At 36.7% G+C, this 70,905-nt stretch overlaps 8 protein-coding genes and 2 pseudogenes across 8 annotated transcripts; 4 read left to right on the top strand and 6 right to left on the bottom strand.

The window, feature by feature from the left end:
* The first annotated feature begins 15,132 nt into the window (after window positions 1-15,132).
* LOC120190899 lies at window positions 15,133-15,600 on the top strand. The gene has a single exon (XM_039193934.1). It carries the CDS (start codon window positions 15,133-15,135, stop codon window positions 15,598-15,600), a length of 468 nt encoding a protein of 155 aa, XP_039049865.1.
* A 729-nt stretch (window positions 15,601-16,329) lies between these two features.
* Window positions 16,330-17,829, bottom strand: LOC120190878 (protein JINGUBANG-like). The gene has a single exon (XM_039193920.1). The coding sequence runs from the start codon at window positions 17,827-17,829 to the stop codon at window positions 16,510-16,512; it is 1,320 nt and encodes a 439-aa protein (XP_039049851.1). The 3' UTR covers window positions 16,330-16,509.
* Window positions 17,830-22,724: 4,895 nt separating this feature from the next.
* On the top strand, window positions 22,725-25,337 carry LOC120190898 (wall-associated receptor kinase-like 14). The gene is made up of 3 exons (XM_039193933.1): window positions 22,725-23,587; window positions 24,464-24,544; window positions 24,762-25,337. Exons 1-3 carry the CDS (start codon window positions 22,769-22,771, stop codon window positions 25,269-25,271), a joined length of 1,410 nt encoding a protein of 469 aa, XP_039049864.1. The 5' UTR covers window positions 22,725-22,768; the 3' UTR covers window positions 25,272-25,337.
* Window positions 25,338-26,320: 983 nt separating this feature from the next.
* LOC120190897 lies at window positions 26,321-27,608 on the top strand (the record flags this gene model as incomplete). The annotated part of the gene is made up of 3 exons (XM_039193932.1): window positions 26,321-26,681; window positions 26,815-27,155; window positions 27,236-27,608. Coding segments are annotated over 3 exons (921 nt in total), but the record flags the coding sequence as incomplete, so codon positions are not given.
* Window positions 27,609-27,810: 202 nt separating this feature from the next.
* On the bottom strand, window positions 27,811-29,683 carry LOC120191067 (octanoyltransferase LIP2p, chloroplastic-like). The gene is made up of 5 exons (XM_039194072.1): window positions 29,512-29,683; window positions 29,147-29,414; window positions 28,888-29,038; window positions 27,984-28,354; window positions 27,811-27,941 (listed from the first exon to the last, which is right to left on the bottom strand). Exons 1-4 carry the CDS (start codon window positions 29,628-29,630, stop codon window positions 28,038-28,040), a joined length of 855 nt encoding a protein of 284 aa, XP_039050003.1. The 5' UTR covers window positions 29,631-29,683; the 3' UTR covers window positions 27,811-27,941; window positions 27,984-28,037.
* Window positions 29,684-36,550: 6,867 nt separating this feature from the next.
* Window positions 36,551-38,010, bottom strand: LOC120191076 (annotated as a pseudogene).
* A 2,167-nt stretch (window positions 38,011-40,177) lies between these two features.
* On the bottom strand, window positions 40,178-62,390 carry LOC120191031 (annotated as a pseudogene).
* Window positions 62,391-62,865: 475 nt separating this feature from the next.
* On the bottom strand, window positions 62,866-63,823 carry LOC120191033 (dirigent protein 6-like). Its single transcript, XM_039194033.1, has one exon. The coding sequence runs from the start codon at window positions 63,751-63,753 to the stop codon at window positions 63,202-63,204; it is 552 nt and encodes a 183-aa protein (XP_039049964.1). The 5' UTR covers window positions 63,754-63,823; the 3' UTR covers window positions 62,866-63,201.
* A 237-nt stretch (window positions 63,824-64,060) lies between these two features.
* Window positions 64,061-64,769, bottom strand: LOC120191034 (F-box/FBD/LRR-repeat protein At1g13570-like). The gene is made up of 2 exons (XM_039194035.1): window positions 64,628-64,769; window positions 64,061-64,443 (listed from the first exon to the last, which is right to left on the bottom strand). The coding sequence occupies exons 1-2, from the start codon at window positions 64,669-64,671 to the stop codon at window positions 64,134-64,136; spliced, it is 354 nt and encodes a 117-aa protein (XP_039049966.1). The 5' UTR covers window positions 64,672-64,769; the 3' UTR covers window positions 64,061-64,133.
* Window positions 64,770-68,093: 3,324 nt separating this feature from the next.
* On the top strand, window positions 68,094-70,539 carry LOC120191032 (type IV inositol polyphosphate 5-phosphatase 11-like). Its single transcript, XM_039194032.1, has 5 exons — window positions 68,094-68,154; window positions 68,273-68,398; window positions 69,468-69,655; window positions 69,738-69,875; window positions 69,958-70,539. The coding sequence occupies exons 1-5, from the start codon at window positions 68,097-68,099 to the stop codon at window positions 70,111-70,113; spliced, it is 666 nt and encodes a 221-aa protein (XP_039049963.1). The 5' UTR covers window positions 68,094-68,096; the 3' UTR covers window positions 70,114-70,539.
* Window positions 70,540-70,905: the final 366 nt, after the last annotated feature.

Raw genomic sequence — 70,905 nt, 5'->3', positions numbered from 1 at the left:
TTTTTTAGATTAATCTTAATGTTTGTTTTAAGCTTAATTTCTTAATGTTCTACAAATCAGTATCTTATGACTGAGCACCCACGTTTTTTGCTAACAGAGTCATATCGTTGCTTCTCAAATCTTTATTTTTAACGCCACTGAATAGAATTAAGTGTTTCACTTGAGCTTCTCAAACCTCCATTTTTAACGCCATTGAAACTGACTTTTTCAAATTCAAATTTCAACCGAATATATTGCAATATTGGTGTTTTATTATGGTGTTTTATGAGAATGATGATTGTAATACTGGAGTATCAGATGTCACAAGTATTGCTTGAAATTTTAGAATGTTGTGCCAAAGAACAAAAACATTATGTGTTTGTCATTTATGTTTCTAGACTTTAATTATGTATTTTATTATGATGTTTTATGTACTTTAAGATCTATATTAACACTTAACTCAGATAATCATTGGTTTATTTTATTATGTTTCTTAATAGATGTGTTTGTTTTATGTTTGTTGATTATGTATAACTTAAGTTTGTTGTCAGGCGGGTCTAGGCGGGTACGTCTCCAGTGGGTAGCGGGTGTGGGGATGAATTTGAGAATGTACCCGCGTGGGCAGGTGTGGATTTGAAAATTTTTACCCATCATGGGTGGTGGGTGGGTGGTAGATTGAAAAATATTAGGTGGGTATGGGGATGGGGGAGGGGGTATCCGCACCCGACCCGCCCGTTTGCCATCCCTAGTTGTGGTGTTGGGGAAACCGAGTTATTTCCCACACGAATTTAATTTCAAAATTGACCTAAAATGTCAAGATCAAAACCATCAAAGGTTGCACAGCGGATAAACCCGACACACTATTGAATATTGTAACACAATGAAAAAACCGAATAAAGATTAATAAATGAGAGAACACGCCAAATTTATGAGGTTCGACGAGAATATCGTCTACTCCTCAGACATCACACCGGATGATAACTTCACTATCAACAAATATACAACAAATGGAATTCTTTAGAATTCCCAAAGTAAGAGAATAAAGAAAACAAATGGAAGAGAAAACTTGTTTTGGGATGATTTCAAATGAAATACTTAGGCCTATTTATAGTTGAGTTTTAAGGACTAAACTTATAAATAACCTAATATTTTAGGGACCAAAGATGAAATTCCCATGTGCAAAGTTGACCACCTACCAAAGATGAATTTTCCAACTTGCCAACTTTGACAATTTACAAGCCAAACATAACAAATCTCCACCTTGGCTTGAAATTACCAAGCCTACTCAACTTCTTCAACTCCCCAAATTTTATGTTGTGCCTCTAATTGCGCTCACATGCGCCATATACCCGAAGGTGCTCAAACTTTCAGGATGTTAATAAAGTTCAAACAATGGTTGAACTTGATTACTGTTACTACCTTGGTCATCGTATCTGCAGGATTTTCTGCTGCCACAATTTTCTGAAGTATAATCTTTCATTCTTCAAAGATCTCCCGCACAAAGTGATACCTCACGTCGATATGCTTAGTCCTTGAATGGTAGACTTGATTTTTTGCTAAGTGAATAGCGCTCTGATTGTCACAATAGAGACTAATGTGACTTTGAACAACTCCCAAGTCTTCCATCAACCAGTTAAGCCAAATTGCTTCCTCTACAGTCTCTGAAACTGCTATGTATTCTGTCTCTATAGTAAACAAAGCCACTGTAGATTGCAAAGTAGACTTACAACTTACTGGGGCTTTAGCAAGAGTAAACAAATACCCAATAGTTGATCGACGCTTATTCAAATCACCAGCATAGTCAGAATCAACATATCCAACCACACATTGACCAATTGATTCATTCTATTAAAAAAACTAAACCAACATCCACAGTTTGTTGGAGATACCGTAGAATCCATTTCACAGCTTGCCAATATCCTTTTCCAGGATCATGCATATACCTGCTCACAACTCCAACTGCTTGTGAAATGTCAGGATGTGTACACACCATTGCATACATCAACCTCCCAACTGCATTAGTATATGGAACTTTTGCCATATACTCTCATTCTTCGTTATTTTTAGGAGATAACTGAGAACTAAGTTTCAAATGAGAAGCTAGTGGGATACTTACATGTTTGGTATTTTCATTCATGCCAAAACATTGTAATACCTTTCTCAGATACTACTTCTGAGCTAAACAAAGCTTCCCTCTCTGCCTATCTCTGCTTATCTCCATACCAAAAATATTCTTGGCCTCACCTAGATCTTTCATCTTAAACTCGTGATTCAACCGAGCCTCTATCTCCTGACTCTTCGAAGTGATCAACATATCGTCAACATACAAGAGAAGATAAATGAAAGATCCATCTTTGAGCTTTTTCAAATACACACAATGATCATATTTTCTTCTAGTGTACTTTTGCCTCCTTATAAATCTATCAAATCGCTTGTACCACTGCCTCGGAGATAGTTTCAATCCATATAGCGATTTCTTCAGCTTACAGACCCATTTCTCACAACCACCATCTTTGTATCCTTATAGCTGAGTTATATAGATCTCATCTTCTAAATCACCGTGCAAGAAAACCTTCTTTACATCAAGTTGAGCTAGCTCCAAATTCAACTATGCTACCAAGACCAACATTATTCTAATAGAGGAATGTTTCATAACAAGGGAAAATACTTCATTGTAGTCGATTTCCTCCTTTTGAGCGTAGCCTTTAGCTACCAACATTGCGTTGTAGCGAACATCTTTCTTGCTATGAGATCCATATTTCTTTGCAAATACCCACTTGCATCCAATTGCTCTTTTACCTTTCGATAATTGTGCCAGTTTCCAAGTATTGTTCTTTTGGAGAGATTACATTTCTTCATCCATGAAACTTTCCCACTTATCACTTTCCAAGCTTTGTATTGTTTCTTGGTAAGTGATAGGGATATCATCATCAACAACTGGAAGAGCATAGGCCACCATATCAACAAATCGAGCATGTCTATGAATTTCTCTCCTTGGCCTTATAATTGCAAGTGGTTTTGGTGTCTCCAAAGGTTCTTGGGTTTGAACCTCTTCATCTTCTAATTCTTCTATTAGATTTGAAGAATCAACTACATCAACTTTTGGGATCATCGTCTGCTGAAACTCCACATATTTTGGAGTATGCTCCACCTGCTGCGGAGTACTACTTGTCTGGACAGCTTCATTTGTTACCTTCTTTACTAGGGCAGATTCATCAAAGGTAACATCTCTGCTACAAATTATCTTCTTGGTGTCTAAACACCAAAGGCGGAATCCCTTCGCTCCATGGGTGATTCACATAAAGAGAGCCTTCTTTGGTCTCGGATCAAGCTTGGATTCCTTCATATGATAATAAGCAGTGGATCCAAATACATGTAAGGAATCATAATCAGTACCAAGTTTTTCAGACCATACCTCAAATGGTGTTTTTCCTTCTATCGCTGATGATGGCAGACGATTGATGAGATGACCAGCATATGTCACATCCTTAGCCCAAAATGCCTTACTTAACCTAGCATTAGACAACATACATCGAAATTTCTCCAATAGTGTTCGATTCATATGCTCTGTCACCCCATTCTGTTGTGGTGTATTTCTAACAGTGAAGTGTCGAACAATACCAAACTCATGGAAAATGTCAAAGAATGTGTCACTTTTATATTCCCTTCCATTGTCCGTCCTAATACGTTTGATCTTTCTACCTGTCTAGTTCTCGATCATATTTTTTCATTTAAGGAAAATTCGAAGCACTTCATCTTTAGACTTCATCAGATACACCCAAACTCTTTTAAAAAGTCATCTACAAAAGTTACAAAATAACGGTTTCCTCCCAAAGATGATGATGATGTCTTTGAAGGACCATATACATCTGAGTGAATATAATCCACAATACACTTTGTATTATGTATAGTGGTGCCAAACTTCATTATCTTTTGCTTTCCCAGAACACAATGCTCACAAAATTTCAATTTGCAAGCCTTTGCACATTTCAACCATCATTTCTTTGCCAGAATTTGCAAGGATTTCCTTCCAGCATGTCCCAACCGCATATGCCATAACTGGGTTGTGTCCAAATCATCACCTCCGAAAGTTGTTGCAACTGCTCCAATAATTGTACTACCTTGGTAGTAATGTGAATTATTTTTTTCTGATGCCCTTCATCATCACAAGTGCGCCAGATGTGACTTTTAAAACTCCATCTCTCATAGTGACTACTGAGCCTTTAGATTCCAAGGCTCCCAACGAGATGAGATTTTTCTTCAAACTGTGCACGTATCGGACATTAGTCAGAACTCTAGTTGATCCATCTTGATTCTTCAATCGAATTGAATTTATCCCAATAGTTTTACAGGCATTGTCATTACCCATATAAACAACTTATGCATTTAGTTATACTAAATCGGAGAACTACTCCCGATAAGGGATATATGATAAGTACAACCCGAATCTAATATCCACTCATCTGAATAGAATGTTGTTGATGAAGCAACCAATGGTATGTTAGATTCATTTGCATCATGCTCTGCAAAACATGCATCTGGAGCATCATTTCCTTTCTTTTTCAGCTTCGGACAATCTTTCTTCTAATGACCTTTCTCATGACAAAAGGCACATTCATCTTTTCCCAGTCCGAACTTCAACTTTGATCTCCCTCTCCTCTTTGGCTTTTGATTTTTCGAGTGACCTCTTGCCACCATGATCTCCACTACTTCGTACTTTCTCTCTTTCTTGGTTTTCTTTCTGAGCTCATAACTATACAAAGCAACAGTTACATCTTTAAGGGTAACATTATCCTTACCATGAAGTAACGTTGTCTAAAGGTGCTCAAATTCATCTGGAAGAGATGACAACAACATCAAACCCAAATCTTCATCTTTGAAGGTTTCATCCATGCCCAATAAGTCTGCCACTAGCTCATTGAATGCAGTGATATGTTCATTCATTCTGGTGCTTGGTTGATAATCAAATCTGAACAATCTTTTCTTCATGTGGAGACGATTCTGAGAGTTTTTCTTTAGGAATTTTTCCTCCAATACTTTCTACATCTTACTTGCAGAAGTCTCGTTCTTGTAGCCATACTTTTGCTCCCTGAAAAGACAAGATCGAATCATGTTGTACGCCAAACGATTGATTGTTCCCCAGTCTTTCTCCTCCATATATTCGGACTTTTCTTCCTCAATGACGATATCTAGACCTTGTTGGAATAAAGCGTCTAATACCTCGTATTGCCACATGCCAAAATGATCAGATCCATCGAACAACTCCACCGAAAAATTTGCATTTGACATCATCCTCCTCACTGGTCCAGATGAAGAGCTTTGATGTCTCAACTGATCTGTATTTTGACATTTTAATTTTAACAAACAATATTCAATAGCACGAACTGTATCTTTTCAGCACGAGGATAACCTCAACCGAAGCTTTGATGTTAATTGTTGGGGAAACTGGGTCATTTCCCACATAAACTTAGTTTCAAAATTGACCTAAAATATCAAGATCAAAATCATCAAAGGTTGCACAGCGGACAAACCCGTCAAACTATTGAATATTAAAACACAATGAAAAAATCGAATAAAGAACAATAAGGGAGAGAACACACTAAATTTACAAGGTTCGACGAGAATATCGTCTACTTCTCAAGCACCACACCAGATGATAACTTCACTATCAACAAATATACAACAAATAAAATTCTTTAGAATTCCCAAAGTGAGAGAATGAAGAAAATAAATGGAAGAGAGAACTTGTTTTGGGATGATTTCAAATGAAATACTTAGGCCTATTTATAGTTGAGTTTTAAGGACTAAACTTATAAATAACCAAATATTTTAGGGACCAAATATGAAATTCTCATGTGCAAAGTTGGCCACCTACCAAAGATGAATTTTTCAATAAGCTGGCCACCAACCAAGATAAAATTTCCAATAAGTTGGCCACCAACCAAGATGAATTTTCTAACTCGTCAAATTTGACAATTTACAAGCCAAACAAAACAGTGACTTCCTCGTCTTCTTCTGCTGTTATGTCTTCCGGTTTGTGTAACATCCGCAATACCGGGTTAGTGACTAAATTGTAAAATTCATAATTTGATGACTAAAACAAAATAATTGAATAATATTGTAATTTGGTATAAGGTTAAATTGCAAAGAAGAAAGAATAGAAGGATAGAATGGTCTTTTGCAAGGAAAAATAATTAAAGAAGTGATTTATATATTAGCTCCATGTGGAAGAGAAGAAAGAAAAACAAGGTTCTAGAGTTCTCTTCTTCTCTTCTTTTCTCCTAAACGTAAAGAGGTCAAAACAAAGGTGAGATTTTCCATGAGTTAATTGTTTGCTGAAATTTAAGTTTTGTTTTGATCCTTAGATGCTAATTAAGCTTAAGGAAAGCTTTATTTGCTTTAAAACAACAAGATGAAGGGTGCAGGAAGAATTAAAGATTAGGAGTTCTTGAATGAAATTTTGAAATAGAGTTAATATTGGAAATCAGAGGTTGAATTTGACTTGTCATCGACTTAATTAAGACATACGAAGTGTTAAAATTATATTTAGAACATGTTAGAAATTTAGGGAGATTCTTAAAATCTATGTAGAGGATTGGATTTTTAAGTTTAAGAGGTATTGAATGGGTATTAATTAGTTTAAGTAGGTATATGCGAGTTAAGGATATAAAAAGAGGGGAAATATAAAGTGTTGAGAAGATTATGAAGAGATTTTCGTGCTAAAATAACATTTCGGGGCTATGTGCATCGATGCACATTCAATGTGTATCGATGCATCAAGGGTAAAAACCCAGAAATTGTTTAGTGTGCATCGATGCACATGAAGTGTATCGATGCACTCCTTTAAAATAAAAAACATCGAATGTCATCAGTGTATCGATGCACAAGTGGTGCATCGATTCACCCCCTAAAATACAAATATCGAATGGGATTTATTTTCTGATGCATAGTTAGTGCATCGTTGCACCCGTTAAGGGATGCATCGATACATGGTGTAGTGCATCGATGCATACCTTCATTAAAAGATAAAAATAGCTTTCTTTTTAGCCTAAGGAGTGATAGTTTAGAATATATTAATTAGTATACTGTTTAGTACCAATGTATTACTATGTAGATATAGAACGTAATTTCGTTCCGGAACAAACAAAGGATTATGATCAAGTCAAAATAAGCAAGGCCAAGGTGAGTGCATATCCTAGATGAAATGGAATTGAGATAAGACTTGCGATAAGTCTATATCTTATCATTGAATTTATGATTCTATATTCATGCACATGCATAGATATATAAATGTTAACATTATAGTGATTCCATGCATTTTTCATTCATGATTAACATTATATTATATGAATGAATGTCGTTATCAGAGAATTTTTCCAGGTATGTGAAATAATGAAAATGATTATATGAAGTGACTTATGTGTTTACATGGACAGTGATGAAAGAGATATGAAATGAGAAATATATTTATAATGAAGCCCATGTTAGTTAATATGAGAGCTGTAGGTATAATTACCATGCCAAGAGTCGAGAGATTGTCAGTGGTCCTTCGGGACATAGTGGTTCTTCGGAACAATCTGTGGTCCTTCGGGACATAGTGGTCCTTCGGGACAAATATTCAATGCCCCTTAAGGGAATTATACGAGCTATGGTGACAACATAGTACACAAGTTCTATGTACTCACATACCTTTGTTCTCAATAATGTACATGGGCAATCCAAAGATAAATTAAAGTGAAATTAGAATAAAAATGTATGTTTTATATGTGCATGTTATCATCGTATATGTTATAGTGTAATAAATATATGCAAGTCAAAATGTCATGATCAATGGTAAGAATGCATGTTCATAAATTCATTATTATACATGTGTATACATATATTTATGTTATGCCTCACTAAGTCTGTGACTTAGCGTATAAGTAATTTACACGTAGGTACCAAGAATCGAGAAGAACATAAATAGGAGTGGCAAGAACAGCAGCACTGCTAGAAGATCAGATAAGAAGTAACTGATAAAGTAGGTATTTTGTTGTGTATAGTGTGTTGGCATGTAAGAAAAGTGTTAGTTACAAATGCTCTGATCAGTTTTGTCTTGCTTTAGTTAACTTGTGTAAAGTAACAATGTTATTTTAATGAAAGTTTTAAATTTCCTTGATTTTTCGTCAAGAATCAAAGTTTGAAAAGTCAATGTGACACATCATACTCGTATCCAGGTTGGGTACGAGTTGAGGGTGTTACATTTAATGGTATCAGAGCTACGGTTTAGTCGATCCTCGGCATAAACTAAAGTCTAGAGTGTCCTATAAAGTATACATGCCAACAAAATAGTGAAAACTTCTGATATGATATAATAGTAAGTATGATGTTTTGCTGATAGAATGATATAGGTATGTTTTTATAGATGTCCGGACATAGTAGCTCTAGAAGTGAAGCGGGAGATGATAGACCCGCTGAAAGTAGCAATTCACCTGTCCTGGCCAGACAGAGTGAAGATCAGGCACCCTATGGAGTGTCTATAAGTGATCAAGATGTGTTCTTCAGAACACTGGACGCGGTATTGGCGTGTTTTCAACCTTCTGTTACTTCAACTCCAAGAATGAATATTGTAAAGGAGTTGAAGGGTTTAGGAATACCAGAGTTTAGAGGTGAAGCCGAAGAAGGTCCTGTTACTGCGGATCTTTGGCTTAATGATGTAAAAATCATGCTTGAGGGACTTCATTGTTCCGATGCTGATAAGATAGATTGAGTTGCTGAAAGGGCAAGCAAGGATTTGGTGGACCAACATTACATTGAGAATGACTAGTGATAAGGTAATACGGTCCTTGTTCTTAAAGAAATTTAAACATAAATACATCGGAGATCAATTCATCCGACAAATGAAGCAAGAGTTCATGAACTTGAAGCAATTGAATCGTACAGTGTATGAGTACGAATGTGAATTCAACAAGTTGAGCCGCTTCGCTGCTGAGTTAATTCCTACAGAAAAGAATATTTGTGATTGGTTCGTGGAAGGTTTACGTCCAAGACTGAAGGAAATGTTAATTGTGTTAAATCTATCCTCATTTCAAAAAGTGGTGAATCATGCTAAAGCTCTAGAAAGAGCTCAGAATGAAAGGTTTGGAGATTCTCGGGTTCAGACATAAAAAAGAACAGGTGCATCATCGAGTTCGACACCATCAAAAGGGGCAGAGATGCTGGTCCTCGACCCCAAGCGAGATCAGAGTCAGTTACACCCTCTACAAGGGTATCAAATCAGATGAGGGGTCAATAGACACAATCAGTGGGATCTGGAGCTGGAAGATCTAACCTGAGCCAAGTCAGACAATGTCCACATTGTGGAAGGAACCATTCGGGGATATATAGAATGATTTTTGGAGCCTGTTTTAAATGTAGGGACACCAGACATTTTGTTCGGGATTGTCCCATGTTAGCGGGTGAATCTGCTCAGCCAGAGAGGTCTGCCTCGGCTACACAGAGAGGAAGAGGTAGAGGTAGAGGAAGAAGTCACTCAGAATCCTAGACTCCACAAGAGATACGCTCCACAGCTCGGGTGTATAATCTCAAGACTAGAGAGGATAGAGATGACCTAGAAATAATAGCAGATATCTTTCAGTTGTATGACAAGAATGTGTTTGTATTGATTGATTCGGGGTCTACATATTCTTACATTTGCAGTAAGTTAGTGAAAGAATTAAATATTCCGTTAGAATCTACTAGCAGTGAGGTAATAGTGACTAATCCGTTAGGACGCAGTGCTCGAGTCAATATGGTGTGTCGAGGGTGTCCCATACGGATTCAAGGAATTGAATTCCCTGCTAATCTGATGGAATTACCTTTTGACAAATTTGAGGTGATACTGGGAATGGACTAGTTATATCTGGGAATGGACTAGTTATATCATTACTATGCTAATATTGACTGTAGACTGAAAAGAGTAACGTTGAGAAGTACAAAAGGGGTAGAAGTTGTGGTATTTAGTGAAGGATAGAACCCGTTGGCTAATGCAATATCAGTTATGTCGGCAAGGAAGTTGTTGATACAGGGATGTCAAGGGTTTATTGCTAGTGTGCTGGATGTGAGAGTAAAAGATATAGGGATTGAAGAAATTCCTATAGTCAGAGAGTTTTCTGACGTTTTTCCTACAGAGTTATCGGGTTTGCCTCAAGATAGAGAGGTAGAATTTCATATTGAAGTAATGCCGGGAACTACACCTATTGCCATGTCACTATACAGAATGGCCCCAAAAGAGTTACAAGAATTAAAGATCTAATTATAAGAATTACTGGAAAGGGTTTATCAGACCGAGTGTCTCACCATGGGGAGCTCCAGTTTTGTTCGTCAAAAAAAAAGATGGATCCATGCGTATTTGCATTGATTATAGGCAACTCAATAAAGTGACCATCAAGAATAAGTATCCCCTTCCCAGAATTGATGATTTGTTTGATCAGTTAAAGGGAGCTTCAGTGTTTTCGAAGATTGATTTACGTTCTGGGTACCATCAATTGAAGATTCAAGATAAAGATATTCCAAAGACAACATTCAGAACGAGATATGATCACTATGAGTTTATCGTAATGTCGTTTGGAGTTACAAATGCTCCATCTGCTTTCATGGATCTTATGAATCGAATATTTCAACCCTATTTGGATCGATTCATTGCAGTATTCATTGACGATATTTTAGTGTATTCGAAGTCGGAAGAAGAGCATAGTTCGCATTTGAAGATCGTTCTACAGACTTTGAGAGAAAAGAAGCTTTATGTCAAACTCTCCAAATGTGAATTCTGGTTAAAGGAAATGACATTTCTTGGACATGTAATTTCTGTAGAAGGGATTCGAGTAGATCCTCAAAAGATTAAAGGTATTTTAGAGTGAGAAATTCCAAAGAATGTGTCAGAAGTTCAGAGTTTTCTAGGGTTAGTTGGCTATTATCGAAGGTTCGTTAAAAACTTTTCGATAATAACATTACCCCTAACCAAGTTATTGAGGAAAGAGGTAAAATTTGCTTGGACTCCGGAGTACCAAGAGAGTTTTGAAAAGTTAAAGAAGATTTTGACAGAAGCTCCAGCCTAAGTTCAACCCGAGTTTGACAAGAACTTTGTAGTGTACAGTGATGCGTCTCATAATGCAAGAAGGCAAAGTGGTCTATGCTTCGAGGCAATTAAAACCACATGAGAAGAATTATCCAACACATGATCTGGAGATGACGACAGTAGTGTTCTCTCTTAAGATCTGACGTCACTATTTGTATGGTGAGCGATGCTACTTGTATACGGATCATAAGAGTTTGAAATATTTGATGACTCAGAAGAAGTTAAATTTAAGACAACGAAGATGGGTGAAATTCTTAAAGGATTATGATGTAGTGATTGATTTTCATCCGGGGAAAGCGAATGTGGTAGCGGATGCCTTAAGTCGAAAGATGTTTGCAGCCTTAAGAGCTTTGGATGCCAGACTATCATTAAGAGGAGACGGTGCCATATGTGCAGAATTGACTCTCAAGCCATTATGGCTAGATCAAATTAAAGAATTGCAAGCTAGAGATGAAAAGTGTTTAAAGAAGTTATAATAGATAAGGAATGGAGAGGCTACGGATTATGAAATGAAAGCTGATTGGAACCTATATTATCAAGGGAGGCTGGTGATTCCAAATGATGATGAGTTGAAGAAAGATTTGTTAACGGAAGCTCATTGTAGTCCATTGACTATGCATCCGGGAGGAAATAAAATGTATATGGATCTCAAGAGTCGATATTGGTGGTCGGGAATGAAGAGAGACGTTACGGAATTCGTATCCAAATGTTTGGTGTGTCAGCAAGTCAAAGTTGAACATCAGGTTCCGTCCAGACTGTTACAACCTATGTCTATTCCTCAGTGAAAATGGGAGAATGTAACAATCGATTTTTTAACGGGGTTACCTTTGACCCCGAATAAAAGAGATTCCATTTGGGTGAATGTAGACAGATTGACTAAGTCATTTTATTCCTGTACGAGTTGACTTTTCCATGGATAAGTATGTTGAATTGTATATCAGGGAGGTTATACATCTACATGGTGTACCTGTTTCTATTGTTTCAGATCAAGATCCTACATTGATGTCACGGTTTTGGAAATCATTACATAAAGCGTTGGGAGCTCGGTTGAATTATAGTACATCGTTTTATCCATAAACCGATGGGTAATCCGAGAGAACAATCCAAATTTTGGAGGATATATTGAGAGCTTGTGTTATCGAGTTTAAAGGTTCATGGGAAAGGTACTTGCCTCTTGCAGAATTCGCGTACAACAATAGTTATCAATCAAGCATCAAAATGGCACCTTATTAAGCTCTTTATGGAAGAAGATGTCGTACACCTCTAAATTAGTTCGAGCTTAAAGACAAAGAAATTCTTGGTCCGGAGTTGATCCAGGAAGTGGAAGAAAAGGTTCAAGTAATTCAAAGTAATATCAAAGCAGCAGCTGATAGACAGAAATCATACGCGGATCTAAAGAGAAAGGAGATCAAATATCAAATAGGAGATAAAGTGTTTCTCAAAGTGTCTCCTTGGAAGAAGGTTTTGAGATTTGGTCGAAGAGGAAAGTTAAGTCCTCAATTCATTGGACCTTATGAGATTGTAAAGAGAGTTGAACCAGTAGCATATCAATTGACATTACCACCTGAAATGGAAAAGATTCATGATATCTTCCATGTCTCAATGCTTCGGAAGTATAGATCTGATCCCTCCCACATTGTGACTCCAGAAGATATCAAGATTCAACCGGATTTAACATATGAGGAAGAACTAGTTCAAATTTTAGCTCATGAGATTAAACAATTAAGGAACAAGACTATTCCATTAGTCAAAGTATTGTGGAGAAATCACAAAGTAGAGGAAGCAACATGGGAGCGTGAAGAGGATATGAGGAATCAGTACCCCCATCTTTTCGTGTAATGAAAATTTAAGGACGAATTTTCTTTAGGGGGAGATTTGTAACATCCCCAATACCAGGTTAGTGACTAAATTCAGAATTTGATGACTAAAACAGAATAATTGAATAGTATTGTAATTTGGTATAAGGTTCAATTGCAAAGAAGAAAGAATAGAATGATAGAATGGTCTTTTGCAAGGAAAAATAATTAAAGAAGGGATTTATATATTAGCTCTACGAAGAGAAGAAACAAAAACAAGGTTCCAGAGTTCTCTTCTTCTCTTATTTTCTCCTAAACGTGAAGAGGTCAAAACAAATGTGAGATTTTTCATGAGTTAATAGTTTGCTGAAATTTAAGTTTTTTTTTATCCTTAGATGCTAATTAAGCTTAAGGAAAGCTTAATTTGCTTTAAAACAATAAGATGAAAGGTGTAGGAAGAATTAAAGATTAGGAGTTCTTGAATGAAATTTTGAAATAAAGTTCATATTGGAAATCGGAGGTTGAATTTGACTTGTCATCGACTTAATTAAGACATACGAAGTGTTAAAATTAGATTTAGAACATGTTGGAAATTGATAGAGATTCTTAAAATCTATGTGGATGATTGGATTTTTAAGTTTAAGAGGTATTGAATGGGTATTAATTAGTTTAAGTAGGTATATGCGAGTTAAGGATATAAAAAGAGGGGAAATATAAAGTGTTGAGAAGATTATGAAGAGATTTTTGCGCTAAAATAACATTTTTAGACTATGTGCATCGATGCACATTCAATGTGTATCGATGCATCAAGGGTAAAAACCCAGAAATTGTTCAATGCATCAAGTGTATCGATGCACTCCTTTAAAATAAAAACATCGAATGTCATCAGTGTATCGATGCACCCCTTAAAATACAAACATTGAATGGGATTTATGTACCGATGCATAGTTAGTGCATCGATGCACCCGTTAAGGGATGCATCGATACATGGTGTAGTGCATCGATGCATACCTTTATTAAAAGATAAAAATAGCTTTCGTTTTTGCCTAAGGAGTGATAGTTTAGAATATATTAATTAGTATACTGATTAGTATCAATGTATTACTATGTAGATATAGAACGTAATTTTGTTCTGGAACAAACAAAGGATTAGGATCAAGTCAAAATAAGCAAGGCCAAGGTGAGTGCATATCCTAAATGAAATGGAATTGAGATAAAACTTGCGATAAGTCTATCTCTTATCATTGAATTTATGATTCTATATTCATGCACATGAATACATATATAAATGTTAATGTTATAGTGATTCCATGCATTTTTCATTCATGATTAACATGATATTATATGAATGAATGCCATTATCAGAGAATTCTTCCAGGTATGTGAAATAATGAAAATGATCATATGAAGTGACTTATGTGTTTACATGGACAGTGATGAAAGAGATATGAAATGAGAAATGTATTTATAATGAAGCCCATCTTAGTTAATACAAGAGTTGTAGGTATAATTGGCATGCCAAGAGTCGAGGGATTGTCAGTGGTCCTTCGGGACATAGTGGTTCTTTGGAACAATCAGTGGTCCTTCGGGACAAATATTCAGTGCCCCTTGAGGGAATTATACGAGTTGTGGTGACAGCATAGTGCACAACCTCTATGTACTCACATACCTTTGTTCTCAATAATGTACATGGGTAATCCAAAGATAAATTAAACTGAAATTAGCATAAAAAAAGTATGTTTTATATGTGCATGTTATCATCATATATGTTATATTGTAATAAATATATGCAAGTCGAAATGTCATGATCAATGGTAAGAATGCATGTTCATAAATTCATTGTTATACATGTGTATACATATATTTATGTTATGCCTCACTAAGTCTGTAACTTAGCGTGTAAGTGATTTACACGCACGTACCATGAATAGAGAAGAACATAAAATAGGAGTGACAAGAACATCATAACTGCTAGAAGATCAGATCAGAAGTAACTGATAAAGTAGGTATTTTGTTGTGTATAGTGTGTTGGCATGTAAGAAAAGTGTTAGTTACAAATGCTCTGATCAGTTTTGTCTTGTTTTGGTTAACTTGTGTAAAGTAACAATGTTATTTTAATGAAATTTTTAAATTTCCTTGATTTTTCGTCAAGAGTCAAAGTTTGAAAAGTCAATGTGACACCTCATACTCGTATACGGGTCGGGTACGAGTTGAGGGTGTTACAGTTTGCGCCCTCATCATTGGACCAAGCCTACAGCTAGTATGTTTAAGTTGAATGTGGATTATGCCTGCCCAATACCTCATGCTTCCCCGACTGTTGGTATTCTTTTGCGTGATAGTGATGGCTTGGTTGTTGTTATTCGTGCTCTCCCTGTTCCTGATTATCGGGTGGCTAGAGTCGTGGAAGCGATGACAATTTGTCATGGTGATCATATGGTTGTGGAACTAGATTTGTCGACTGTTGTTGTTGAGAGTGACTCGTTGAATATGGTTCGTCAACTGGAGAACTTTACTGATGATCATTTTGTTCTTTGCTTTTACCTTGAGGAAGTTAAACAACTCCTTGATTCTCATCCTCATGTTTCAGTCCGTTTTGTTCGTCGAGAGGCCAATGGTGCAACCCATGCACTTGTCAATTATATTTCTACGACAAATATGTCGTTATATTTTCAGTATAATGTTCCAGAATGTGTTTCTTCTGTAGTTATGTCTGACATTGCTTTTCGTTAAAGTAGATCGTTTATTTTCAAAATAAATAAATAAATAATTTTATGTGTTTTTCTATTAAAAAAAGAATTTGATGTCATATAAATTATAATAGGTGAAAGGGTCATTTTTACTCTTGTAGTAGACCCAAATTATCATTTTCGTTTTAATTTAGTTCTTGAAGTTACTCAATTGTATCATTCTATACTCACTCATCATTTAAAACCCTAAATTAATAGTTTAAAGTTAGAGATTAGAATTTAGGGTTTAGGATTCAAAGATTATATAGTTTGAAGTTAGGGGTAGGATATTAAATGATGCAATTAAACAACTTTGAGTGCTAAATTGATGTGAAAATATGATAGAGATGAAAATGATAAATTGAGTTTACTACAGGGGCAAAAGTGACCCTTAAACCATTATAATAATATATTATCGAGTTGAATAATATTATTTATTAAAATGTTTCAAAATAAATTCGTTTGTTATAAATTTTAATGGTTGCATTAGAGTAGAAAATTTGATTTGATATGAACTTTTTAATATATATAAAATATAATTAGAAGAGATATATATAGTATTTGGATCCTAAACCATATATATATATATATACTTATTTTTATTTGCTTTTAACAGCTTATTCATTAAAAAATTATATATAAAAAAATCAATTTAGTATGTTAATGATCCATGACCATAAACTATTACCAATACCTAAATCCCAAAATAATCGTTCCCATATCACTCCTATGCGAAGTGTACTTGTGGCATCATACACGGAACCATGTCCCCGTAAATTTCCACGTGTAAACTTCGATCATTTTCATTATAATATATACACGTGGGAGCCTATGCAATGTCGATCAGTGTTGTCTATGCTGGCTGGAAAAGGGGCTCACATCAGATGCGAATGATTTATAAACCGTATCGTAGTCAGAAATTCGCCTGCTGCTGTTGATGATGGTTCTTCTGGTGCCCCGCTGTTAACTGGGCATACTCCGCCACGTTCCATACCTTCACCGAATTATCAAGGCTCCCACTGTACACAATCCACCGTGGCTCACTCCCCGATTCATGATCCTTTTCCACGGCCAAGCACTTCACCGGCCCCATATGACCCGTCAGCACGCAGAGGGATGTGTGGATGTTGCCGCCCTTCCGCCAAACACAGATAGTCTTATCAGCTGATCCACTAAAGACCAGATTCTCAGTCGCAGCGAGGCAAAGAACCGCCTGCTTGTGCCCATTAAGGACTCCGCCGTGGGCTAGTTGCTTTTCAACTTCCCAGAAATTGACTACACCGTCACTTGAGCCACAGTACAATACTGAACCCTTGGTGTTGATTACCAACGCCGTAACAGCACAGTCTTGTTTTATAAGAGTTTGGGACAACATATGCTTTGCTCCTTTCCTGTGTTGTTCCCTTTTCCACACTTTCACGGTTCCATCTGCGGAGCCCGTGAAAACCATTTCACTCAAGGTCGAAACCACGGAATTAACAGCGTCGTCGTGTGCCCGAATAGATTCAAGGCATTTGGAATCAGAAATCCTCCAAACTTTGAATGTCCCATCCCATGAAGCAGAGTAAAGTAGACCTTGTTCCCCATTCAAGCTCAAACATGACACCGCATCCGCATGTTTGATCCATAAAGACCTCTTATGCTTCACTTCCACGTAATTGCTTGGTTTAATGGAACTTTTAAGGACATCTTTGAGAGTTGGCAAAGTTCCAGTTCGTTTGTAAATGCTGGGGTCCTTGGGGGAGATTTTCCAAATACGAATCTTCCCATCTTGATGACCAGTAAAAATCTTTTGCTCGTATATCACAATGGCCTTAACCAACCCACTGTTTGATTTAAACCCCGTAAATTCTTTCAAGTTCTTCCACACACGAATGTTCTTACTATCGGAGCCGGTGTAAAGAAGATCCTTTGTGGCTGCCAAGGAATAAATGTGACCCTCTTCACGTGTAAGCGAGCCGATGAGACTGTTAGCCGGAACGTTGCCATTGTCGGAAGGGAGAGCGGAAGGTTTCATGAAAGAAGTGGTTTGGTTCCAGGGTGACATGGCCAAGGGTGAGCCTTCCAGGCTGGTCCTGTGGGATTCAAAAAGAGAAGGGCCGGAAGTTGAAGCGCTGCTATAACGTATGTACAAATCATCTTCACTCCCAGAAGCAGTGATGGACATGTTGGGATCGGAATGCGTAATGTTTCCATACTTGGATCTCGGAAAGCTATCAGGCTCTGCATACATTGTGCCCAATAAGTATAGATACAACAAAGAAGAAAATGTCTGGAAGAGATCTGAAAGGATATTAGTGTTATTAAACAAGTCCAAAGCGACGAGAGGAAATGGAAATGGTTGCATTTGCATCGAGGGCATACATATATTTGCAAGAACGGTACAGCGGATTTGGGGGTATCAGATTTTGGACAAGTGTTTGACCTAGTACATAGACAGAGGGGCATGGTCCACGGAATCCGGGTTCAGTTGCCTCATAGCGACGTTCTTGGTAGTTTTAAGGATTTAACTTGCTAATTCTTATTTCAAATGACGTTTGTTTATTTATTCGTTTAATTGGATAACTTATTTTTTTAATAAAAATTCGGAAATTATTGATAAGGATTTGAGTATAAAATTAGGATTTAACTTATTTCCTGTAAAACAACTTTTTACCTAAAATGACAAAAAAAAAGTTACAAGGAAAAACCAATAAAAAATAAAAGGAAAAAAAACTCACTTGATTTTTTACGGATCCTAACCACCTATGTCATCAACTGACGCCAGACAGAATAGTGATTATCCTAACCGCCTTTGCGCTGATCTGCCAACTCATGGTATCTCAGCGCCATCAACGTGCAATCTGACAGCTCAGCATCATCTGTCTCGGATCCCCCTGCATCATCAAGTGAATTGAACATTTAAGTTGTGATGTCAATTATTTTTTAAGAATGTAAAAAAAAAAAATTGCAACGTAATGGTATTAATATAATGTACATTATTTTGAATATTTTTTATATTAACTTTTATTAAAAAAAGTTAAAAATTCTAAGATATAAAACTGTGAGAAGATTAAGCTTCATGGGGTAACGAATTACAACCCACCAAATACATAATAGATCAACTGATTACAACCCATCAAATATGAAATTGCCCAAAAAGAGATCCATAAGCGTCAAACTCTAAACCCATTAAGGGATCCTTTTAATATAGTTGTATATATTCTTGGGAAAACTAATCGAATGTTATTGAACTTCATGATCTTTAGCAATTATATTATTAAATTTTAAAAATATTTAATATTGACATTGAACTTTAGTTTTGGTTTTAATGTAAGCACTGAATCATTAAATCATTTACGACATGACGGTGCTATCATCTTCTGAACTTTATTTTGTGTATTTATATTGTCACTAAACTTTAAAGTACTTCATTTTTTTACACTACACTTTAGTTATATATAGTTTTAATTAGTAAAACGTCAACTCCTTCAACTGACGTTGTTGGTCTCTTGTCACTTATCATCTGCCCCCTTCGTAGCAAGATCAGTATCGAAATATTCATATTTCACTCCCATTTCTTCTAATTGGATTGATTTTCTATAAAAACCCACTCAAAATTAATAAAACAATTCACCTAAAAGTTCAATGTCTTAATACTCTGATATAATCTAATGTCCTTCTAATGAGGGGTAGTTCTAAGATATATTGTTTGTCTTTTCGAAAATAAGAATTGAGGTTATATAGGTATTCTATAGAGGAATTGAAAAAATCATGTAAAGTTAAAAGGCTAAATTGAAAAAAAAAATGTTTTCAAAAAAATAGAAATTGAAGCTATGTTGGTATTCTACAATGATCTAGGAGCATGTGGTTCAAATTTAATGAAAAATAGACTAAAAATGAAAGGGGAATTGTAGGAATAAGGAAACCATGGACCAAATTATAAAATTACAAAATCACTCGGCTAAACATTCAATTTTCATGTTATCTAAACTTTGCAAATTCAAACTCGACTCGAACTCAAATTTTGAGTTAACTCTAATAACTTAAATAATTAAAAATAAAAAATCAATTTTCTTGTACGAACTAAACGACCTTGGTGATAAAATAATTGTTGTTATTCTTTGAGGTCTCCGGTTTGAGCACTATAAATATCAAGAGTGTGAGCATTCAATATTTTTAAAACCTATTGATAAATATCAATATCTATTTTTATTTATGAAATTTTAATTTGATTAACTTGAAATTGATTAGTTTTAAAATAAGGTAAGAATAAATCATATAATTTTTTTGGTTTCATATAATGTTATAAATAATTAAAATAAAGATAAATTAAAACATTTTACATAAAAACCCATCAAATTATTTAAAAAATTATCAAATTATATTATTATATAATTTCCTTTACAAAAATATTAATATTTTATATTATTACGTAATTTGAAAATTATATAAATAATTAATGATCTTTTATGCAATTGTTCTTTTAACTTATAATTAATTTTAATTTCTAAATGATCGAAATGTTTTAGCTCTTTTGGTTTTCGGGAAACATTATTTCATTCGACCTCTTTGTAGTGAGTACTTCGAGATTGAATTAAAATTCTAATTTCCTTTGATTATTATTTTTATATCATCATTAATGTGTTCAGTTAATTTAGACAGAAATAGAAAGTCTTCAATAATAAATGCTGAATTTTTATATAAAAATAATACAAGGATTAAAAATGAATTTTACTTTTAAATTTTCATGGACTTTTATATTTTAATTTTATGTTTTCGAGATTGTTTGGGAGTTTAGGTCTGTTATATTTGAAATTTTTGTTATTTCAATAAAATCCAATGTTTTCTTAAAAAAAAACCCCAATAATCATGAGCCCGAAATTTCAGGTCTCAGATTTAGAGTTTTCAAACATGTTAAAAAATAATGAAAGAAAATCAAGCAGGATCTGTTTAATTAATAATGACAAGTTGGAGGGGGGGGGGAAGTCAAGCAGGCTGCAGGAGACCCTGAAGAACACTTCAACCGCAATAATCATCCTCTTTATGTACTTATATATTATAAAATGGAATCAAAGCAAAACACAGCGGCTTAATTCAATTGAAAATCCTAAAATAGACCGCACGCATCTTCTGGACCCAATTCCGCTGCTTTCATGCTTGTGACCTACGGTCTCGTTTTCTAGATCGGCTTGCAAACATAGCTTAGGCCTTAGATTATACACACACACACACACACAAATTTAATATACTATCACTATGAGATCAATAAACATATGCAAAGATTATTCAATTATTAACTTCATTAATTCCTGCTGTAATTCCTGACTAATTGAGATAAACTAATGACTTATTACCTGGCTAACATAGGCATAATTGGTGAATCTTGCTCTAGACTCTAGATTTCTCAGTTTATTAGTTTATTGTAGTAGTTTATTAGTTTTTGTCGTATGATAAATATTTTATTTTGTTAGTTTTTTTAAAATATATGAAAATTTAGAAAATTATTAATTTTTTGAAAATTATATTTTAACATTTTAATTTTTTATGGATATTTTATTGGTTTTTTAAATTCCCACGTGATAATATCTTATCATGCCATGTGAAACCTTTTAGTCACGTTCTGTTATGTTAATAAAGATAGATAATAATTGTAACAAAAAAATACTAATTGTAACTTTTTACAATTTTTTTAATAAAAAACTTTTTTATAATTTTAGGAGATAATTTAATAAAAGTGCTTCAAAGAATAAAAATAAAATAATAAATAAACTTTAAATATGATACGTACATTTAACCCATAAATAAACTATAAAACTTGGGTTTGAGGTCTTCTTTCTCAATAAAAAACCTAAGGAGCAGCCATGGTCCAAAATGGATGGATATTAGGAAATTTTTGCAAAAGATTATTAAAGAGCCGAAAAAAGATGCATTGATTTGCCGTGTGTGGCACTGCACCCTAAGGTATGATCAATAAGGATATTGTTATGTTGTTCAAAGGGAATGGTCCCACAAGACCAATCCAACCCAACGACTATACTTAATCCTTAACATCGTTGACAATGGGGAGCATGATCCTGTATTTGGACTTTTGTACACAAAGTCATTTATGACTATCCAGCTCAATTAGTAGAGTATAAGGTTTTTAATCTTGAGGTCATAGAATCGAGTCTTACGGAGGGCATTTCATAATTCGGAGGTATTCTACGGAACTTGCTCTCAACCAGATGTAAGGGGCAGCCTACTATCTTATCTGCCCCTTACCCCATTACATATTACATATGGGAATAAGAGACAACCATTTTTTTATTCCCATGTAAAACTATACTCTAAAACTGCATGACAACCCATTTTCTCATTTGTTTGTGTTTTTCTTTTTTTATAATAACAGGATAAACTACATTAATAATCGTTGAACTTCTAGGGCACTAATATTTAGTCACCAAACTTTTAAAATTTATATTAGAGTCACTAAAACTTATATTATGCTTTCATTTTGATGACTGCCGTTAACGATACTACGTCGGTCGAATTAGCTAGTGACATGTCATTTTATCTAATAAATTAATATTCTGATTAGATGCCGATATTAATAAAATAACATGTGATATGTTAATTTAATAGTCGTTAATGCCGCGTCAACTAACATTAACAACAATGATTAAATGAAAGCATAATAAAAATTTGATGTAACACCCTAATTCGATTTAGTCAAAAGTTGGACTGAAGATATAATATTTGTTTGTCAGAGCTTGGTGACTAAAGTATAAACATCCTAAAAATACAGTGACTATTAGTATAGTTTATCAAAAAAAGATATCAATGAAATATTTAATTGATTATAATATTATACCATATATATCACCAGCTATAATTTATCTACAACGTCAAAGGGGCCCAAAAAGAAAAAAGAACGTCTCTAGGTCTCATTCTCCAGCCTCCAGCCAATTCAAGGGATTAGAACTAGGATAATAAATACAATATTCGTTAATCACTGTTGCAATTGTTTCTTTTGCAGTCAAAACTGTTGATCACTGCTGAAAAATTATCACACCGACTTTCAATCTCACAAGAAACTACATTAAATTCCTTGTATTATTCAATCAAGCAATTCTTTCGAGGGTGAGTTCGTGACACCAGACAGAAGAAAAAAAAGAGGGAAATTCGTTTGTTTTTCAATTAAAATCTGTTTGATGGAAACAGTCTTAAACATAAATTCTTTCTTTTCGGATTACAAGTTTGTTATCTGCAAAAACATGATTGTCAAAGAGCCCATCCTTTTGTTCATAGCAATCTGTCTGCTTTCATCAATCATCACAGCTCGATCATCCAAGTACTGTGATCGATCATGTGGTAACAAGTTTGTCCCTTTCCCATTTGGATTCTCTGCCGACTGTCAAATCCCTCTAAATTGCAGCTCAAGTAACCAGCAGTTGATTGGCGGTTTTCCGATCTTTACAATAAACGCTGATCGTATGAAGATAAGTATTGAAGCCACTTGCGACCGTCCACTTGAAGCACTCCATCGTCTCTATGGCCCCGGCTATGCCCCATCATCCCGGAACGCAATTCTGTTGCAAAACTGCAGCTTGCCGAAGCCATGCATGATTCCGACAACGACCGTTTACACTCATTTTGAGGCCATCGGTTGCTCTTCTAATGACAGCAGTATAAGTTGCTATTCAGAGAACAAAACTACTGGTTTCCTTGATTACGATAAGGTGACTCGAACAAATTGCAAGTCCTTTCTTTCGTCCATATCAGCTGAATCTTTCGATGAATCTGGTGTCCTGGAGGTCCAGATGGTTGAGCTAGGGTGGTGGCTTCAAGGACGGTGCCCGGACTATTGTTCTGAAAATGCCTTCTGTGATGAAATTGTTCCTCCATTCAATGGACAGCCGGGATTCCGTTGCAGGTGCAAAAACGGGTTCATCGGCGATGGATATCGTGCAGGCCATGGTTGCCGGAAAGGTCAGTTCTTTCTTTCATCCCGAATTACTTTGAAACTTTTACTTTAAAATTATTATCCAGCTTGATTTTATTTATTTATTTATTTATTTTGGTGCTGCATTCAAACTTTGCATTAAAAAACCACACCTTTGTTAATGCCAAAATAGAAGTCTTTCGGCAAACAATAAGAATAAATAATCAGATGATATACTTCAGCAGTTTTTTCAACTTTTACAAATATTTTAAAGTGCTTAACGTTGTTGCAAAGCGAAGCTCAAAAGCAGAAGAGCTGGCTAGAAGTAATAGGTACGATTTTATGTTAGAAGTCGAACTTATAAAATTTTAGAAGTAAAAATGAATTATCAATAAAAAAATATAAATGATATATTTAAAATATATATTAATTTAAAAATTTTATATGCAATCGTCTCCGACTACCTCCTGGGGCCATCACCGGTGGATTCACGTCAACACTTATGATGGCAAAGCATTGTCAACTTAGGAAACAATAGTTCAATGCAAAGGCTTAGCAGGAATCAAAATTTCCAGCCAGAAGGTGGTTTTGCTTAATGTTATGGGCCAGTCATCATTTTGTTGAAGGAGGAAGGGCTAGTCCCAAAACCTTACCATTTAGTATTTCGAAAGGAACCAGTTTTCTTTCCTCATATATACGCGTGCAGCGAGATAAATCGATCTTTCCTGATCTTCTTATATCCGATGAAAACCACAGGTTGTGGTAGTAAGAGGTTAACGATTTACCTGAAACGGGTAGTTACACCTAACGCCATTGAGGGACCCCGTGGTAAACTTTTTAGTTATTGCATCAAACCCCACTGTGTCAGACCCTTTGACATATCGGGGAAGCTATAAAAGATACAACAATCAAATCATATTAGTAAAAAGCTAATTATCGTATATATAATTCTTGTACAAGCCAGGAAAAAGATAGTCAGATGGAGAAAGCAACAGCCCTGGAATCCAATGGTATTAGGTGGCTCCAGGCTTTTGATTGTGCCAAGGTTAGAGCTTATCTCTTTCCGGTGAAAAGGAAGACATTAAGCATTATACCCCAACAATGGTCGATTTCATACATTGAGAATAGGTAAAATTGGTAAGCAGGTATGATTAATTAGATGCATTAGTGGAGAAAGAAAAAATATTGATGGATTAATAGTAACTAACGTAGATGATTTTATTAAACCAAGCTGCTTCGGTTGATTTTGCAAAATACTATGGCCGGTGTTGGAGTTAACTACTAATCAAGATGCTTCTGTTGCTACTGACAGAATCGGCAAGGGTCGTTTAGATGAGCTCATAGACCCATTCCTAGAGCCAAATAGTGATTCTTGGACGTTATCTTCAATCCACAAGGTTGCAGAGCTGGCTTTTAGATGCTTATCATTCCAGAGGGACATGAGACCAACAATGATGGAAGTAGCACTGGAATTGGAACAAATCAGACTAAGTAGATGTGCTCCTGCAGAAGAAATCACTTGTGCAACTTCATCAGAAGTGTCTCCTTGCTCCTCCTCATCCAATATAAGTGAGCAACCACTTAGCATGGCGGTAAATAACAAGGATAGACCGGAAAATAAAGAGCTATTCATGCTTGAGATGACCAACGTTGGTTGTATGAACTTGATCGAAAAATTGAAGGATAATTCTCCAGTATCAACCAAGGACTCATGGTTGAGTGAACAAAGCTCACCTTCATCGAGCAGTTTGCTGAACAGTGTAAACCATTAACCATAAGTCACTCTTTCTTTGGATTTCAACTTCAGCTTAAGCCAGTTAATACTTATTTCCATCAATGCAGTAGTACCAAAGTTTTGTCGCTCTGCATTGTTTGTAGGAGCCCCTAGTGTATGTATATGCCTGTAGACACTGCTAAAACTGCTCTCTTGGTTGTCTTTCTCTCGCTTGAATGAATCATAAAAATGTTGTTCGAGCTTGTGGACACGAGAATCGAGTGACGGATAAAAAGAGCATAGCTACACGAAACATGCAGATATTGATATACGTTATATAATCGAGTTATCATCAACTACTTCGTCAACACAATAGTTATATAATACACAATCCGTTATTCTCTCGCCAAGAAGTTTATTTTTCTATAATTAGCTTGACATGTATGGATTCCTCAAAGCCTTTACGTTGTTTAATTTAATATTGGAGGAAGGCCTGTTAGGCCTAGATTGTTACAAATAAATCCATAAAAACTAATTAATGGAGGGCTCAGATTGGTACGTTTTCCCGTGGAAAGTGTCCAAAGGCTGGCCAACTTTGCGGCGGGAAGCTTTCTAATTGCCTAGAAACTGAAAACCACCTCGCAGTCGTACTCGTACCTATGGGAGAGCTTGGGATTTAAGCGGTGACTGAGACCAGCAACTTCAATCGACGCTGCTAAAACCATAAAAAAGATGGAACTTCAATCTGTTTGCCTTGGATTTGGTGTCCCAAAGTTCAGCATTTATTATCATCATCGATTCTCTTATCAACCCGTAAGTAAATCTATCCTGATTTTCGCTCAAGTTTGTTAACTTTTTTAACGTTAAACCTCGCCACCCCATTTATGTTCTTTCATTAATTTTATCAAAGTCGGAAACTCACTCTCATCTCCAATGATCAAAATTTGAAGGCTCCTGTAAGCAACATCCTAAGAAGAAATGGAAATGTCGGGCTTGGAGATGCGTCTGAGTGTACATCTTCTGCCTCTTTTTTCTCGGAGTTTTTAGTGTTTAACGTTTGTCCCTTCTTTGTTAGAACTAAAAGAACCTTCTTTTAATAAAAATAATTCACGGTATTTAAGGTTGTGGAGAGTGAGCAGATGGGGAATAATAGTGTGTGCTTCTGGGTCTGATCAAAACTCATGTTCGAACCATATTGGTACCGAGAGGGAGAAATCTGGTGTGTCTTTTAATACATTTGATGGGGTGGAATCGTTTCATGGTAAATCGGGTTCTATTTCCTTCCATGGGCTATCACATTCTCACCAGCTAGTGGAAAAAAGCACATTGAAGTCGGCTCCTTTACAAGAAGGAAAAGGATCCTTCCTCTGGGTTTTGGGACCTATTGCATTGATTTCTTCATTGATCCTTCCACAGTTTTTCTTTAGCTATGCAATTGAGGCATTTTTCAAGGACGAGACACTCGTTGGTACTCTGACTCATCTTTATCTTTTCCTTACTCCGTTTTTTCATAGCCATGGAGACTAATTTCGTTAGTGGTACTCGGTGTGTGTGTGACATAAAGAACGTATGTAATTGTTTTGCATGGCTATATTGTGCAGAAATTGTGTCCTCATTTTCCTTTGAAGTGCTATTCTATATTGGTCTCGGGGTGTTCTTTCTGGTGACTGATTATGTTCAAAGGCCCTATTTGCAATTCAGTCCCAAGAGGTGGGGTCTCATTACAGGACTCAAGGGTTACCTATCATCCTATCTCGTCGCAACAGGTTTAAAGGTAGTTACTCCTCTTGTTGCAGCCTTTGTAACTTGGCCAGTGCTCGGTTTCCAAGCCCTGGTTGCAGTGGCTCCTTTCCTGGTAGGCTGTGCTGCTCAACATGTATTTGAGACTGTTCTTGATAAGTGTCAGTCATCTTGTTGGCCCCTGGTTCCTATCATTTTTGAGGTATTTGGTCTTTGTAGCATATTAATTTTCGTTCTAAAGACCATATAAGATGACTTACAACTTTGTAACTGATTTTGCAGGTGTATAGATTGTATCAGTTGACCAGAGCTATTCAATTCATTCAGAACTTCATGTCCTCGATGAAAGACTCCCTGAGAACTCCGGAGATGTTCAAGCGAGGCGGTGCAACTGTTGGGATGGTGGTAACTTTCCAAGTCCTAGCTGTGGTTTGCCTTTGGTCGTTGATGACATTTCTCCAACGGCTTTTTCCTTCTAGACCGGTTGCAGAGAACTATTGATGATTGCAGGGTGATATACAATCCATGGTTCTTTCTTGGTTTTTAAATTTGAATCTTCAAATTACACCCATTGGATATCTATGAAGCTCCAGGACCCAAGGCATGTTCATATGTAGTACATAATAGGAGAAATTGAGGGGTATTATTTACTTGTTTCTCGATCTTGTTTGATTTGTTTATCCTTTTATCAGAGTTCAATAAAGTCGCAGCCATTATTCATAACTACTAAATTACATTAGTATGTGTATCTGAACTTATATTGAATCATTCATAAACAAAACTAAAAACCTGCAGAAATTTTACTGAATTTGGAAGTGAGGGTAAAACCAAATGATTTTCATGGTTCTCTTTTTTTGTTTCTTTATAGAATTGAAATCATACAAGAGAAAACTAGAAATTTTCTAGCATTACTCAATTCTATAATCTGCATATTTGGACTTGTAATTATATTGGATAAATGAATCTTACACACAATGTTCTCAGAAGAGATAACTAGTTCATTACTTGCAGAGTATAGAAGCATAAAAAAAATATCTTATTGTATCGAGGCAATTTACTATTCTTTCAGGCTCCTCCAATCTGGTTAATGGTCCTCTACAAAATCAAAAGTCTTTTGATGGATTTCAAGATTGAAAACTTCAGAAAACTCTTTAATCAGGGACTTGTAGGAGATATCAATCAACTCATCATCATCAGAAATCGGTTTAACAGCTTCACTGCATCGTGTAGATGACTGAAATTCTTGAAGCAACCCCCTTATGCTTCCAACTTGGCGATCCTGTAGCCCACATGGAACTATCCAACTGAATGGAGTTAGGTCTGTGGTGACATTAAGTGCCAATCCATGGTATGTTATCCACTTGGATACTCTCACACCAATTGCAGCCAATTTCTGATTTCCTGTAGCAAAATTTTCAAAAGATCAAAGACAATCAAGGAGGCCAAGGTTCTTTTCTAACTAATGAAATTAAATTTGAAAAAAATATTATTTTAATATGGATACAAGTGCTATTGCCAATTTATCATAGACAATGACGAAACCTTCGTATTACCAACTGCTGGTCCAAAGCAGCCAGACAACAAAAAAACTGCATGATCCGAAAATATATATAATTCAAGAACAAATAATCATAATTCAAGAACAAATAATCAAAACGAAAGAAAAAAAAAAGTCATGGGGCCATGCAGTCTGGCAGGGGATGCAAGTTTTGATCCCTTGCCACTTTGAAACATCATCCCACTTTAACAACAAAATATCAATTATCCTATGCTTATTTCCTCAGCCTGCAATGTCGTATAGTATGTTTTCAATTTCAAAGGGAAAGAGCTGTGGAAACATGGCTGACAAACTTAGAATAACAGGCTTGCTTAAACATGCACTAAGTGGAAACAAACCAAGCATCAGTAGAAAAAAAAAATACAAGAAATCTTACCAAACCAAACACCCGTTAAACCCTCAATCCTAGAAGCCTTGATGGAAAATGAGGATTGAAGAACACGAATCACCAATTCCTCAAGTTTCCTAAGATACCAATGAAGATCCATCTTGTGATTCCGGAGATTAATAATAGGATACATAACTAGCTACATTCCAGTATAGGTATTATAAGAAAAAGAGGTTAGTCAAAAGATAAAGCACCCAGAAATCAAATTAATTTCACATTCTTAGTCATGTAGGTTTTGAAACTATACCTGTCCAGGTCCATGGAATGTAACTTCCCCGCCGCGTTCAGTTCGGTAAACATCAAAAGGAGCTTCCTTCATGTCAAAATTCAAAAACTTTTCCGAGCTGCCAGTGCCCATTGTATAAACAGGGTTATGCTGAAGAATGATTAATGAATCTGGGCAATCCTCATGTTCTTGAATCAATGCTTGTTTTTGTTTAACAATTTGTTTCTGCCAAGACCATGCCTTTCCATATGGAATAAGCTCCTTGTGCAAATCAAAACACTCGCACCTACCGAATTTAAGTTAAAAAAAACTTGAGTTTTCGGGGGAGGTGGGAATGAATGGAGTTTTTTGTGAAATTGCCTGAGAAAAAAAACAGAGGAACTTACGGTTTTGGTTTTGTTGGAATTACTGAGTTGAGTTGGTGAGGAGGATCCTTTTGTTGCTTTACGGTTATGCATTTTGTTGGGATTGTTCTGAAACACAGATTTGGTGCAAGAGTCATCATTTATGAATCTCTGTAATCAAGCATGATTGAACAACATTGGTTCCTCTGGGATTTAATGTCAATTTAGCTGGGGATTTCACATGCGGATTTGTGGGCTATTTTGTCTTTTCACTTGATAATAGAGAAGCCCTAACTCCAAAACCCCCCAGCCACTATATATATATAATAATAATACTAAAGAGTCAAAATCACACAATGCAAAGCAATCTTGGGCTTCTTCAATATGTTGCTTCGGCTGCAAATATTTTACTTGTTTTAGGGTTGAGATCGTTAGGCTTGAACTGCGAAAGCAGATTAAAGATTTCATGAATCAGCGGCGATGATGATCTCAAAAACGACCTTTTATTTTCTGAGGCATCTCTCATGATGGAGTTTCAAAGCATTTTTGAACCGCTTTTATCAAGTATTTCAGCAATTGTCTGTTTTTTTTTCTCGGGTCAAGTCGTTTTCGTTTTAATCCCTGATTTTGGTTCTTCATGAACATGAATTGTTCTGGCGATTACAAATTATCTGGGGAGCCTTGATTACATTCATTCTCTGTTATTCATCAACTTCAACTGTTTTTTATGCAACTTTTGCGTTAACAATTTTAAAACAGCTTTGGAGTTTTAGCCTAATGTTCAACATGCATTCATTATTTAAACAGTTGCGACTGACATATTCAGCCCTTCTAATTCGCCTCCTTCATGTTCCGCGATGAAACGATAAACGTCCTGAGGTTTTTGTCTATTCTGGGATTTTGAAAGATTAAAAAAAGATTTTAAAAATTTTCATTCTATTATTCGACGACAAAATAATTTAATTTTTATTTAGGGTAAAGTACACAAATGGTCCTTACGCTAAGAGATATTATTTTATGAAGTCTCACGATTATTAAAAGTTATAAAATAGTTTCTATCTATAGAAAGTTACTTTGTTGAGTCTCTCGATTATTAAAAATTATAAAATAGTCATTTGACAATTCATTATGTTTCAAACTTGTTTTTTTTTATTAAAAATTTGATAATAGTCTGAATATTAATTTGTTGTTTGAGATATGATAAAATTTTATTTCATAATCTCAAACAATTATCATATCTTAGTCTACATTAACATTTAGTTTAGACTGCTATTAATTTTTTAAAAAAAAAAGATAGTTTGAGACATAATGTATAGTCATGTGATCATTTTGTAACTTTTAATAGTCGATGGACTCAACAAATCAACTCTCTATAGTTGGGAGACTGTTTTATAACTTTTAATAGTTATGAGACTCAATAAAACATTATCCTATAGTCGGGATCATTTATGTACTTTATCCTTTTATTTAATAATAAAATAATGGTTTTAAATTTAATGACTAGTTTGAATGGTAGAGATAGGGATGGGCATGGAATCCGAACCCGACTCGATCCGAACGGGTTAATTTTTTATTAAAAAAATCGGGTTCGGGTCGGGTTTGTGTTTAGGGTGAAAAATACCCGACCCAAAAAAAATATAATTTTACTTATATACCCGACCTTATATATTATTTTTTCAATTAAGTCACTTTTTTAATAATAATAATATTGTTTTATTATTTCGGGTCGGGTCGGGTTTTTAAGTTATATATTGGGTCGGGTGAAATCTTATTTCATAAGGGTCAGGTCAGATCTCAGGTGGAGGATTCATTGTTCTTGGGTCGAGTCGGGTGGATAAAAAATCCGACCCATGTCGATCCATAGGTACTACAACAAAACCATATTCCCATATACAATAGGGGGAGGGGGAGGAAGGGTAGTAGGCTGCCCCCAACGTCAAGTCGAGAGCAGCTTTCGTGGAAGACCTCTGGTAGTCAGAAAATTAAAAATAAAGATAAAATGCAATGCATGTATATATAAATAAATAATTACATAGTTGAACAGTCTTCATATGCGCGTCTGTAATGGGAAGTAATCCCTGCAAGTAACTCCTTGCGTAAAAAGTTCTGCATATAAATAGAACGTAAGACTCGACTAAAATTAAAAAGAGGAACCATGAAGAGAATGATACACAGAAGTCAACGAGAGCAAGCAACGTGAAGGAATATAGTCAAATGGGTTAAACCCTAAACTAAGGCAACACTGCTCTGCTACCCTAGTTCTAGCCTTCATAAATTCTAATAACAGAAATGTATAGAAAGTTGAAGCCATGGAAATTACTACAAAGGCATTAAAAGAAGACAGAGATGATACACCCTATGGATGTGACTCGCACTACTCGACTACCCTGGTCTTAAGTCTCTATACTTTCCTATTAGAGGTCATGTCCTCGGTAAGGGCTAAATCCTTCAAATCATATCTCAAGCAGTCTTCCCACTTCCGCCTTGGTCGTCCTCTCCTTCTGGCACCGTCGACTGTAATCGATTCTACCCTCCTGACCGCATCAGACGGTTGTCGCCTAAGGACATGCCCAAACCATCGTAGTTTTCCCTCCCTCAATTTTTCGGATATAGGCACCACCCCAAAGACATCCTAATAACAGAGTTTGGTGTCATGTCCCACAGAGTCCTACTACATGCCCATCGAAGCATTCTCATTTCTGCAGCCTCCATCCTCCTTACGTGATCCTTCTTGATTGCCCAACATTCTAATCCATACAGCAGCGACGGTCTTATTGTCATTCTATAAAATTTTCCCTTAAGTTTTAGAGGCACCTTCTTGTCACACAAAACTCTGGTAGCAGCCCTCCACTTTAGCCAACCCGCCTTTATACGGTGTGTAACGTCATCACCCACACCACCATCTTTATGTATCATAGACCCTAGGTACTTGAAACAATCCTTTGAGGGGAGAACGTGTCCTTCTATGCATACCTCTTCATCTTCAACGTTTTGGTTCTCACTGAATTTTGAACATAAATACTATGTCTTTTCAATATTGATCCTTAGACCTTTTTTCTTCCAAAACAGTCTTCCAGGTAGTCAGTCTACTATTTAGCTCAGTTCTTGTTTCAGCAACTAGGACAATGTCGTCAGCGAAAAGCATACACCATGGAACACCGTCTGGTGTCGCACAATAGACGTCGTCCATAATCAAGGTAAAGATGTAAGGGCTAAGAGCCGACCCTAGTGGAGTCCGATTTCCACCGGGAATGCCTCGGTGTCGCCAATTGTAGTCCTGACGTACGTAGTAGATCTACAAATATCACGAATCGCCCGGATATAAGCAGCTATCATACGCCTTCTCAAGGTCAATGAACGCCATGTGAAGATCTCTATTTTTCCCTATATTTCTCCATAAGTCGTCGAAATAGATGAATCGCCTCCGTAGTAGACCTGCCTAGCATAAAAAAATTGGTTTTCCGAAACCCTAGTAAACTGTCTCAACCTAGCCTCTATACCCTTTCCCATAACTTCATGGTATGGTTGAGTAGTTTAATACCTTTGTAGTTGCCACACGTTGGGGATCTTCTTTATTATAGATTGGTATCACCGTAGACTCTCTCCACTCCTCTGTCATCTTGGCAGTCTCTAAAATAATATTAAAGATATTGGTCAACCACTTAACTCCCTCTTCTCCTAGGGCTAACCACACAGTGATTGGAATTGATCTGGACTGGCAGCTTGTCCCTCCCTATATTCTAAGAGCCATTTTGACTTCCTCAAACCCAATCCTACTTGTAGGGTAGTAATTGGTCGTAGTATGATGGTCGGTTAACCCATCAACGATACTATCTCTACAAGGAGAGGCATCGACATTAAATAAGTCAAAGAAGTAACTACCTCAAACCCTCTTAATATCATGATTTTTCACTAGAATAACACCATTGTTGTCCTTAATAAACATAATGCTACCTAGATCATTTTTCCTATTCTCCCTGGATTTTGCTAACGGAAGATGTCGTTTTGTCCTTCCTTGGTGTCTAATCTCTTGTACATTTCTCGTATGCCATATCATTTGCTTTAGCCACCATTTTCTTGGCTTCCGGCTTCGCCTCCTTGTATCTTTGTTTAGCTCTCGATCTTCTTCGTTGTCATTGCATTGTATATACTCCTTGAAGAAAGTTTGCTTTGTCTTCACCTTAGTTTGGACTTTGTCTTTGTCCTTCCTGGTGTCTAATCTCTTGTACATTTCCTCGTATGCCATATCATTTGCTTTAGCCACCATTTTCTTGGTTCCGGCTTCGCCTCCTTGTATCTTTGTTTAGCTCTCGATCTTTCTTCGTTGTCTTGCATTGATATACTCCTTGAAGAAAGTTTGCTTTTGTCTTCACCTTAGTTTGGACTTTGTCGTTTCACTACCACGATTCTTTATGCTCCTTGACCTTCTTGTCGACAACCCAAGGGTGTTTTTGCCCCATCTCTCTGATGGAATGTTCCATATTTTTCCATAACTATCTGCATTATTCGAGTTTGTAGTTCCAAAACCTGTATTATACATAACCTTACTCCTGAAGTCATCAGTTGTCGCTCCATGTAAGTTCTTCCAAAGAATCCTAGGTTTACCAAGTTTAGCCCTCCTATGAATACTCCACCCGTAGCGTATGCGGAACACCAAAACCAACAATCTTTGTTGTGATGCACATGCCTCTCAGGGAACACCTTACAGTCAATGCAAGCCCATCGATCCCGATTTTGAACCAGGATGTAGTCGATTTGGGTACAATGTCCCCCGCTATGGAACGCAAACAAGTTCACATCTCTCTTGTTAAAGCAGGAGTTAGTGACCACCATATCGTATGCAGTAGTAAATTCAAGCAACGTACCCCTCCTCATTCCTACTACCAAAACCGAAACCCCATGAACACCGTCATACTCGTCGATTGCACTACCTATATGGCCATTGAGTCTCCCCTATGAAAACTCTTTGGTCCTCCAGAATGCTCCTAAGTACATCATCTAACTGATCCCAGAAGCAACGTTTCTCCCCTCCCCTAGGCCAACATGTGGGGCCTATACTGAAAGGACAATCACCACTTTCTCTTCTATAATAACCCTAATCATCATGATCTTATCCCGATATCTACAAACTTCAACTACATTTTCATTGAGCCTAGAGGATACCAAGATACCCACCCCATTTCTAGCGTTATCTACGCCTGAATACCACAAACTTGTACCCATTACACTCTCTGGAGCGAGTCCCTTTCCACCTAGTCTCCTGAATACAATCAAAATCTATTTTCCTATTACTAAGTATGTCTGTCAGCTCCAACAGCCTAGCATTTAATGTGCCTAATTCAACGAACAAACTCTAAGTCTAGTCTCCTTGACACCACTCTGTCGAGCCCTCCCCCTATACGCCTTTTGGGATTAAAAGAAGGACATGACCTCAAGTAATCATCTATATCCGAAGCTATGAGGAACTATGAAAATGAATCCAAAGAAGACAGAAGATGCACCAATAAAATGCTAGAGAATTGAGGGGTACTAAGAAGCCTAGTTGGTTACTTAATAGGATTTTAAGACAAATTAACACTATCTTACTTAACTTAAGGCCAACAGCTAGAAACCAATGATTGGATTTATATCTTACTTAAATATCGATAATGATATAGATACTAGGAGGGCAATGAAAAAAATACAAATCTAGTAAATCATACAAAGAAAGTGTAAAAATAAAGATCCAGTAGATCCAAGTTCCCACTAAACAAACAAAAAGCACAAAGAACGAAAGGAAAAAACATTCAGGTAATCGAACAATCCAGCTAAAGAAACAAAACCCAGAATCTATTGTTTCAAAAAAAATATCAGTAAAAGACCAAACCTTCGTGGCTTATATGAACAGTAGAACAGAATAATGAAACACTTAACTACTTGAAAAATAAACTTCAGAGCCTAGAAAAATTACCCATAACAAAGAACTAAAAAACAAAAAAAAAACACCAAGAGAGCAAGATGATACCTTGGGAGAAACTGGAAAGGCACAAAAAATAAAAATATAAAAGTTGTTATTTTTATGTTTCCAATTTTCAGTGATATGGCTTTCAGGTCTTTGCTCAAAATGTGAGTTTGAAGAAGCTAACCATATGAAAATTACAACGAATGGTCCTTGTTTGTATGCAGGAGAAAATTCTCCACCTGTTTTCTTCCAAAATAACAAGGATCTAAAAATTGGGTAATTGATACTTACCAAAATAAAGAACCCATAAACAATTGTCGGAGAAATAATCTGGATCGGAGGTGCTACAAAATTTCGATTAACCAAACAAAACTATAACCAAAAATTAAACAACAAACTCATGTCGATCCCTAGGTAGAGAGATATATTCTTTTCTTGTAAGACATGTTTAAATTTTATTCAGGATTACATTAGAATACTAAAAATATATTAAATAATTATAAAAAAGAATTATGAAATAGAATATTGATGATTTACATGATCATATGTATTTTTAGGTTTAAATGTATTTGATATTTGAATCAAGTAAAATTTCTTAAATTGATATCTTAAAAAAATATATTTAAGTTGATATTCAAATTAAATATTTTCTTATAAGTTGAGTAATTAAAAAATATATCTAAATTATATGAACTTCAATTAATCCATTAATTTTTAAAATTTTAAAGTTTTTTACGAACACATGATAATATTATCTTTGATATATTATAATTATATATTGTCGATCGTAAAAAGATAGAAATTAATAAAAGTACTGAAACAATGAATGAAATGAAAATTTAGATATCAACTTAAAAATAAAAAAATTATTGAGGTATAAACTTAAAAGAAAGTGTCTAATTCGAGAATTAAAGTACAAATAAAATTATTTTAGATATCAACTTGAAGGAAAATATCTAATTCAGTGCCAAATGTATACTTAAACAAATATAAAACATAAAATAGAATAAAAGAAAATTATTTCAAAACTTTTCCTAGATAACATAAAATTAAGCTATTTCCTCATCTTGAAATCCAAAAAAATGCTTGAAACTAGCAAATGGCGAAAAGACGAATTAAACTCGCACCATTTGGTCTAATCTACGGTTGAATTGCTTCTGAACACATAGCGCATGTAGTCGAGGTCCTTAAATTGGCGAAAGTGCAGACATCACAAGTCCAAGGACAGGTCATTCTGCAAGCGGTAACCAAGTTGTCAAAGTAATTTCTAGTCACACCAGTAAGCAAGGTAAGCTTTTCGCGGAACTCTATAATTCCATTACGGACGCTTTTGTTCGAGGAAGGGCCTCAGCTCCTTTTCTGCACAATCATGAAGCCTCTCCAAGCCAGACTCAGCCTGACCTTGCAAGTACTCAACAAGTCCTTTGGCCTGGCATTCATCCGGTAAGTAGAATCCGTTGCATAGGTCCAACCAAGTACCCTCCTACATTCGATTATCTGCTGCCAGGTCTCTGTTATAAAACTGATTTCAGCCGCAGTTTTCACTTGAATACTACGGACAATCTCAATCTGTTCTGATTGCACATTTTGCAAGTCATCAGCGGCCTTTAAATGGACTTCTTATTGGTCGCCCAGCGTTCAAAGTAATGGGCATATTTCATCATGTATTTCTTGGCCTTCTCTCTTTTTTCCTCCTTGGGACTACCAGTGAAACTATTACAGACGCCATGGTTTTTCCAATCTCAAGGCAGAGCCAGCAAAATTCGAAGCAGCAAGGCCCTACACGTCATATGCGAACAACCCATGTTTTTCTCAATCGGCCTTTTGCATTTGGGACAAGGCTTGGTAAAAGCTAGTATGTAATTCACATTCTCAGACTCCGAGCTGTTCTTCAACATCCATTTGACACAGTTCACAGTCCACAGGACGATGAGCTTCTCAGTACAATCCAGCAAAAGGATGAGAGCAAAGGCAAGAAACATCAAAATTTTCACATTCACCGACAAACTCAACAGCGTTTTCACATCCTGGACCAGGACACCACTTGATCTCCTCGTTTGATTCAATATATGACATAACAAAATAACCAGAATACTTCTTCTTCTCTTGCTCGGACGCAAATAGACCCACCATGTCTTCATCCACACAGCGTGACAAGATGGGTGGGGACACTTTAACAATATACTTCCAGGGCCATCAGCAATGGCTATTTTAATGTAGGAACTCCAGCAATCACTGGAATAAAGATGTCCACAAGATGTGGACTTCAACCCATCACAAGGGTAGTATTCAAAGCAGATTCACATAGAATACTGCCGCCTGATCAGATAAGTCGATCAATGGTTTAACAAACAAGCCTGCTTTTCAAGGGCTAGTTTTTCATCAACAAACCATGCGTCACAACATTACTAAACTCCAATATAGTGAAGGAGAGATACCTGCCTTGATTTTCGATAGAGAGGATAGAGGAGACTTCAGCGATTTATCATTATCTGCTGACGTATATCTATCTCACTTAGAACACTGTAATTTGGAAGATCATCAGTTTCATCAACCTCGGGTACAATGTCAGAATCACCATCGCCGTGATCAATCATCATCGCGGCTGTCGTTGCCTTGGAGTGGATGCAAGTCATCATCTGTGTCGTCGTGGTAGAAATAATCGTCATACGAATCGTCAACATCATAATCAGCCATCGACAAAATAAATCTAACCCCTAGAAGAAACTGGGAAACCTGGGATATTACGACTGGAGGGGGGGGATCCTTTAGCTGAAAACCCCTCTGTTTTCCGTGTTTGGAAATCGAATCGTATAAAAATCAAAATCCTATGGTAAACAGAATGATCAAAGAGGTTTATTTGTTTATCGGTAATAAATCTCAGGGGAAGCGATTTTAATTTTTAATTTTATATATAGACGATAAACCTTAGAAATCTTCTCCTTCTCACTTAAGTGATTGACATTGACGCAACTCTAGTGAACTAAGGAAAGAATAATACGGAATCCTGTGAGCCATCTACTTATGCTCAAGCCTCAGACCCATTAATAAGAAACCAAAACGAAAAATAAAAATAAAACTAAAAAACGGTTTAGATATGTTGTTTAGTTGAATTAAACTTGAGTAGATATCCACCTACAAATCAGATAAACATAAATTTAATTTTAAAATTATGTATCAATATCTAATTTATTGATGACATATAGAATTATACTTGACGAGCACATCAAATATTAACATTAGAGAATTGTACTTATTTTACCAAATCTTTAAATGTATATAAAATTTAACTAATTTAAATGTACAGGTGCAGAGAGATTGGAATTTAATGGTTTCAACTCAAACAATGAAAGGCGGTCCCTAACTTGCAATGCTTCTTCCCTCTTTACGATCCAAAGATGTCTTTAAGAAAGAAAACAATGGTGGACTTTTGTACGATAAATTAAATATCATGTAAGCAGGGCCGGCTCTGAGCATAGGAGGGGGCGACCCTCTAGGAGCCTATTTTTTAAAATATTTTAAGTTTAATAATTAAAAAATATTTTTAAATATTTTTTTTTTAAATACTCGAAAATATGTAATTCAGTAGACCTCAATAATTAATATAATTTTTATTTAAAAAACTCGAAAATTTGATAATCTAATGGGTCCTATTTTGATGATTGGGAGGGAATCAAGTGTGGACTTCTACTTGTCTTTTTGTCATATCGTCCTGACCTATGGCCCTTAAAATGTCAGGACTGGGCCTGCATGTAAGACTAGGTGCAGGGATTTTGGTTTATCCGTTAAACAACAGTGTTTGGATGTATTGTTTCCAAAATCTTAAGTTGTGTTTGGTTCACGGAATGTAAGATTACCACTGGGAATAAAAGATTATCAGGGAATAAGATTACTGGAAATGTTGTATTTTGTGTTTGGTTGGTTTAGCAGGAATGTAAAATTACCGTTTTTGGTGAATAAAAAATAATTGGAATGTATATTTAACCAAATTGTTCTTATTATATATTTGTTTTTTAACAAATTAAATTCTACTATAATATTACTATAAGATATTTATATATTTTATTTAAAAAATTTAAATTCATAAAATTTATATAATTTTTTATAAAATTAAAAATATAAAAAAGTTTAATGAAAGGATAAAATTTTATTTTAACCTCTGAACTTCATATAAAATTTTAATTAAACTTTTTTTATAAATCTAAAATAGTTTAAAGATAAATTTATAATTTAACCTTCGTAAAAGTTTTATTATTCAATGATAGAAAATGATATTTTTGAGAAAAAAAATTAAGCACATTTTAGTCCAAAACGCGGTAATCCAACAACACCTAAGGGAAGGGATAATGACATTCCCAATAATATACCAAAAAAATCCACTGTTGGTAATAAAATATTACTGGAAATGAGATTATCGGCCAACCAAACGGAAAAATATAGATTTCATTCCCCCGGTAATCCCATATTCCCCGAACCAAACACGCCCTTACATCAGTTTTTGACTCCAATGGATATCTTCGTCTCAGTCCCTTTCCCTTGACAAACAAAACACAAATCATTCTGAAGCGTACAAACTTTTTTAAGAAAGAAACTAGATAGGTAAATGCAATCCACGACCATTCAGGTGATGGCATGTACCAACCATGTTAACATGTTTTGCTTGCATGTAATCCCACGAAAGATGAAACAGAACAGGACTCTTCAATCCAACCATTGGGAGATTTGAATTTAGTAAAGAATAAAATTGCATAAACGGGTGCAAAACTGAAGCAGACAAACAAACCATTTACACTGAACATGATACAACATCAGCTTTTATCCGATAATGAATGAATATAATGGGTAATTTGAAATAAATTGAAATATCAGTTTTTGGGGGGCGGGGAGGGTTGTCTATTATAATACAACAGTAATAAATAATAATAAGAGCAAGCTAATACGGCTCCCTACTCCAAATTGAAAATACAAGACGATTATACAGAGGCCAAAATCTCTCCCTTTACATGGAAGCAAGAAGGTCTCTCATTTCACTAACCGATGGGATAGTTTCAGTGGGGTAAATTTTGGCAACAAGTTGGGCAAAGCTATCATACTTGTCCAGAAACTCTTTCTGTCAAATTTCCAAGAAATAAAACTAGTAAGAAACCAGCAATATATCACTAAACCACTCAATTTCCCATCTTCCTTCACCCTCACAACCCACCCGGGATTGGTTCACAATGCAATTTCATTAGCCACTTTGTAAAATACTTTGGTAAAGAAACTGAAGCCTCAATCAGTTTCAGAAATAGAAGTTAGCTTACCTTGCACTTGTCCACAAAGATGGTAACAGTTCCTCGGACGTTAAGTTCTTTTGCAGCTTCTTATACATAGCTGCAATGGATTTGTCAACCTGTAATAGACAAGAATCAAGATATAAATTCCACATTTGAAACCAAAGGACAACGCGTTCCAAAAGTTTATTAACTCACCCCAGATAAACTGGATTTTAACATCTTCCGTAGATCCATTTTAGACAACCCAAGCTGAAAAGGTATCTGAGATTCGTGAAGGACAAAATTAGCCAAACCATTCATTGTTAACAATCGGCAAACGTCTGGAGATGACTATTGCCACTAATTTCATTATAGGGAAAAAAGTTTATTCCAATTTCTCACGGGATTCTGGATATGTATAAAAAACGGTGTTGGATTGCACATTATGATTTGTTCAGTAAATTTAGTTAAAAGTGGGACAGATGCGCTCTAGAGAATCTATCTGATGAAACTCTGCATAAATTAAGAATCCGGCAAAGTAAAACCATTAGCTCTGCTAACCTCTTCTGCTGAAATTGTAAACATTAAATCCTCGATCTTTCGAGCAAACTGGAAAAGTCGTTCAAATTGCTGCAAAGAGAAAACAATTGAAAAGACAGAGTCATTGCCCAACAATAACGAGTGAAGCAACTAAAAACGCCACCAAGGTAGATTACTTACATAGAATATTATCATGCCGATATGACGTGTACATGCTTGTTCATATGCTTCACTTGCTTGATGATAAAATTTGGCTAATGTAGGCACAACATTGGCCAGGTCATACAGGCTGTAAAGAGTGCATGGAAAGTACAAAAAGAATTGGCCTCAAGATACAAGAGAAATATTATATCCACAGCCATAGGAAAAAGAACATGCAAACCTATTCTGAAATGCTGCATAATTTTCTAAAAGAAATATATCAGCGTATCTTGGATCCGTTTGTGCAAGTTTTTCAAGAGTAGCGAACATAACGCTAACCTGCCAAACAAAATTTGCAATGTCAATATTCTCAGTAATGTAGACATAGATACTCATAGGCCTGTAAACGAACCGAACGTTCAGCTAACCGTTCGTGAACGTTTGGCGGGAAGTTTGTTTATTTATTAAACAAACGGACAAACAATATTTTGTGTTCGTTTAATTAAATGAACGAACATTAACAAAGGACTCGTTCGTTCATTTACGTTCATGAACATTCGGTAATATGTTCGTTCATTTATATTCGTTTATGTTTGTCCGTTTATGTGCGTTCATTTATGTTCGTTTATGTGCGTTCATTTATGTTTAGCCTAATCTCTCTAGACTCATTTAAAATATTAAAGCCCAATAAATTTTAATCTGATACCCATAAATATTTTAAAATTCAATTAATTTTAAATACAAATAAAAAAAGCTCAAAAATCTAGTAGAAAACCAGCATAATCAGAGTATTTTCAGATGGTATGGTATACGCTCTATGCAGCCAAAAGCTGAAATTTCTTCGATCTTTTGTTCTTGTTTTTATAGTTCTAACTTAACTGGATCTCGTCTTTCAAAAGAGAGGGTCAAGGTTTGATTTTGGACAAGTGTAAAAACATGAGTGAGAAAGTTAGAGAGAGAGTGAGCGTTTTTTCGAAAGGAAGTGCTTCTTCAGGCAAATCAGTGCCTGGAGGAGTTTCGTGGGTTGCTTTCGTTGATAACCTTAGTAGGAGAGTGCCTAGAAGTGTTTTATGGGAACGCTTTAGTTATCATGGTAAAGTGATTAAGGTGTTTATTCCGTTCGTTAATAGAAGACCCAATTATAAGGATTGAACGTTTGCTTTTGTGCACTTTGCAAGCAAAGAGGATTTGCTCAAGGCAAAGGAAAGGATGAATATTGTCTTGGTTGATGGGAGGAGAATAACGGTGTCAGTTGCGAAATACCAGAAGAATAGTGTTTCGAGGAGCTCAAAGCGGAATACCGTGGTGGAATCTAGAGGTTCAGGTGCAGAGGTGGCGTTAGGGAAAAGACCAATATCCACAGTTGATAATGGTGGGAAGAAGGGGCTGCTGAACAAGTTATGATGGTAGGTCTTATAAGGATTCGGTAGTGGGAGCGAAAAAAGCTGAAAGCCAGAAAATGGGCAGCTATGGTATTTCGAGGGAGGTGAAGAAGTATTTGGATGTTTTCATTCCAATGGAAGAAAGGACTTGGCTGAGATCGTCCTTAACAGGTATCTGCAAGGCGATCTTTGAAGTTGATTTTGTGCAGAAAGCTCTAAGAACCGAGGGAATTAATGTCAAGGTGGTAAGATGGGGCTATGCTAAAAACGCTTGCTTAATAGTCTTCAGGACAGTGGAGGAGAAAGTTGCTTTGATGGAAGAGAAGTGGGAGGCATTGTCCTTCTGGTTCGAAAGGTTGGAGCCCATTATGGATGAGAAGTGTGTCCCGTTACCTTTCTGTGCAGTGTCCATGATTGGTGTTCCTTTAAATTGCTGGTCAGTCTCTTTCTTCACAAGCTTAGCTTCGAAATGGGGCAAGTTAGTTAAGATTCAGGAGCAAACAGTTCAAAGAGCGGATTGTAGAGTGGCTCATTTGTTAATGAGAGTTGAAAGTCCATTTGATATACCTCCACAGGTTACCATTACTACTTATGGCAGATCGTTTACTATTAAAATTAAGGTGGAGGGAGTTGAAGATTTTTTTCCTGTGTTGGATGATGTGGTGGAAGAGGTCGGAACAGTGGTTCCTTCGGAGAACTCATCGGATTGGGCCAAGGGTTGATGTCGAAGGTCAGGATGGGCTGCTGGGCAAGCATATGATTTCAGATTCTCTGATCAGAGTTGCAGCATGGGTCAGGGATTCTCCACATGGGGGGGCTCGCTTGTCAATTGAGTAGTGGCAGGAAATGTTGACTTTAATAATTTAGGGACCGATAATCAATGTTCTGAGGAGACAGTATTAGGTGCTGTTCCAGGTCAGCAGGAAATGTTGGGGGATTTTATTGATGGGAGAGAAAGGGAGTTGAGCATGGGGGTTGATACCTTGGAACCTGAAAATGCTGACAGGTTAGAGTTTATTGGGCCTGATCAGGAAAGTCCAATGTCAAATACAAATGGTAATAAGCCTGCTAAGTCAGTTAAAGGGGGGTGTGCTGATCAGGATGATTTACGGGTGAAGGAGTGGGGAGATTTACAGCAGGCAGTTCTGGAGGAGGCAGAAATAGAAAATGTTTCAATGCAGAAAGAATCCAGTGGTCCTCACTCAGGGGCTCTGCTTAGCAGGAGGTGTTCTTCTTCCCCTCCAAAAATTCGTAGACGCCCAAATTATGCTGCTACCACTTTCTGCGATAGAGTATACAGCAGGTCAAGAAAGAAGAGTCATAGAAGTGCATCGAAGAAGGGAATTTCTGTTGTTGATTTTTTGATTGATAATGAGGATTTGGACTTAACTTGGCAGGTTAGCAATATGTTAGGCGTTAATTTTAAGGGGGGGAAGTCGGCATTTGCTGAGAAGTTTTCGGAGTTATATCCGAGTGGGTGTGAGGAGGGTAGGATTTAATCCTACCTTTCTGCTTGAGGTGATTTCTTTTTAGTAATGGTAGGTGTATCTTGTGTCACTTGGAATGTTAGGGGTTTAGGAAGGAAGGAAAGGTTAGGGCAGTAAAGAAGGTGGTATTTAGTAAGAAACATTCGCTTCTTTTTCTGCAAGAAACGAAATTGGAGTCGGTTATTCTTTCTTTGAGAAGGAAGTTGGGGGGGAAGTACCTTGGTGGCTTTGCTGAGTCCCCGGCAGAGGGAACTTCAGGAGGAATTCTGTCGTTATGGGATGAGAATTGGTTTGTTCCTCAGTTGTTGAAGATTTCTCCCAGGTTTGTAGCTTCGAAAGGTGTAATCAAGGAGAGTCAAGATGAATGTTGTTTTGTCAATGTGTATGGGCCTTCGGTAGATGCGGATAAAGAGGCGTTTTTTGAGGAATTACTCTGTTTTATTTCAACAGTGGACTGTCCACTTTGTGTAGCTGGAGATTTCAATGCTCATTTGTCTCAAGATGAGAAAATAGGAAAGTCTATGACTGTTTTTTCAAACAGGTTGTTCAGGGACTTTCTGTTTCAAGCAAAATTATTGGATTTACCTTTGGTTGGAGGGAGATTCACTGGGGTAACAACAGGGAAGATCCTACGTTAGTGAGACTGGATAGGTTTCTAGTTTCGAACGATTTCTTCGTCTTTTCCCGGACATTGTACAGTTTCTTTTACCAAAATCTATTTCAGATCATAATGCGGTGGCGTTGGAATCCAGGAAGTTAAATTGGGGTCCGAAACCTTTTAAATTGTTCAATTACATCATGGAGGAGGGTTTTGTTGAAGCTGTTGAAAGGAAAATTTCAGATTTGAAGAGCAGGAAGAAGCCGAGCATTGAAGTGCTTCTTAGAGATAGAAAAGAAGAGATCAAAAGATGGTCTGATGAAAGCAGATTGCAATTACCAAAATTGATTGACAGCAAGGAGAGGTTAATTTCAAACCTAGAAGCACAAATTCAACTAAGGAATCCAATGGTTTCGATGGTAGATATTTCAAAACAAAAAAGCGATTTATGGATATTGTACAGAAAAGAACTAATTTGGTTCCAAAAATCAAGGGCGAGTTGGATCCAGGATGGAGATCGGAATTCGAGGTATTTTCACCAATGTGCTTCAAATAGAGGGACGATCAATGCTCTAAATACTCTGGATGTGAGAGGAAATGTGATTGAGGATCCTAAAATGATAAAATCGAGCATTTTCGATTTCTTCAAGGAGGCTTACAACTCCAAGCCGACGGTTGAGGTGGAGAAGCTTGAGCTGAATTTTAACAAGCTATCGGAGGATCAAGTTACACTTTTAGAAAGGAATTTCTCTGAGGAGGAAATTTGGGAGGCTATTCAATCTTCGGATAGCAACAAAGCTCCGGGTCAGGATGGGTTGAATATGGGCTTTTTCAAGAAATTTTGGCAGATTTTGAAAGGAGATATTCAAAAGTTTTTCAGAGATTTCTATGAGGGGAAAAAGTTCGGGAAAGGTGTGAACCATTCATTCATTACTCTAATTCCTAAGAAGACAAATCCGGTTGATATTGAAGACTATAGACCAATTAGTTTGGTAGGGGGACTTTACAAAATTTTGCCTAAAGTTTTGTCAAGAAGGTTAAGAATGTGCATAGGAGAGTTGATTGGTCATTCCCAATTTGCTTTTATCCCGGGTAGACAGATTTGTGATTGCTCCTTAATTGCTAATGAAGCCATTGATTTTTGGAGGAGGAAAGGAAGGGAAGGTATCGTGTTTAAAGTGGACTTTAAGAGAGCGTATGATACCGTGGACTGGGATATTTTAATCCAAATTATGGAGTGTATGGGGTTCGGTCAAAGATGGAAGTCTTGGATTCTAAAATGTTTAAATACAACTTCAATTTCAGTTCTTGTTAATGGCTCTCCCACAGAAAGTTTTAAAGTTTCGAGGGGGCTAAGGCAAGGATGTTCTCTATCCCCTTTGCTGTTTAATTTTGTGGGGGAATTTCTGAATCTTCTGCTTTCTAAAGCAGTAGAGTTGGGGTTGTTCGAAGGTTTTCAGATAGGTCACGATAATTCTTCAGTAATGCTATCTCACCTACAATTTGCCGATGACTTGATAATTTTCTGCAAAGCCTCTAAAAGTCAATTGGAAAATCTGAAGAGGGTCTTGATTGTTTCGAGTTATGTACAGGGCTAAAGCTGAATCTGTTGAAGAGCAGGATTTTCAGTATTAATTTACAAGAATCAGTTGTTGGGGATTGGGCTACCTCTATAGGATGTTTTCGAGGCTCCTTTCCAACGGAGTATTTGGGGTTACCCTTGGGAGCTAGGAGGAATTCAATTCACCTTTGGGAGCCGATTGTGAATAAGTTCTACAAGAAACTTGCAGGCTGGAAATCAGGTTATTTATCCATTGCAGGAAGGGCTGTTTTGATAAAATCAGTCCTGAATGCTCTTCCAAATTACTATATGTCGCTTTTCAAAATGCCAGTGGTTGTTCGGAAAAAATTGGAATCTTTAATGTCTAATTTCTTGTGGGGTTCATCGGCAGAGAAGAAAAGGATCCACTGGGTTAATTGGTCTACTGTTTGCAAAAATAAAGAATTTGGAGGATTGGGTATTGCAGATCTTGACCTTCGGAATAGGGCTCTCATGGGCAAATGGGTTTGGAAGTTTGGTAATGAGAAGGATTCTTGGTGGAAGGCTACGATCTGTTCTAAGTATAATGTTGATAGGAGGTCAATTGTTCTAGATGCTAATTTGCCTTCCAATACGTCGTGGATGTGGGAAGGCATATTAAAAAACTATCGGTTGAATGACTCTTTTGGGATATGTTTTCAAAATAACCTAGTGCTTCAAGTGGGAAAAGGAGATTCAATAAGGTTTTGGCATGACTCTTGGGCTAGTAACCATCCCTTGAAGACACAATTTTCAAGAATATTTGCTCTGTCGGTTAATAAGGATGGGGTTGTGGCTGATTTTGGGTGTGTTTGTAATGGGGAGTGGGATGTTCAACTGAGGAAAGATTTATTGGACAGGGAATTTGATCAATGGTTGCAAATGATGGTACTGTTGGATAATTTTCGTCCTTGTTTGACAGGAGAAGATTACTTTGCTTGGAAAGGAAATAGGGATGGCGTGTTTTCGGTAAAGTCTTCTAACAAAATTTTTTCAAGATTATCTGAGCCAGATGTCGCCTGGTCGGAGATTGTGTGGAAGGGGTTAGTTCCACCTAAAGTGGAGGTTTTTCTGTGGCAAATTATTCATCAGAAGTTGGCTGTTAAATCTGTTTTACTGAGCAGAGGTGTCAAAGGTATCGAGAATCCATATTGTGTGTTTTGTGGAGTGGAACCTGAGTTTGTGAGCCACTTATTCTTTTCTTGTGACATGGTCTGGGATATTTGGGTAAAATTCTTACGGTTGTGGAATGTCTGTTCAATACTACCCAATAATCCTAAAGGGTTCTTGCTTTCTTGGGTGGAATTGAGACCTAACTCGGATATTTGGAATTTTCTACCGGGAGCAGTTTTGTGGACTGTCTGGATTTGCAGGAATCAGATTGTGTTTCAGAATGGCAAGATGGATAAAGCTAATCTATTCTTTTTGTGAGGTATAGGGTGGCATCTTGGTTCTTGGCTAAATACAAGAATATATCTATCCAAGTTGACAGCCTTATGGGTGATTTAACCTTAGCGGATGTGCATCGTTCCCCTACTAAGTTGCGGTTGCCGAAAATGAAGTGGCGTCCTCCTTCGGGTCATTTTAAGATGAATGTTGATGGGGTTGTTACGTTTGATTGGAGAAGAAGCGGTATTGGAGGTGTTCTTAAGGATGCTCATAATAAGCAGTTAGTTTCATTCTCGAGAGCTACAGGTCCGTGCACTCCGATTATGGCTGAGATTTCTGCGATTAAAGTACCTGAGAGAATGGGAGAGAGAAAAGTAGAGAGAGAAAAGTTAAAAGGGAAAATAGTTTCCGACGAGGTCTGGAAGGCTTTTGTCGATAATCTTAGTAGGAGAGTTTCTCGGAGGGAGCTTAGGGATATCTTTTCGTCCCATGGGATGGTGGAGAGAGTTTTCATCCCGAAAGAAACCAAAATTCCAAAATACAGATTTTCCACTTTCGCTTTTGTTCAGTTTGAGAGGGAATCTAGTTTGAAGAGGGCAATCGAGATGTTAAATGGTTCACTGATAGATGGGAGAAGGATTTCTGTTGGAGTTGCTAAATACAATGATGCTCGTCCAAGGATTGTGGCAAAAGAGAGTCCAGGTAAGTTGGTTCCAGATTTGTTCACAGCAGGACCTCCCAAGCTGAAAGAGGTAGATTTATCCGGTAGGAATGTTAGAGATGATAGAACGTACAGAGATGCTTTACTTACTGAGGTTACGAGGGTGAATGCATTGGAGTATAGGGAGAAATGTTCTGAAGGGAGCCATAGGGAGAAAACCAAGAAGAATGTATTGGAAATGTATATCCCAACTGAGGGTCGGAGTTGGGTCAGAAGATCTTTAACGGGGATTATTAAGCTCTCTCTTGATTTTAAGTCAGTTTATGAGTTTTTCCTCAGTAACGGTTATGAAGTTCAGATTGCTGGTTGGGGTTATGCCCGTAACTCCTGTGCTATCATATTCAAATCTCAAGAGGAGATGTCGGAGGCATGGACAAAGAAGAGAGGTGTTATAGGCTTCTGGTTTGACAGGTTGGCCCCTTTACTGAATGAAGAAGGAGTGCCAATGGCTTTCTGCCAGCTCGAGTTATCTGGGGTGCCTCTGTTATGCTGGGATGAAACTTTTTTGGTACAAGTTGCTGGGAGATGGGGGAATAACGTAGAAATTCATGAGTCCACAAAGAACAGGGACGATCTCACGTCTGCTAGAATTCTTATGAGAGTTGCTAGTCCTTTTGATGTTCCCGATTTTATTACTCTCGGCTCCTATGGTAGATCGTATAGAGTCTCCATTAAAGTTGCATCAGCTAGTGAAGATTCAGATCATTTTTTCAAATGTTCTCCGACGACCGGAACATTTGGGAAACAGTTTAGAGAGACAGGGTCTGAGGAAGGCGATTATAGAGGGAAGTCAGATTATGAGGAAAGCTCAGTCAAATCAGCTGAGACGTTCAGACAAAAGGTTGACTTGTGGATTGAAAAGGGCATGGCTTTTGGTTCAGAAGGTACTGATGGTGAAAAACAACATCTTCCAAGACTTACTAAACATGGGAAAAATATTAATGAAGGAGTGTCAGATGGTCAGAACCTTGGGAATATCAGAGGTGACTTTGCAGGTCTGGGTATTAGACTTTCAAAAAGTTCGGCTGATGGGCCAGAAGCCCAATCTGAGGACTTTGAACTGGGTGGTATGGAGGCTTCTAAAATAATTCCTTTTGGGCCAGTGTATACAATTAATAAATTTGGTAAATTGGTCCAGAATAGGGGAACTGCAGAAGCAAGCTGTGTAAGAAAACATATAAGGGGTTCAGCTCTATTCCAGGTTCGCCCGGCAGTGCGGATCGGGAGGGTAATAACACTAACTCTAAGCTGACAGCTCCTAGTTCAGAATTATCAAAGAGCGTATCAAGGGGCAGAACGAGGGGGGTGCGCAGGAGTTCCCTTTCTACAAAAAGTGAGCCTCTTCAGAGAAGGGAAATGGCTAGCTTTAGAAGAGTCTACAGAAGATGTAAGGAGAGGAATTACTGGTACGGGAAGGATCAAAAAGAAAATAATGCTACAGAGGATGTGATAGGCCTAAAGAAGGCTAATGAACAGGACCATATGACGGTTCTCCAGATTACTACAACATCAGAGTCTAATTTACGGGGCAGTGAGGTTCCAAATTCAGTGGATAAAGCTGGGGCCAGGAGTTTGGTTGGAGAGTCCGAAGGTGGTGTTGAAGGAAAACATTTGTCTATCTACAATTCTGACCCTTATAAGAGAAGGGCAAAAAGAGTTCTGGTTAGAGAAGCTTTGGAACATGTCAATATTTATACAGCATCTTCTTCAGGTTTCTCGGAAATCTTGGATGAAGCAGTAGCTACATGGCAAGTTAGTCAGATTCTGGGGGTTTCCTTTACACAGGGGAAGGAAGCTTTCTTGGATAAAATCATTGAGCTAGAGAAAGGTTTGAAGGAGGCAAACTAAGTTGCCATTTTGGGGAAACTAGATTATTCATCAGTTTTTATGAAGGATAAACTAGCTATAATGTCATGGAATGTCAGGGGGTTGGGAAAAAGAGAGAAACAAAGAGCAGTTCAAAGATTAGTCTCCAACTATCATCCTTCTTTTCTTTGGTTACAAGAAACTAAAACAGAGAACATCCATAGGTTTTTTGAGAAGAAGGGGATTGAATATTTTTCAGGGGGTTATTGAATCTCCAGCTACTGGCTCTACAGGGGGGTTATTATTTTGTTGGGATGATAATGTGTTTGAAATGGAAAATCACAGTATTAACAGAAGATTCATTGCGGTTATAGGGAAGTTCAGGTTTAATCAGTTCAGAAGTATTCTCATTAATGTTTATGGACCCTCAGTGGATGTAGAAAAGAAAGTTTTTTTGAAGAACTGAGCGTGTTCATTACTGGACAGGAGCTACCGGTTTGTGTTGGAGGAGACTTTAATGTCTACTTGTGTGAGGATGAGAAGGTGGGCAGAGCTCAGAACATACTTTCAATGAGGATTTTCACTCAGTTTATTCAGTCAACAGGTCTAATTAATCTGCCTATGAATGGGGGAAGGTTCACTTGGTGCAATAACCAAGATGATCCGACTTTTGTTAGGTTGGACAGGTTTTTGGTGGACGGACAATTCTTGGATGGTTTTCCCGAGGTAATTCAGTCACTTATTCCTAAGTCTATTTCCGACCATAATGCTATTCTTTTACAAGATGGCGGAGTTGATTGGGGGAAAAAACCTTTCAGACTATATAATTATTTGATGGAGGAAGAAGGTTTTGAGGAAATGGTCTGTCACACTATAGCAGATTGCAAGAAGGATGGGAGGAAAGCTGGAATCCTAAGTGTTTTGAAGAAGTCTAAGGTAGCCATTAAGAATTGGACAGGGCAGAAAAATCAATTTCTGGGAGCCTCTATCTCAGATTTGGAAAGGAGAATTCACAAGTTAGAGGAGGACGTTCAGATGTTGCAGGACAGTTCGGTTCAAAGGAAAATCGAGGAGTTACGTAATTGTAGATCAGAGTTGTGGAAATTTCTGAGAATTGAGGAACAAATTTGGTTTCAAAATTCCAGAAAGAAGTGGATTAACGATGGGGACCGAAACACTAGATTCTTCCATACTTGCGCTTCAGTGAGAAGAAAACGGAATGCGTTGAATGCTTTGTTAATTGACGGGAATATTACTCATGATCCAGCAGTAATTAAGGCCACTGTTAAAGAGCACTTTTTTAATATTTTCAATAATCGGTCTACTTTGGATGTGGAAGACATTGGGTTGACGTTTCCTAGAATTTCCATGGATCAAAACATTTTTTTGGAGAAGGCATTTTCGGAGGAGGAGGTTTGGGAGACTTTAAAGTCTTGTGATAGTAATAAGGCTCCGGGGCCAGACGGATTGAACTTGGGATTTTTTAAGAAGTTTTGGTCTGAACTTAAAGGTAACATCATGCAATTTTTTCACAGATTCCACAGGGGGAAAAATTGGGAACATGGTATTAACCACACCTTTATTACCCTTATTCCTAAGGGTTCTAATATTGGAAGTTTAGATGATTATAGACCGATCAGTCTAGTAGGAGGTGTATACAAGATTCTTTCCAAGTGTCTGTCAAGGAGGATTAGAAGCTGTATGGGAGAGATCATCAGCCAATCACAATTTGCTTTTATACCCGGTCGGCAAATTTTGGATTGCTCTCTCATTGCTAACGAGGGCATTGATTATTGGAGGAAGAAAGGGCTGAAGGGTTGTGTTTTTAAAGTAGATTTCAAAAAGGCTTATGACACGGTTGATTGGCCTATCTTATTCAAGGTGATGGAAAAGATGGGATTTGGTTCGACTTGGATTAGTTGGATCAGGAAATGTGTCTCTACTGCCTCCATTTCAGTGTTAGTCAATGGGTCTCCAACCGAGGAATTTTCGATGGCCAAGGGACTAAGACAGGGGTGTTCACTTTCACCTTTGTTATTCAATCTAGTAGGGGAGTTGTTGAATTTATTAATACTGAGGGCTGTTTCTGAAGGACTATTTTCTGGTTTGACAGTTGGTAAGGAGGAAGGGTCTTTCAAGCTCACACATTTACAGTTTGCTGATGATTTAATTATCTTCTGTGGAGCTTCGAAAACACAGATAATGAATGTGAAGAGGGTACTCAGAGTTTTTGAGGTTATGTCAGGGCTCCAACTAAATTTAAAGAAAAGCAGTTTGTTTGGGATTAACATATCCCAAGAGGAGGTTCAGACCTGGGCAGCCTCTATTGGTTGTTCGGTGGGGAGTTTCCCCTCTAATTACCTAGGTCTCCCATTAGGGGCAACTAAGAATGCATCGGCTATTTGGGAACCAGTGGTGCAGAATTTTCATACTAAATTAGCGGGTTGGAAGGCTGCTACACTTTCATTAGCAGGGAGACTGGTTTTGATCAAATCGGTTCTGTCCTCACTGCCTACATATTTCTTGTCTATGTTCAAGATTCCAGTTTCGATCCTTAAGACTCTAAATTCGATCATGTCTAATTTTTTATGGGGAGGGGGAGGGGGAAATGGTTCAAAGAAGATTCACTGGGTTAAATGGGATGATGTATGTAAACCTAAGAACGAGGGTGGTCTGGGAGTCCGGAATCTGACTAGTATGAATAGAGCATTGCTAGGGAAATGGTGTTGGAGATTTGCAAATGAGAGACACTCTGTTTGGAGGAATTTTATCTGTAGCAAATACAACATTGATTCTTCAAGGTTACTGTTTGACAGCAAGGTTCCTACTCAATCTTCGTGGCTTTGGAGATCGGTGGTTAACAATTATTATAAACAAGACTCCTTTGGCTCTAAGTTTCGAAGTTTGTGTAGTTTTTATGTTGGAAATGGTAAGCTTATTCGTTTTGGCAAGATAATTGGGCTGCAGATTATCCGCTTCAGCTTCTTTTTCCTAGATTGTTTTCGGTTTCTTCTAATAGATCTGGTAAACTTTGTGAGTTTGGGGAATTCTTTCCTTCTGGCTGGGTTTGGGACGTTCAAATTAGAAGAAATTTAAATGATTGGGAGGTTGAACAATGGTGTAACTTGATGAGCTTTATCTCTCCTTATTCTTTGTCTAAGGATTCCAGTGATATTTTACTTTGGAAAGGCAATGGGGATGGTGTTTATTCAGTCAGTTCTTGTATTAAAAGGTGTGCTTTTGGATCAGACGATGGTCGCTTCTGGAATAACATTATTTGGAGAGGTTTGGTACCCCCTAGAGTTGAATCTTTAATGTGGCAGGTTGTGCTTGGCAAGCTAGCTGTTAAATCCGAACTGATCAAAAGAGGGGTTCAAGGTATCGAAGATGATTTATGCCCTCTTTGTAAGTTGGTTGAGGAAACTTCCATGCACTTATTCTTTACATGCTCGGTTGCATGGGCTTTGTGGTACAAGTTCTATAATTTTTGGAGATTTAGTTCTGTGCTTCCTGCTGATGCAAAAACCTTTCTTACCGCTTGGGATGAGTTGAATTCAAATTCTTCTATTTGGGCTTTCATTCCTGGGGCTATCATTTGGACCATTTGGAAGGCCAGGAATTTTATTGTCTTTGAAAAGGGAAAACTTGACCAGTTAGAGTTATTTTTCTTATCACGGGTTAGATTGGCTTCTTGGTTTCTAGCTAAGCACAGGGACGGTTCTATTCATAAGGATTCCTTGATTATGGATCCTTCATTAGCAGATTCCTACTCGCCCTACAGCTCTATGAAGTCTTACTCACTCCCTTGGGGACCTCCCCTTCAGGTTTTTTAAAATTGAATGTGGACGCAGCCGTTAGTAGTGACTGGAAGAAATCGGGTATTGGAGGTATTTGGAGGGATCATTCAGGTTCAGTCCTAGGATCTTTTCATGAGCCAGCTGGTCCGGGACCTCCGACTGTGATTGAACTTAAAGCTATTCAGAGGGGTATTTCATTATATGCTTCTGCTCAAGGGAGGGTCAAAGATAGGCTGATTGTTGAGAGTGATAGCAGAGTTGCAGTAGACTGGATAAACAATGTTAATTCATGCCCAGGTGTTTATGCTTTCGTTGTTAGGGACATTGTGGACAATCTTAGAGCTTTGGGGGGGGTTATAAATTGGGTTGCTAGGTCAGCTAATATGGACGCCGATGCTTTAGCAAAGGCTGGAATAGGCTAATTTTTATGTTGTTTGCTGTTTCAGTTTAGCTGTTGATTCCTGTTCGGGTGGGGTTTTTGTAATGTTGTAAGGGTTATTTCGAGGAGAGTTATCGAGGTTGTACTCTTATTTTCTTTAATGAAAACTAAGGTGCTCTTTTCCTCCTTCCAATGATTAAGGAGCTCTCAAGATCCATTAATCATGAAGGAGGTTTTTAATGAGGCCTTCTAATCTTATCAAAAAAAAGCAGGGTTAGAATTGTTTTTTGATTCAGTTTGGAGGGATACGGGGATTCTGATTTTGGAAAGTGATTCATCTCTGGCTCTGAAATGGATCAACAACCCGGATCAATGCCCGGTTCTCTATGTTGATTTGATCAGAGAAATCCAGAAAACTGTTATGCAATTTAGTGTTCTGACTAGGCATATTAGCAGATGTTCTAATGGGGAAGCTGACTGTTTAGCTAAATCTGGAATAGGTTAATGAGTATTGAGGTTGTGGTTTTGTGGGTTTGGGTTACTGGGTTGTTGTAATGAAGGTCTTTGTATTGTGTGTTTTGTTTCGGTTGTAATTCTTATGTTCGGTAATAAATTATGGGCACACTTTTCCCCCTTCCAATGATTATTGTGTTTCTAAACACAATAACTAAGGAGGTTTTTAATAGGGCCTAATTCCTATAAAAAAATAGCTCAAAACAATTAAATAAAATATAATCCTAAAATTGTTAGGAAAGAAAAAAAATCTATTTTCATTTATGTTCGTTTACGTTCATTTATGTTCATTTATTGTGTTCGTTTCCATTCGTTCATTTGTGTTCGTTTACGTTCGTTTATTGTATTCGTTTATGTTCGTTTAGATCCATTCGTTTATGTTCGTTCATTTGTGTTTGTTTATCATTTAAATGAACGAACATGAACGAACACGAACAAGCTACATTCCTTAACGAACGAACACGAACAAGAAATTTTTCGTTCGTTTATGTTCGTGTTTGTTCATTTGTTCGGTTAAAGTTAAATGAACAAACAGGAACATAGCCCCGTTCATGTTTGTTCAGTTCGTTTACAGGCCTAGATCACACTCAAAAGACAATGACGAGGAGGGGAGATGGATGTACATGCTTAAGTCTTATCATGATGCTAAAGGCTACAATATTGTCCATCAAGAGCTCAATTAACCACACTATTCAACTAACCCAAAATAACAAGGATATCAAGTTGAAAACAAGACTTACAAATTTGGTGTATGCTTGATCAACCAAGTCCCGTGATTGTCCCTGAATGTACTGTTCCATGCGGGTAGCTAGAGTTGCAAAGCTGTGCATAAGTGCATATAAACTGTTTAAAACAACTGAAGTAGAACTTGGCAAACACGCAGATAATCAAGAATCACATAATAATGTTAAGCTAAGCTATTTTGGAAATAACATTTATAGCCTACTGATAATATATACTTATAAAAGAAAAAACATTTCGGACCATAAATGGGAACAGCTACTTATATTTTTCTCTTTGATCTCAAACGGTGCTGCTCAGACTCTCCATTTTATTGAAGTACCCATGTCAGACACTCATTCTATTGAAGTACCCATGTCAGACACTCATTCCTCTCCAACACATTGGATATGGGCATATGACCTCAAGGATCTTCCAAATACATGGAAAACTTAGAAAAGTTTAATCAATGACCATATCGGATACATAGCCACATCTGACATTAACACCTGAGTTTGAGTAACATAGGTCTCAAATTTGCCTTCCCTGAAATCTAATAAAGGCTATGATTCACTTTACCGAGGGATGTAAGACAAGACTCCCACTTGTCGCACATTGCGTTCATTTCTTTCAATCTGATGACAAGCCTCATCAACAAACTGCAAATGCAATTGCAGCTAAAACAGGTTAGATCCATACTAAAAGCAAAAGGTCATAAAATTTTCAGTTTCCATATAAATGTACCCGACTGAACTGCATAGAAATTTTTGATTCAAGGGCACCAAGCAGGAGACGTACAAATCCTGCTGCATCAGCTTTCTGGCCAGATAGATAGCGCTCTGTTATCCCATGCATGGATATGCAACGTAAAGGATCAATCTTGTATGCCCAATCAACTACAGCATAAAAGTCTTCCTGCAGTCCAGGGGAATTTTTTTTTAAGAAAAAAAAAAGAACAAAGAAACTGAGATTGCAAACAAGAGAGTGCCTACCGAGAAACATCATAAAGACATAATATAAACAAGGAAAACAAGTACTACGAATGTAAAAGAACACATGGCCAGCCCTAAAATAATGAGCATTACCAAAAAGCACCAAATTTGGTATGACATTCTGGTTCCAGAAAGTCAGAAGAATAAGTAGTGATAGTAAAATAATCAGCAAAAGACTGCAATACGCTTACATACTTGAATTCCATCGAGCAAATCCTGTAGTGACTCATTTAGTGATTGCAGATCAGCAGAAGTTTTACCTAGTAAAGATTTTCAACTTTTTTCAGTTTGAATTAGAGAGAGATTTATTACCACAAATTATGAAGGTCGCATGAGAAATAATTACCAGCTTTGCTATCATTGTCATCAATGTCCATAATACCCAGATCATCATCATTGGTATCATCATTATAGGATCCACCTTTACTACCGTTAGCAACTGCTCCTGGGGGAGTAAGTGCAGGAACTTCAAAGCACATGAAGTGTGCAAAGAAGGAACTCTGCAGTTTGAGCCATGAAATAATGAAGTTTCAAATAAAGACGGACTTGGGAATACATGTGACCTCTTGAACTAATAGAGCAGGGGAAAACTACCTCATCTACAAGTAAGGGAATAAAAATCGTCAGCATTTTGGCATAAGCATCAGAAACTGCAGAGGTGTCTGCACTATTCCCACTTTGACTGCCGCCTGTGGAAGCCTCCAGCCAAACAGTTGGATTTCTCGATGCTTTTGTACTAGCACGAAGCTCATTGGCAAATTCACGAGCCTAAACAGAATTCAACTATTTATCAAGCATTGTAACCGGTATTAAGTTCAAATGAGAAAAACATTTCTTTTTCTAGATAGTTGAAAATTTTATTTTGCACTCCCCACCTCTCGACGCAGAAGTAAGTTAAGGGAGCTACAATAAGCTTTCCTCAAAGGACCCAAGCAACTGTTATCAAGACTCTGAGAATGAGTAGAAACAAAAATATTAGAAAAACTGAGACAATATGTTACAGATTTTAGAGTTGATCTGCAATTTGACCTTTAAATGTTGAAGAAGGCGGGCATATGTCCTGCATTTATACCGTAAGTCAGCATGATCAGGCCTCTTCAACTGTCCCCTCTGTTCAAATCAAGCAGGTGACCAACATTTAGGAACGCTAGAGACTAAGTTAATACTTATCATAAAAAATGAATAAAATGAAGGGAAAACCTGAGAGAAATAGCTTTTGTCACTAATCATAAAATCCACCAAACTGGTAAAATAGTTTCTCAAGAACTCAGAAGCTCTCCGTACAAATGTAGCTTTTAGTTTTTCGAGTTCCGCCCTCTTATCTTTAACCTAAAATAAAGACAAAAAGGTAGGATCCAAGTTAGGTACTTCAAAATTTATAAACCCCGACCCAATGGCAATACCACGTGCTACATATGGTTTATTTGCCTAAAAACAAACTTTAAAACGGCATGAGAGAGGGGAGTCCTTACGGCTCGCATTTTTGCATAAGTGGGATCCAAGCTAGGTACTTGAAGGCCGCGTAAAGCACCAGTTAACCACTCACATGCTTCAACATTCTGAAGCATGCGAGCCTCATCAAACGAGCCTCCTGTCAGACATGCTGCATACTACAACCAATAAAAAGCATTGTCAGGGGAAATGCAGACCACATACATAGGCTGAATATAAACAAAATATAGTCATCAATGACATACCTCGGAAGGGACTCGCAATCGTTCAAGAAGCTTATCAAGTTCCTCAATGAGTGCTTTATTATTAACAGATTGCATCTCTAACTTGTTGTTCCTGGTCTCTATCTGATATATTGTGAAATGAAGTTCATACCAACACAAGAAGAGATCAGATGTTGGAAGTCAGGAATATACATAGTTTAATCTTCATAATTTAGCTTCATAACAAAATTAGCAGCAAAGTAGAAGCATATAAATGATGGAATACAGACGGCTTATACAGGTTGAAAATAGATCCTACATATTAGTAAACTGTACACAAAAGTTCCCTACCGACTCAATATCTTCTCTCATATGTCGTAATTTAACATTGAACATGCCTAACCAATCATCCATGTCGTCAACACAACTTGTTGCTTCCTCTAGCCCTAGCAAGACCTGAAAGACAAAGAAAAGAATAATTAGCTAGCTTAGTAAGTAAGAAACATATTGGTAATAGTAGTGAATAACAGCATCACCAAACTTGAACAATATTTTCATGTGAAGGAAAAAAAAAACAAAAGAATGTCCTAAACATATAAAACCATAAAAAAGCCACAAGGAAAGAGAAATAAACAAAAGTTGCTCAAGCACAGCAACATCTACATAGAAACTATTTCGTAGTAGGCAATCATAATAAGGTGCTCTCAGAGAAGAAACTGGAACTCAAGGAATAAATGGTTCACTTGAGTGTATCTCAAATGGGAGGAAACAAGACTGCATAAGATATCTGATAAGTTTGTTTGATACCAAATGCATAAGGGGGTGGCACTACACCAGAAGAGCCATAAAGGAAAGGAACAATAAAGGCTATTATTCTTATTTATATGTCCCAACATGGTTCCAGTGAGATCTGAGAATAAAAATAATGAGAACACAATTAAAAAGTAAAAATAGAAGAAATACCTCGTCTACTAAAGGTTGACTTTCCAAAATGGCATGCACATTTGCTGCTTCCAGTGCATGAAGCTCCCGCTTCAACCGTTCAGAAAATGCTTCTGCTTCACCAATGCCCATGACATACCTGTGTACCATATTATGATAAAAAAAACATTAGCATAGGATTGAGGAGCTTAAATATTTACCAAACATCATATTGTTTTTCCAATTATGCAAATGAAACGAAAGACAAAAGTGATAGAGAGAGAGAGAGAGAGAGAGATCAAGAATCATAGACTTCCCTTCAGAAAAAAAAAAGAATGGACTTTCTAGGAACTATGACCAGTACAAGAACCAACCTGTATCCTCAAACGTTTTGGCTTTAGCTGTGATCTAACCATCTCAGTAATTTGGCACATGGTACATGAATATTTTAGTTAAAAAAATGCAAATGCAACACATAGATATGGACATCTGATATTCACTGAAGAACCTTATAACAGAATAAAAGAACAACATACGTGCCCAAAAGAGCCTCCATGTCCTCTTCCTCAGCTTGCGAGACAAGTTCCTTTTCAACACTCACTTTCAAGTCACTTTCTACTACTGTAGTAGCAACGAGCCCATCTTGCAGATTCCTTTGGGTAGTTACTGAAGGTGTATTTTCCTAGATGCAATATACAGGTCAAAGACAATAAAGAAAACATAGATTCGAAAAATTATGGACACGGACATTCTTAAATTTTAGGGGAAAACATATCTGCTAGATATTCTAAACAAAATCAGACTCAACACTATGATGTTATACTGCTCAGAATGACCACCAATCCAAAAGGATCAATAAGTTAAAACATCCTTAAACTTTTGACTACTAGGCATCAACAACTAAAAGCTTATGTTACGATCTGCATAATTGCCGCTTTTCCGAGTTTCGTTAAGAATTTCTAATTTTCTTAAAACAATATTCATTATCAATTCAAGAGTCAAGAAATCGGAAAGAATAAAAGCATCAAGCTCACCTTAGCCCAAAGTGCCATTTCCACGACATCTACACCAACAACTTTGGGAAGGCAACCGAGTACATCTTTGCAGATGTTTAATATACATAATAAAAGGCGGTTCCTGCAAAAATATTTAAGAAACAATCAAAATAAGAAGATAAACATTAATTTTGGTGGAGTACCAAAAGGAAGGATCCAAAGGGGAGGGGGATGAAACAGCTAACAGCAAAAAAAGGCGATATCTTCATTCCAGAGCTATTTCAATCTACCTGTCATCAATGTTGCGCATAGTCCACTGAGGTGGAGCAACACTTTGACTTCTGAGGTTATCAAATCCCTAAAAGAAGTTCAGTTAGAAGCTGGAGAAAAAATCCCATGCAAGGAGAACAAAGAAAAGAAGTTTAAGGTACTCATATATTCTACTTCTGCTCAGTTGCTCCTTAAAATCACATAGACAAAGATCAAATAACATACAGCTTTCAAAAAAATATTCTTATTCGAATAATTAATAGAAAAAGAACAAAGGAAAGGGCTTACCAAAGTAAAAGTACATCCACTTGGATCATTAGTCACAACTTCCACCTTTGAAAGATGCTTCAGCTTGTATAACTTAGCAGGCTGCACAATTTCAAATAATGCTTATGTCAATATATGATCTTAAAAACAATAAAACTAGAATATCGACCAGTTAAGACTTAGAAACTTCATCCTTCATCAAATAGTTTCATGCCCTTTGAAATGAAACTTAACGAATTTTGTTGTAACCTTACACCAGTAATATTCTCTCCTCAGTAATGCTAAAAGTGATTGTTTAAAATATTCCATGTTTCACATGTAGAGGTAGACAAATGGCGAGCCAATGTTTATCATTATTTTCATCAATAGCAAACTTCAGTAAAAAAAAAAAAAGGAAAGACATGATCAATAAAAAGCTATATCCTTCATTCTTTATCTTATGAATTGATTTAATGTATGCAAAAGCCAATTAATCACACACCGATATCCTTTTGGTAACACAAAAACCTGATGTATGATTAAAAATAATCAACTATATTAGCATAATTAAGCCAGAGAAGCAAGCAACTGTACCGGCAAATCCTAAAAAAAGTAAATGGGCCAGCACAGCCTCAGAGGTAGAATACTATTACAGCTAAGTGCAAGCATGCAACCTCACAATGACCACCACAATCATTCCAAGTTCAGCTGTAGTAACCGACCACATAGTAACACTATTACAAGGCTTAATCAATAAAGAATGGCAAACTCATCGGATCATCTTCCTGCACGTCTTTCATAACGCACATTGTCTGAAAGATTATACAAGAGATAATTACCTCGAGAACTCCTCCTGAAGAATACTTCAAAACTCGCATAAAAGCTTCAGTTTCCTGACCTTTTTGATTTCACTGCACAAATCATAGTTCTTCGTAAGGGCAAGGAAAAAATAAACACTGCAAGAATCCAGTATCACTCCAAACAAGAATCCCCACAGCAGACGAATACGGCAACACATGCCACTTCAAATCCTAATCATATTATTTTAATTCCAAAATCCTTCCAAAAGCATAGCAAATATTCCTCGGATTTGAACTGTCCTACCAGTTTTACACAATTCTACAACCGTAATGGTTAGTTCATAATTCAGCATCGTATTTAACACAATTCTAGCATAGTCAACAAATTTCAAGTTGAAAATAAGTGGGGGGAAAAAGAACACCATACATCCTAAATTGAAGTAGAGGAAACATTATAAGTGGAAAAGCCGTACCGGAAAGAGCGAGGACTCTAGGTTTAGCCATGTTGCGGCCTAATTTGCCAGATTTGCCCCAGATCCCGCGACTTTTAGCGACGCGAATTGACATCACAATCTTCTGCTTCGTGCCTTCGATTGCGGCTTCACAAGCTCGCCTTAACTCCTCATCGTCTGCGCTCGACTTCGCCATTTCGTATTCCTTCAACTGTCTCCTCCCTTCCTCAACCGATGCTAGCTCCTCAGTTGCCGAATCTCAAAGAGAGAGAGAGAAAATGAGAGAGAAATGTGAAAATTGCTTGACTAACTCATTACCAGACACAGACCAAATAAAAGATACCAAAAAGGAGAAAAGTAATATGAGCCGGCTTATAACATAAGGACGAAAATTTGAGGAACTCGGTCAGATTTATCTGGATAAACCGGGTTCGGAATAAAGACATATAATAATTGCTTCAACAAAAGTATCTATCTATAATTTATATAATAATTAGCATTTAGCAATCTAAAATAATTATAATTATAATATAATATTTATTTAAAAAAATTAATTAATTAACAATGCACACATCCCTACATTCATAACTGTTTAAACTCAAAATTTCTAGAGAATAATATTTATTTTTACTACTAAAGACACTTGATGAATTTAGAATTTTAAAATAATCAAATATAAATAAAATCTATAATTTCTATAATTATGAATTGAGAATCACGCAATAGATATAAATAATAATTAAAATAAAATTTTAAAATAATAGGCAGAAAAAATTGCATAAATATAAATATGAATTGAGAATCACGCAAACCTCAACCCCATAATAATTAGCTTGCTTCTTTATATATTTAAACACCATAATTTTGTATTAACTATTTTTAAACAATCTAACCGATCCAATAAGAGGAAATACCATTGGGATCAAAACTCATAAGTATAAATTTCCGTTCCCACAGGCTCCAACCATCAATGCATACCATTGCTCAACTTCTAATATTACTACTGCAGCAACTTGAATCATGGCTCATGCCCTTGGAAAATCATCTTCCTTTTGCTGGGTTTGTTTACTTTTTAGGCAGTTGAAATTTGTCTATCAAATTTGGAGATATTAAAACAAGGACATCTCCAATGGATGATTCTACGTTTGCTGCCTCATCCTGGAATGGTCTGAGATCTATTAGGAAATCTAAGCTGAAGCTTTACATGATAAGCAGGATCAGCTACGGGTGACTGGGATTTAGTCTGCATAAAAATTGCAAGCCCACGTGCAAATGCAAAATAGCCTGTTCCTCCGACCACTGTTAATTCTTGTCTTTCCTCGTCTTCGACGTGCTTGGCCTCGACACTCAGGCTTCCGTTAAACTCGGGTGTTTCGAAAGTGAGATAAATTATGTTGAAAGCAGAATTGGAAAAATGTTCTATCGGGATAATGAAGCCTTGGGCTTTTCCGACTACTCGAGACGTGTTCTCAGGTCCCTCCGTGAGCACACGGTGAAAGATGAAGGCTCCGGCATCTGACTGGGCAACAGGCTGGGTGCTGGAGGTTGAAATATGTGGCTGTTGAATGTACATGGAAAGGTCCAGCCAAGGTCGGGAAGCGTTCTTCGATGAGCTTTTGTGACTTACCGGTGAGAGCAAGGCTAACAGGACAACCACCACAATGGCTAAAACAACCGCAAAGCAAAATATGATTCTGGGTAGCATTTTTGTAGAATTGGACCAGGCTCAAATCTATTGCTTGTATTAATATGCACAGTCTGAGATCACTTTAATACACTAGGTGGTCCTGTTTTACAATGCTAAATGCTTTAGGCTGCCTAATCCACTTCTTCAGCTTTAAAACCTAAACCAATGGAAATTCATGGAAATGGAGTTGATATGGTTGTGTACCTTTAGTAGATAAAATAAAGGTAAGGATATATTATGCGAGATTTATACTTCAAACCATCATAAAAAATGCATGATGTTACTACATTTGTCCATTAAAGAAAGATTTCTAAGTAAAAACTGTGAGATTCGTACTTTTAAACTCAAGGATTCAATCATATTCATGGATCCATCTATTATATTAAGTACAAAATAAATTACAAGAATTCTTCCGACAAGGTAGCCATGACTAAGATAATCATGACTTCTTCACATATTGAGGCTCGCCGGAACCGCAGCAGTTCCTTCATTAACTCCCATCCACACCCCTGGGAGGCAGGCTTAAGTGTCAAACGCTCAAGCACAGGAGAATTTGAAAGCAAGAACTTGAGGAAATCCATTTCTGTTTTCACACCAGTGATGTCTGATACTGTTACCAGTCTCAGATGGCCAAACAGCGAGCTCCAGTGATCATCTTCCCAAAAGTTCTTGTATCTTTCCACAGATGTTTGCTCCATTGCTGGAGCCCAAGTAAAGCACCAGATGTTTACAACAGCTAACCGACTTCCAATATCAGGAACTCTAACATATATTAACCTTTTTAGCTTAGAAGTTTAGCTAAAAACATTGATGTGATATAAAAGCTGGTGATATTACTTACTACGTACATCATCATAGGAACCTAAGCCAGAAAAATAAAGAAAAACTCGTCAACATTTCAGTTCTTGGAGATTTGGACAACATTTTAAGAGACATAGAGCAGCTGTATTTTCCTCAATGTCATCAAAATCTATGCGAACGGATAGATAATTCAGATCCACACATGGGTTAGGCAACCTGGTTGGCACATTTCCAGTAGCACATGGCCACAAACAGATATATTAAGGTGGCACATGGCCATCCTAGAGGACTCGAATGGAGTTTCTCTAAAATTCCCAGAGGTCAATAAAGAAGGATGCGACTTTGGTGTTTGCAGAATCCTATGAAGGCAGAAGTCTAAATGATAAAAGAAAACACAATGGCACTCAATTTAAAACTCCCAGGAAACCAAGAAACTTGTTCATTACAATAAGATAGTACTATACTAGGCTCAACAATGATGTTCAGTAAGCCAGTACCTTTAAAAAGTAATTATGAATCTCCAGTGTCCCCTAAGTAAGCAGATTCCTTTAGTCTAAAAAATGTTTGTGAAAAGAAATTAATTACTGATTTGAGTGACGTTTGAAATGTCAATAAAATCATGAGCAATAGGACTTCAAATATTGAAGTATTTTTGAAAGTATAAAAAAAGGGTACTTCTCAAACATAATCTAAAAGGCGAACAAAACATGGGAGAACAGAAATAGCAAAAACAAAAATGGGGAGTTTTCAATTCTTGGAACCTAAAATAACGTAAATGCTCAGATTTTGCTGTTGTGATGGAAAAAGAAGAAATGGGGAAGGAACAAAATAGATGGAGAAGCAGATGACTCAAATATCTTACAATATCTAAAATATATTGTTTTTTTAATATTAAGCACATGTCTCAAATGACTATTCATCTCCTCCTTCCCAAGTTTCAACCATCGATCGGCAAGAAAGTCATAACTCGACGACCTCTTCAATCACGACTCTGCTGTTCGCCTCCAAAAGTTCAATCATGTCTACATTATGGTGTATATATATCTCTTGCACTCATAAACATGATAAGTGAGACCTGGGAGAAGAAACATCCAAGATAAACACGAGAATCCGTGTGATTTTGGATACAGTGTTGTATTATTGTTCAACCAAGATAAAAAAAAAAAAGTCCATACGGTTGAAAATAGAGAAACCCATTGAAAAGCTGCATCAAGAGCCCGGTTTAGGTTTTTAGGGTGTGTTTGGTTGGGGAAATATAAGATTTTCATGAGAATTAAATCCACATTCTCCCGTTTGGTTGACTGGGAATGTCATTCCCAGTAATCTTACATTACCAATAGTGAATTTTTTGGGGTATATTACCGGGAATGTCATTATCTCTTTTTCCTTAGGTATTATTAGATTACCGACGTTTTAACTAAAATGCCCTTAAATTTTTCTTTCATTCAAAAATATCCTTATTCTGTCATTGAATAATAAAAATTCTATGAAGGTTAAATTATAAATTTATTCTTAAACTATTTTAGATTTACAAAAAAATATATAATTAAAATTTATATGAAGTTCAGAGATTAAAATAAAATGTTATCCTTTCATTAAATATTTTTATATTTTCAATTTTGAAAAAAAATTATATAAATTTTATGAATTTAATTTTTTTAAAGAAAATATATAAATATTTTTTAACTTATTTAAAAAACAAATATATAATTAGGATAATTTGATCAAATATACATTCGAATAATCTTTTATTCCTTTAACAAAATACGGTAATCTTACATTCCTCCTAAACCAATCAAAACAAAATACAACATTCTCAGTAATTCTATTTCCTAATAAACTTTTATTTATACTGATAATCTATTCCTAGGTCGCTAGCCGACTGCGGGCCACCGGCTTGAGTTTAAGTCAACAGCTATAGACGTTCAAGTATGTTGTTCAATCAATCAATGTCCTTCAGAGGGTTTGCTTATCAGACAGGGTACTTCTGCACGGTCGATGTCAACTTTGATATATTGTCAAAAACACCCAAACCTAACCTGTAGAGAAATGCATTCAAATAAGAGATCCATGCATGCATTAACATTTTTTTTCAGACATTTTGACTTTTTTCCCCCAAAATCTTCACGGAAAAATGCCAGAAATTTCTGTCTTTATATTACATCTCATAAGGCTCTCAAGTCAAGCATGATAGCTGTCTCTCTTTCTCTCTCCTCCGCTGTTTTGAGTTTTCTTTTTTGTCCAAACCTTGATCCATATCGTCTTCGTCTTGCTGCTGGCTATTTATGGTAATCCGAACCAAAAAGGAAAAAATATGGGAAATTTCAACACGATTCAAGTTTCAGGTAAAGGGTACGTGAACTGAAATCTTTTTTTTATTATATTATCAATATACATCTATTCTGTTAAAAACAATGGAGATTGCTGATAAACGATTATGCCTTGGCAGAAGAAGATTAAAGCATAAGAGAAAACCAGTTGTGGGTTCTTTCAACGACCCCGTTGGAACTCATGAAGGAATAAAAACAGTAGAGGCGGATAACCTTTGCAACTTCTCGAGAAACTCTGGCCTTTGCATTTGCATAGTCACTTGGAACATGAATGGACAGGTTTAAATCAATCGTGTGAATTCAAATCAACAAATCATCATCTTTCAGCAGTGCTGATATTTCGATATTGATCATTTTTCATTACTCATTAGTACATGTATACTGAGTATCCTCCTCTTATAAGGTATCGTATGAAGATTTGGTCGAGATGATTGGGAGGAACCGGCGGTATGATCTACTTGTCGGTTTACAAGAGGTTCCTCGAGACAATGTTGCACGATTGTTGCAAGATGCTGTAGTTGAAACACAAGAGTAAGCATTGCAAAATGCAAACCTTTTGTTTTTTATTTTCTTTGACGCTTCAGTCAACTCGCCTTTTAATCTGCATATATATATAGGTGGCTAAACTCACGATATAATGCACTCAAAATAAATAATTCACGATCTAATGCACTCCTTATATTATTTGTTGAAATATGGTGAAAATCAACAGTGTGGCCGTAGGTCGCCATGCCTTCCGGACGATCTACAAGAGATTGCATGTGCCATGCACGTCCCAACACGCTGGGCATCCGAGGCCATCCGACCGAGGCCATCCGAGGCCATCCGAGAGCATCCGAGGCCATCCGAACGAGCTATGCGAGGGCATCCGAGGGCAACCGAGAGAGCTATGCGAGGGAATCCGAGGGAAGCCGAGCGAGGGTAGGTCGCCCGGAGTGCATGGCGACCTACAAGGTCGCCCGGAGGGCATGACGACCTATGTGTTGGGACGTGCATGTGCCATGCAACACGTTCATTCTCACGTTCATTCTCTCTGTTTGAGCAAGGGTAGGTCGCCCGAAGTGCATGGCGGCCTACAAGGTCGCCTGGAGTGCATGGCGACCTACTGCCAATACTGTGTATTTCACCCTATTTGAACAATTAATCTTGGGAGTGCATTAGCTCGTGAATTAATTTCTTCAGAACATTATCTCGAAAGTTTTGCCATATCAGGTTGTTAGGAAGGCAATCATGCAGTCTCTGCAACTATACGTGTTCGGACCAAAGAATTCAGACTTGTTCTTAAAAGGTAAGAGATCCTGCCAGTTTTTCTGTGAAATCCATAATTAATTTTCTACTTTAAATATAAGATTATCATATATCTTAGATGAGGGCAATTGATTTGTATGTTATTCAATCACATTTAGATCTCAAGGTGGATAAACATTCTGTTGGAGGCTTTGGAGGAATGATGAGCAGAAAGAAAGGAGCCGTCGCAATCCGTATCAGTTACAAAGGATTCAGAATGGTGTTCATCACTTGCCATCTCTCAGGTAACCCCTCTTTTATTCAATCAAAGAAATCATTAGAAGAATAACAGGCAAATATGATTGTAAAACGTGTTATGTTAGTTGTCATTATATATATAGTAAATGACAGTATCACCATTAATTATGATACAATTAGGTAAAAAATCTCTTTATCTCAAATTTAAAATTAGATAAATGAATCCCTCTAAAAATTAATTTAATCTCTATCAATTTTAAAAGTTACAATATTAATGTTTTTCATCAAAATATATATATATATAACAATACATTTAGATTTCAATTGTTTATATATTATATGGATTTGGTCTTTAATTTTAAAAAGCATAAAGAATTACCCATAACATTTGTTGAATGTGTGAAGTATATGATGAAATTTTTAGAACTATAATCAAATTGTCAATACGTATAAACATTCAAAGTCAATTAAATTAATGAAAATATTAAAATTATGATTAATTATCTTTAATTATTTACTTTTAAAATTGATTTTAAAAAGGTTTTTTTTTTATAAAGAAACTATTTATTTTTTTTTTAATAGCTTAGAGTGATTACCATATAGTAAATATTTAAAATTTCCTTAGACTGTTAACAACGTGTGCACACACTTGTCAGTGGTGGATTCACCAATAACTTAGGGTGGACATGTGCCCGCTTTGAAATTTTATTGCATCATATGAAAAATTATATTATTAATGCATGTGCCCACCCAATTTCGCTATTGTACCTTGTATGCATTACTACTCAAAATCGAAGTAGTATATGTTCAAAGATAACTTCTTAATCATTTGACATTGAACACTCCACCTCTGACATTTATGGCGATTGAACTCGGACTTCAAATAATAACAACAATAACTTTACCACCGAGATGGTTTGGTTCATGTAGAAAGATAAAAAATTTCCTTTTATCATTGAAACAATTGGATGAATTCTTTTTTTAAAATTAAAATTCAGAGGCCCAGTTCCCTCAGAATCCATTCATTGGATTTAATGGGAGCCCATAAAATATCAAATTTGCACCCTAAGCTTTTACATTTTGGGCCAGTGAAGATCTTATTTCTGTTGAAAGCAGCTCATGCTGGAAATGTAGAAGAGAGAAATGCACAGTGCAGGCACATATCTCAGTCTCTCTTCTCAAAGTATTGGAACCCTTACGCCAGGCCCGCACAAATCACCATATGGTTAGGCGACCTCAATTACAGGCTACAAGGCATCCACACACATCCAGCCAGAAACTTAATACAAAGAAACCTTCACAGAGTCAGTTCCATATTTTTTCTCAGTTTATCTTCCATCCTTGCACAATAGCTCTCGCCTAAACATTGTTGTTTATTTCTTGCAGCTCCTTACAAGCAAAGATCAACTCCATCAGGAAGCCGAAAGAGGGCAGATTTTCAATGGATATTGTGAGGGAACACTCACATTCAAACCAACGTATAAATATAATCTAGGAAGTAGCAATTACGATACAAGTTACAAGGTAAGGTGATAACTGATTACCGATAATGTTCTCTGTTAGATTCAATCTTTCAAAACAATAGATCATCTATAATGTTTGACAGGTTCGAGTTCCGTCATGGACCGATCGGATCTTATTCAAGATCGGAGATCCTGGCAAAATCACTGCAAGTTTGCACTGTTACGAATCAGTTGATGTCATTTATAGTTCTGACCATAAGCCTGCGAGAGCCCACATTTGCTTCAAAGTTAGCAAATAGCAACCTCATCCCACAATGAGTTCCATAGTGGATATGCAATTTCTCTGCAGATATGTGCTGTCATGTCAGCACTTATTTCTCGGCTAAGCCAGGTGACTCGCCGCCCATAATCCACAATCCAAGAACGGTCAATGAATATGATGAAGACTTCAATATTTTTATGCAACGCGGTTACAGAGAGCACGATGGGAAAATTAGAGTTGGCTAACCGAAACTTTGATTCACATTAGAGAAATGGTCAACTACAGGGGTAGATTTCTAGAAGGCAGATTGAACTTGATTATATTCCATTTCAGCATATTAAAAGGACAAAAAAGTGTGGATAGCTTAGATCATTCCACCTGCCCTTTTTCATGTGGAGCCATGGCTTGGACATTTCACATTGTCTTACATGTAAACATCAAACCAAACCTAAAAAAATAACACTGTAATGGTGGAAGATTAACTAATGAACTTCAACTAAAGCCATCTTTGTTGACATTGATTACTTAGCAACATTCTTTTAATTCACTAATATGTCTTGACTATCCTAATTTTTCTTTTGGAACATCTTCATACTATTCAAAAAACGATGTGAAAAACTATTTATCTACTGATTTATCCCGACTTAAAATCTTCAAATAATCTTAGAAGAAAATATACTAAGACTTAATATATAAATGTTAAGTGTTTTCAGGGAAATGTATGTTACTAAAACTTAACAAATAATAATAAAAAGGTAAACTACAAGGCCGCCTTAAACAAAAACAAAAAGGTAAAGGTGGCTGAAGAGAAATAGGTGAAAGAAGTTAT

Source organism: Hibiscus syriacus, unplaced genomic scaffold (assembly GCF_006381635.1).
Source record: "Hibiscus syriacus cultivar Baekdansim isolate YM2019G1 unplaced genomic scaffold, ASM638163v2 tig00116964_pilon, whole genome shotgun sequence".
In the NCBI taxonomy this organism is placed as follows: domain Eukaryota; kingdom Viridiplantae; phylum Streptophyta; class Magnoliopsida; order Malvales; family Malvaceae; genus Hibiscus; species Hibiscus syriacus.
Note: the sequence above shows the minus strand (reverse complement) of the source record. Positions and strands in the feature narration are given on the sequence as shown.

What these genes read in the sequence shown, in the direction of transcription:
- LOC120191032 (XM_039194032.1), top strand. Translation starts at nt 68,097, where the DNA reads ATGCAGTCTCTGCAACTATACGTGTTCGGACCAAAGAATTCAGACTTG. An exon ending in CATCACTTGCCATCTCTCAG is followed by an intron (nt 68,399 to 69,467) that starts GTAACCCCTCTT and finishes TGTTGAAAGCAG; the next exon opens with CTCATGCTGGAAATGTAGAA. An exon ending in TACAAAGAAACCTTCACAGA is followed by an intron (nt 69,656 to 69,737) that starts GTCAGTTCCATA and finishes TATTTCTTGCAG; the next exon opens with CTCCTTACAAGCAAAGATCA.
- LOC120190899 (XM_039193934.1), top strand. Translation starts at nt 15,133, where the DNA reads ATGTTTAAGTTGAATGTGGATTATGCCTGCCCAATACCTCATGCTTCC.
- LOC120191034 (XM_039194035.1), bottom strand. Translation starts at nt 64,671, where the DNA reads ATGTCTCTTAAAATGTTGTCCAAATCTCCAAGAACTGAAATGTT. An exon ending in TCTCCAAGAACTGAAATGTT is followed by an intron (nt 64,444 to 64,627) that starts GACGAGTTTTTC and finishes GTGCTTTACTTG; the next exon opens with GGCTCCAGCAATGGAGCAAA.
- LOC120191033 (XM_039194033.1), bottom strand. Translation starts at nt 63,753, where the DNA reads ATGCTACCCAGAATCATATTTTGCTTTGCGGTTGTTTTAGCCATTGTG.
- LOC120190898 (XM_039193933.1), top strand. Translation starts at nt 22,769, where the DNA reads ATGGAAACAGTCTTAAACATAAATTCTTTCTTTTCGGATTACAAGTTT. An exon ending in GAATTACTTTGAAACTTTTA is followed by an intron (nt 23,588 to 24,463) that starts CTTTAAAATTAT and finishes TGTACAAGCCAG; the next exon opens with GAAAAAGATAGTCAGATGGA. An exon ending in AGGCTTTTGATTGTGCCAAG is followed by an intron (nt 24,545 to 24,761) that starts GTTAGAGCTTAT and finishes AAAATACTATGG; the next exon opens with CCGGTGTTGGAGTTAACTAC.
- LOC120190878 (XM_039193920.1), bottom strand. Translation starts at nt 17,829, where the DNA reads ATGTATGCAGAGCCTGATAGCTTTCCGAGATCCAAGTATGGAAACATT.
- LOC120191067 (XM_039194072.1), bottom strand. Translation starts at nt 29,630, where the DNA reads ATGATGACTCTTGCACCAAATCTGTGTTTCAGAACAATCCCAACAAAA. An exon ending in ATTCCAACAAAACCAAAACC is followed by an intron (nt 29,415 to 29,511) that starts GTAAGTTCCTCT and finishes ACTTAAATTCGG; the next exon opens with TAGGTGCGAGTGTTTTGATT. An exon ending in CATTCCATGGACCTGGACAG is followed by an intron (nt 29,039 to 29,146) that starts GTATAGTTTCAA and finishes ACTGGAATGTAG; the next exon opens with CTAGTTATGTATCCTATTAT.